The sequence below is a fragment of the Cryptomeria japonica genome, chromosome 1 (assembly GCF_030272615.1).
Source record: "Cryptomeria japonica chromosome 1, Sugi_1.0, whole genome shotgun sequence".
Taxonomy (NCBI): Eukaryota; Viridiplantae; Streptophyta; class Pinopsida; order Cupressales; family Cupressaceae; genus Cryptomeria; species Cryptomeria japonica.
Window position 1 is genome coordinate 613,328,817 of NC_081405.1, and position 71,460 is coordinate 613,400,276.

At 36.1% G+C, this 71,460-nt stretch overlaps 1 protein-coding gene and 2 non-coding genes across 5 annotated transcripts; 2 read left to right on the forward strand and 1 right to left on the reverse strand.

Annotated features, from left to right (window-relative positions):
- Positions 1-42,024: 42,024 nt before the first annotated feature.
- Positions 42,025-46,658, forward strand: LOC131049413 (L-ascorbate oxidase homolog). Of its 3 annotated transcripts, none has more exons than XM_057983465.2 (10): positions 42,025-42,160; positions 42,422-42,534; positions 42,897-43,379; positions 43,599-43,708; positions 43,792-44,062; positions 44,145-44,247; positions 44,395-44,758; positions 44,874-45,242; positions 45,346-45,424; positions 46,304-46,658. In XM_057983465.2, the coding sequence occupies exons 3-10, from the start codon at positions 43,230-43,232 to the stop codon at positions 46,499-46,501; spliced, it is 1,644 nt and encodes a 547-aa protein (XP_057839448.1). In that variant the 5' UTR covers positions 42,025-42,160; positions 42,422-42,534; positions 42,897-43,229; the 3' UTR covers positions 46,502-46,658. The 3 variants fall into 3 exon arrangements, with proteins under 3 accessions (XP_057839448.1, XP_057839449.1, XP_057839447.1); XM_057983466.2 differs by having other exon boundaries at positions 42,027-42,160; positions 42,439-42,534; XM_057983464.2 differs by having other exon boundaries at positions 42,033-42,350; positions 42,439-42,534.
- Positions 46,659-53,115: 6,457 nt separating this feature from the next.
- On the reverse strand, positions 53,116-53,188 carry TRNAR-CCU (transfer RNA arginine (anticodon CCU)). The gene has a single exon. It is a non-coding gene; the product is annotated as a tRNA-Arg (tRNA).
- A 102-nt stretch (positions 53,189-53,290) lies between these two features.
- On the forward strand, positions 53,291-53,372 carry TRNAS-AGA (transfer RNA serine (anticodon AGA)). The gene has a single exon. It is a non-coding gene; the product is annotated as a tRNA-Ser (tRNA).
- The last annotated feature ends 18,088 nt before the right edge of the window (positions 53,373-71,460 follow it).

Consider the following 71,460-nt stretch of genomic DNA (forward strand, 5'->3'; position numbering starts at 1 on the left):
TACATACATACATACATACACATACATATATATATGTGTGTGTACACACACACATGTACATATATATATATATATACATATATATATATATATATGTATATATGTATGTATATATGTATGTATATGTGTATATATGTATGTGTATATATATGTATATATTTATACATGTATATGTATATATGTATGTATGTATATATGTATATTTATATGTATATATGTATGTATGTATATATGTGTGTGTATTATATATATATATATATATATATATATATATATATATATATATATGTATGTACATATATGTATACATATATGTACATACATATATACATATAGATATATACATACATGTACATATATGTATATATCTACATGTATACATACACACACACACACACACATATACATATATGTATAGATATATGTATATATATATGTCTCTGTGTGTGTATATATACATATGTATACATATATGTATATACATACATACATATATATATGTATGTATGTATATATATATATATATGTGTGTGTGTATATATGTATGTGTTTTATATATACACATACACACATACATACATACATACATTAACTACCTTTGAAAGCTTATCTTTATCAACACTTTTTAGTGATGGTATTGGTAAAGTTGTATGTCAAGTATTACTATGCTTATATAAAGGCAAGATATTTATGTGTGTGCTAGCTTGATAATGGTATAAATATCTACATCGGGTTGAAGATTAAGGAATAATATGGAATATGAAACCTTTGTAATGGCAAGTCTAAAAACACGACATGCCTTCCATTTTATTTGAAATTCATTCAAATTAATATTGATGGAAATGAAATGGAGATTTGAACCGAAATGAAATGAAACCTTTACTATCTCATATCGAGCTGAGTATATAGTTTATTTGGGAATAGCGATTAAAACACTCTGTTTTTTTTTTAAAAATACGAGCTCTTTGAGCTCTGCAAATACATAATAGAACCCTTTTGAAAGCTGCATAACAACGACAGTGGTAGACAAGGCTTGAAGGTTAGCTGGAGTCTCTCCATAGAAGATAGAAAGAACATTCAAGAGTAGTAAGTTGCTCAGGAATATTTATCGAATCATCTCTTTAACTTACCAGGTCATGTTATATAAATCAAGCCTAGTAAGGCTTTGCATTATTTCTTCCTTCTGAGTTGGAATTTTGCAAGAATAAGTAAATGAAGAGTATTTAAATACGTTATTTTATTTTCCTTTATGGTATTACTAAGGGTTGGGCATTCTGGAATTAGGTAAATGAAAATGTATATGGGTTTTTAATAAAAACATCCACACTGTGAATTATGCAGAATGCTGAAGTTCTTAGTATTTTGGTGAATGATATCTTTACCCACATCGTACAACATTATGTTTGGTTGTAGTATAAATCTTTTGTTAATAAAAGCTTGTATACACTAGGCATTATGAGGTATGGTTGTGAGTACTTTCTTTGATAGTTGATAATTATAAAACACAGGGCATATTAATATATGGATATGAGGAATTCTTTGATAGCTGGAAAAATATAATACACTGTGCTTATAGTGAACAACTAAGAGTAACTCTTTTGTCAGTAAATTAAAAAAAAAAGACAACACACTCTGTAAATAATAGTATGGTCGTGTTAACATCTTAAATAGAAAATGGGAAATATGGGCATAAATGCTTTTCAATCAACATAGTCTTGCCTTATAGAGATAAGTTGGGTGTGCAACCCAAACTCTCTTAATTTCTAAGGTGCATTCACTGAAATATCCTAGACCAATTTTTTCAATTTTTCAATTACAAAAAGTAATGCAACACACATCCATTAGGGTTAGCACTTAAACCAAAACGATGCGGAATACAACTCTAACCAAGAATGTATACCAGGATCTTAGGTTGGGCAAGGCCTGAGCATATGGTCAGAGGGTCTTAAAGCATTCTGAAAGTAACTCTAACCAAGAATGTGCCCAAAATGGACTAACATATGGTTAGAGGATCTTAGTGTATGCTGAAAGCAACTCTAACCAAGAATGTGCCCAAGATGGACTAACATATGGTCAGAGGATCTTTACTATTACAACTGCTGGAAGGAAACTCGACACCAAGCATGTGCTTTCAAACCCAGGGTGGGAATGGAGCTACCATATGGCGAAGATGCTAAGAACTTAGAAATGGAATTAAATGTAAATAACAAGCGTGAAATGAAAATGAGAAGAAATGCTGCCAGTACTACTGTTCAACTTACAATATGATAGTGAATGCTTGCCAAGATCATAAGATTAAGACTATACAATGTTGCAACAATATAGAAGACTCTCCCGGGCTTAACAAAAATGATAAGTCCAAGAACTTCAATTCAAGGATCGATCTTAATATTCTGATTTACGATAGACCTGCACTTGAAATGCTTAATCAGCAACACATGGAATCACTAAAATGCTCATTACTCTCTCAATACTAGTCCGAATGACCCAAAACCAAAAGCAATGGCTTCCTATGAAGGAGATGAACAAACCAATACCAAGAAATCAGACATTAACCCAACAAATTATTTAACACAAACCCCAAGGCTATTCCCAGTAATGACGCTAGGCAAGAATGGCGATTCTTCTCTATAAAATAAAACACTTCATATTAGAATCTGCAAATTTGCACAAAGGAGCGCCCAGCCAAAACAAGAGGAAATATGCAATACCTAGAATGAATATGTTTTTATTTTGAATTATATGAGTGAAACTACGAATCTGCCCTGCTAATCGTGACTCCCGAAAATGAAATGAAATGCAAATAACCGAACTTCCAGCACACATCAAGCTACAATGCAATCCTCACTACAAACTCTCACAACTACACTAAATCACCACTAGTTGCTAATTTTCAAGCAAGAAGCAATGCCAAGGCTAGGAGGCATTCATTCCTCGAAGCAACCCCAATACCATTCCGACAGAGTAATACTTCAATAGACATCAGATCCCAAAAGGAAGGGAAGAGGCCTACATTTATAAGCTTAACAAGGAATCTCTAAAGGCTTCTAGAAAGTGCGCCCTAATTTCACATTTGAATTTTCCTCCAAGAGATGGGGCCACTTTTAAAATCTTTAATTAACCTTTATTTTAATTCACTTCTCTTCATAAAGTTGGCACCCCTTTTCATAAGCAAGATTTTAGACCTTAGGAAATATTAAATCCCTTCCATGATGCGTCCACCCTTGAAGACCACCTTTTAAAACAAGTTGAAGTGATGAAGCTAGGCCAAGGGGTCAACTTTAAAATATAACATTAAAACATAACATTATTTAAATGAAATGAACTTATCTCTCCAAAAACATCCCAAGGCCAAAAGTGACGAAGTCAACTGAACCAATTGAATAAGAGAACCAACTGTGCCAAAATAATCAGGACCACTGCCAGAAATAGAATTTACTAAAAATAGTAAATTCCAAAAAGTGCTCGAAACGCAAAGCCGAACATACCACTGCGAAGCCCTCTGAAAACCCAGAAAGAATCCGCGATCCAAACTCTAATTCACGAGCAACAACAACCTCCAAAACTAGAAACCTTAATTTCACCCATTGAGTAGCCTACGGGTCTCCGAAATAGGCCATCGGTCAATTGAAACATCACGCCTAAGAAGGGGACATTACAGTCCGCCCTCCCCAAGATTGCTTCTCCTCAAGCAATTGCAAGTTTGGATGCTGCAAAATCTCCTCATTCTCCCAAGTTGCATCCTCCAAGGGCAAATTCTTCCACCTCACCAAGTATTCCTTGATTGTTCTTCTTCTCAAAGAACGCTCTCTAGAATCAATAATCTCTTTCGAAATCAAAATCAACTGCCCTTCTTCGTCCAAAGGTGGTAATTGTGAAGAAGCAATAACATTATGTCTAAGTGCCTTCTTGAGGCGAGACACGTGGAAGACATTGTGCAGTTTACTACTCGAAGGTAGCTCCAGCTCATAAGCTACTGCTCCAACCCTTCTGATGACTTGGAATGGACCATAGAAACGAGGCTTGAGCTTCTCAGCTCCACTCTTCTTGAGAGTAGACTGTCTGTATGGCTGTAGTCGAAGATAAACCATATCTCCAACCTCAAAAGAGTGCTCAACGTGTCGTTGATCAACGTACATCTTCTGTTGATTCTGAGCAATCTGCAAGTTGTTCTTCAAGAATTTCAAGATGTCTTGACTTTGCTGCAACAAATCCTTGGCTTGAGGGGCTTTGCTATCACCAAACACCAAATCAGCAAAGCTAGGAGCCTCATAACCATAGAGAGCCATGAAGGGAGACATCCTTATTGACATGTGAAAGAAAGAATTGTAACAATACTCGCCTATGTGGAGCCATTTCACCCATGCTCTTTGCTGCTCCGAAACATAGTTTCTCAGATAGCCTTCCAACCACTTGTTCACTATCTTTGTTTGTCCATCGGTTTAGGGGTGATAACTAGTGCTTGGAGTAAGCACTGTACCACTCATCCTGAAGACTTGTTGCCAAAAGGTGCTTAGGAACTTGTTGTCCCTATCACTCACAATGTTTTTCGGCAACCCATGCAATCTAAACACCTCATGAAAAAACAAATCTGCAACTTGAGCTGCTGAAAAAGAGCTCGTGATGGCAAAGAAGTGAGCAAACTTTGTCAATTTGTCCACTACAACATAGATACAATATTTGCCTTGGGCCTTTGGCAACCTAGTGATGAAGTCCATTGATATGCTTTCCCATTTTTAGTTGGGAATGGGAAGAGGTTGTAGCAGACCAGTAGGTAGAGTGTGCTCATTCTTGTTCATCTGACAAGTAGGACATTCCTAGATGTAGCGTTGAACTTCCCCTTTCAGCCCTTTCCAAGCAAACCTTTCCCGAATCTGCCTATATGTCTTGAAGAAACCCTGATGACCAGCAAGTGGAATGTCATCAAAATCTTTTTTCTGAGCTTAGAATCAGCCACCACAAAGATTCTACCCTTGTAGTGTATCAACCCGTCAACCACCTTGTACCTTTCGTCATGAAAAGTACCTTCAATGATGTTGATTGCCAACTGATTTTTGGCATAATCAGCGAGCAACATGTCCTTCCAATCAGTAGTGAGCTCACACAATGAACTCGGATAAGGTCTCCTAGATAGAGCATCAACCACAATATTGTTTTTCCCTTTGACATACTCAATGTCAAATTGGTAAGCTTGAAGCTTACTCACCCACTTTTGTTGTCTCTCGTTCAAATCCTTCTGATGCATGAAGTGCTTGAGACTATTGTGATCAGTCTTGACCACAAATTTGCTCCCCACCAAATACTGTCTGAACTTAGCTAATGCATGCATGATTGCAAGCATTTCCTTGTCATAGATGGAGTAGGTCCTTTCAACACCTCTTAATTTTTTGCTCTCAAACACAATGGGATGCTTGTCTTGTATCAAAACAGCCCCAACACCTTCTCCAGATGCATCACACTGTAGCTCGAAGGGCTTGGAGAAATCTGGAATTGCCAAAACTGGACAAGAGCTCATGATCTTCTTAAACTTATCAAAAGTAGTTTGAGCCTTTTCTGTCCACAAAAAGCTCCCTTTTTCGTGAGGTCAGTAAGAGGAGCAGTGTTTTGTGAATAGCCCTTCACAAATCTTCAGTAAAAACCACAAAGATCCAAGAACCCTTTCAAATGATTCAAGTTCTCTGGGGGTGGCCAATCAACTATTGCTTTGATCTTTTCGGGATCAACCTTCACTCCATCAGCACTGATTATGTGACCAAGGTAAAGTAGCTCCTTCATTCCAAATTCACATTTGGATTCTTTGGCAAACAAACTTTCTGATTCAAGGATGCTAAGCACTTCCTCTAAGTGCTTGAGGTGTTCTTCCCATGTCCCGTTGTAGATCAAAATGTCATCAAAAAATATTAACACGAAATTCCTCAACTACTTCTAAAATACTTTGTTCATACAAGACTGGAAGGTAGCAGGAGCATTAGTCAACCCAAATGGCATGACTAAAAACTCAAAGTGACCATAGTGACATCTAAATGTTGTCTTCTCAACATCAGACCCTCTCATCTGAATTTGTTAGTAGCCCGACCTCAGATCAATCTTTGAGAAGAACTTGGCTCCATGTAGCTCATCTATCCTTGGAATGGGGTATCGATTTTTGATGGTGCTTTGATTCAAAGCACGATAATCCACACACATGTGAATGGTACCATCCTTCTTCTTCACAAGGACAACTGCTGAAGCGAAATGACTCTTACTTGGACGAATGAAGCCCATCTCCAAGAGTTCCTTAATGTTTTTCTCAATCTCATCCTTTTGCTTCTTAGGGTACTGATATGGAGTTGTGATAATTGGTTCAGCCCCTTCCTTGAGCTCTATGACATGCTCTAAGCCTCGATCAGGAGGTGGCCCAGGAGGTAAATCAGCAAACACTTTACTCTTCCTAGTGAGTAAGGACTGGATATCAGGAGGGTAGTCCCTCTTTGTTTCAACAGGGCTAGCTGGGAGAATCATACATTCTGCAGCCCACTCAACTTGATCATGCCGAATCAACTTTGCCATTCGCTTGAATGACACAATCCGAGGTCCACCATTAGACATTCCTCTTAACACCACCTTCTTCCCATCAGATTGAAACTTGAGCTCCATGGTTTGCAGATTTAGGGAGATCTCTCCAAGTGAATGCAGTCATTGAATTCCTAGGACGTCATCTGTATCTCTAATGCTGACTACATAGAAGTCATCCTTGACTTCGTAGTTGCCCAATTGCATAGACATATTTGGGATCTTCTTGGTGCAAGAAATGTGAAACCCATCAGCAACCATAACCTTGAAGCCTTCAAAATATTATGTTTGCAGCCCTTTCTTTTCCACCACCACTTCATCAATGAAGTTATGCGTTGCTCCAGTATCAATCAAAGCAACTATTTGTTGCCCCTTAATCATCCCTCAAACCTTGAAGGATTCATTTTTTTGAAAGCTTGAAAGTTGAGCCAAGGTACCCCCACTTCCTTTTTCACCTTCAGATTCTTCGGGAACTCTTTCCACTTTGTTGTCATCATAATCTGATTGCTGGTCTGAAGAATCAAAATCGCTTTCTCTAGCTAAATAGTATTCAATTTGATGAATTTTGACTCCCTTTGGGCAAATATGATCTTGGGAGCATTTTTCTCTACACCGAAAACATAAGCCCTTTCTTCGGAGTTTTTTAAGTGTCTCTGGATCCAGCCTTGTGACACGAGTGTTATTTTGTTTGAACTCCTTATGGTGAGGTCCCTTTCCATTATCCTTTTTGTGAAATAATGGCTTGGATTGAATTTTTGCCTTAGGAGCAGCCCACTCCATATTTCTTGCTTTTTTCATTGCCTCTTGTAAGGAGGGTGGATCGAAAGCTTTAATCCAACCCTTGAGTGGTTTCATAAGCCCTTCACTAAATAGGATCACCAACCGCCTCTTGGTGATTCCCGTGACCATTACTGAAAGCCTCTAAAATTCAGCTATGTAAGCATCAATTGTGCCATGTTGTCTAAGTTGTGCCAATTCTCTCAAATGCACTTCTGGATCCTTTTTCTCGAATCTTTTTGTGAGCCTATTGGTGAACTCATCATAGGTAGTGATCGACCAATGCCCCAAGGTGACTAGACCATGGTACCACCATTCGTGTGCTACCCCATCTAAATGAAGCGTAGCAAACTTGATTGCCCCCTCTTCTGTCATGGGTCTAAGAGCTAGATAGTTGTCTAACTTTTGTATCCAAGCTCTAGCTGAACTACTGTCACTCCCATCAAAATGTGGAAGCATAACCTTGTTGATTGCGTGATGTAAATCCCTCTGTACTGTTGCTTCCCTATGTTCACGATGTCTCCCATGTCCTTTATTCTTCCTTTTATGGTCCACGAAATCATTGTAAGACATGTCTAACTTGATTTCATCAGGAAGAGACTCATACTCAACACGATCAAGTCTCAATTGTTCCACAAATGATGCATTCTCTCCCGGATCAGGTTGAGGGTTTACTGGTGCCAAGAAGGTGGGTTTAAAAGGTCTGGAAGAAATGTTTATTCTATTTGAGGTATGCAGAGCAGCATGTTCATTATGTTGGTTGGAGTCGTTGTGTTCTCCAGTGTGCCCTTGATTGTTCTGTGAATTAGAACTCTGACCCATTTTCCCCATCATGAGAGATACCATATCCATTAATGCATCCATCTTCCTCTCGAACCTCCTTCCCGGACTTGGTGTTCTTTCCCTTCCTTTTCCACTTTCATCCCGACTGCTTGTAAACCTCTCAACACCACCCACTGGCCTCTCACTGTCCCCCATTTCTGTTTCCAGAGAAGACTCCCAATGAGCCCTCAAAACCTCTGATGTTGTCTGACCTTCAGGAACCTGATACCACTAAAACTGAAACTAACTTGCAGCCTTCTTATCTTCCATTGCCAAGTATCTTCTTTCTCTGTCACTCATAGAAGGTTTGTTTCATAGGATGGCAGGATGTGAAGCTCTAATACCACTGAAATATCCCAGACCAATTTTTTCAATTTTTCAATTACAAAAAGTAATGCAACACACATCCGTTAGGGTTAGCACTTAAACCAAAATGATACGGAATACAACTCTAACCAAGAATGTACATCAGGATCCCGGGTTGGGCAAGGTGTGAGCATATGGTCAGAGGGTCTTAAAGCATTCTGAAAGTAACTCTAACCAAGAATGTGCCCAAAATGGACTAACATATGGTCAGAGGATCTTAGTGCATGCTGAAAGCAACTCTAACCAAGATAACCAAGAATGTGCCCAAGATGGGCTAACATATGGTCAAAGGATCTTTACAATTACAATTGCTGGAAGGAAACTCGACACCAAGCATGAGCTTTCAAACCCAGGGTGGGAATGGAGCTACCATATGGCAGAGATGCTAATAACTTAGAAATGGAATTAAATGTAAATAACAAGCGTGAAATGAAAATGAGAAGAAATGTTGCCAGTACTACTGTTCAACTTACAATATGATAGTGAATGCTTGCCAAGATCATAAGATTAAGACTATACAATGCTGCAACAATATAGAAGACTCTCCCGGGCTTAACAAAAATGATAAGTCCAAGAAATTCTACTCAAGGATCAATCTTAATATTCTGATTTACGACAGACCTGCACTTGAAATGCTTAATCAGCAACACATGGAATCACTAAAATGCTCATTACTCTCTCAATACTAGTCTGAATGACCCAAAACCAAAAGCAATGGCTTCCTATGAAGGAGGCGAACAAACCAATACCAAGAAATCAGACATTAACCCAACAGATTATTTAACATGAACCCCAAGGCAATTCCCAGCAGTGACGGCAGGCAAGAATGGCGATCCTTCTCTATAAAATAAAACACTTCATATTAGAATCTGCAAATTTGCACAAAGGAGCGCCCAGCCAAAACAAGAGGAAATATGCAATACCTAGAATGAATATGTTTTTATTTTGAATTATATGAGTGAAACTATGAATCTGCCCTGCTAACCGTGACTCCCGAAAATGAAATGAAATGCAAATAACCGAACTTCCAGCACACATCAAGCTACAATGCAATCCTCACTACAAACTCTCACAACTACACTAAATCACCACTAGTTGCTAATTTTCAAGCAAGAAGCAATGCCAAGGCTAGGAGGCATTCATTCCTCGAAGCAACCCCAATACCATTCCGACAGAGTAATACTTCAATAGACATCAGATCCCAAAAGGAAGGGAAGAGGCCTACATTTATAAGCTTAACAAGGAATCTCTAAAGGCTTCTAGAAAGTGCGCCCTAATTTCACATTTGAATTTTCCTCCAAGAGATGGGGCCACTTTTAAAATCTTTAATTAACCTTTATTTTAATTCACTTCTCTTCATAAAGTTGGCACCCCTTTTCATAAGCAAGATTTTAGACCTTAGGAAATATTAAATCCCTTCCATGATGCGTCCACCCTTGAAGACCACCTTTTAAAACAAGTTGAAGTGATGAAGCTAGGCCAAGGGGTCAACTTTAAAATATAACATTAAAACATAACATTATTTAAATGAAATTAACTTATCTCTCCAAAAACATCCCAAGGCCAAAAGTGACAAAGCCAACTGAACCAACTGAAGAAGAGAACCAATTGTGCCGAAATAATCAGGACCACTGCCAGAAATAGAATTTACTAAAAATAGTAAATTCCAAAAAGTGCTCGGAACGCAAAGCCAAACATACCACTGTGAAGCCATCTGAAAACCCAAAAAGAATCTGCGATCCAAACTCTAATTCACGAGCAACAACAACCTCCAAAACTAGAAACCCTAATTTCACCCATTGAGTAGCCTATGGGTCTCCGAAATAGGCCATCGGTCAACTGAAACATCATGCCTGAGAAGGGGACATTACATTCACAATGTAGTATTCTCTGAAAACAAAAATAACAATAAAGGGTTATTAAGATTGTAATTAGCTCAGCCATTAAGAGAATGCATAAAGTGGAAATTTCCATTTAGTAGATAATCTATTTACATATTTGAGATAAACCTCTAGTTGGATGTGAATGATAACATATCTTAGTTTGGGAAAAGAAAGACAGGCAGGGGTATAACAACAACACTCAATAATGCAGATAGCTTATCAGTCATAAAAAATACTTAGATAATGCAATGACAACAAAGTCATGTCATCCATGAGATACATATTAAAACCGAAGGCATACATGAGAGTTGGCATCTCACTAGCTTATCTTATCTTCCATAGCTAAGGTGTTGAATTAAATTAAACTCTTGTTACAATAAACAAAGAAAGGAACAAAATAGAAAAACACAATCAAGAACCATTGTCTATATGCTTAAATTCCTATTTTACTCATGTATGGCTTTTGGTCACTAAGAGATTGTGATAATGGATAACCAAATCATATCTCTTAAACAAAAACCAATGTCCTAGAAAACTTAAATTGTAGCCGAGTAGGGTGGAACTTGACTTCACCCTTAGTCTGACTACAACTAATATAAAACCTTGGCCAAGGTGGTACTATATTCAAAGAGCGTTAGTCAGTTTAATAGTTCGGATATACACCCCAGTCAAAGGTCATACTAGTTAGGGGTATCATTTAGTGTATGACTGAGTAGGGAGTTGTGTAGGATTGTACACTAGTCTCAGATGTCATGAATTTAAATTTTTGTTACCTCCTTGCCAAGGGTCAGGCCAATCTAGTTGGATACAGCGCACGAGACTAGTAAGTATGTGGTTGTGCAGAAAAACGCCCTGGCGATACTTTCCCTCCCCAAATCTTGGTAAAGATATACATAGAAAATCTAGATGAGCATTTGGAAAAAGTTACCTCTAAACTCCTCTACTCTTTTCTTTTGAAATGTTAGAAATTTTCATTTGAATCAATTATTTATACTTGTAGCATAGATCTTTTCTTTACTCCAGTTTTATGTTAAACATTTAAGTTTTAGTTTAGTATATTAGTGTAAATGCAAAAAAAAAAAAAAAAATGCAGTATTTTTCCTTTCTTTTCTATTTTCTAAATCTTAAAAGTTATAATTTAATTTTAATAGATTAGTGCTTGTCACAAATACTACATGCATGTGGGAATTACTTTATATTTGTAAGATTTGGTTGAAAAGCAACCCAAGTATGCAAATGAATGAAGGAAATAAAAAACTTAAATAAGATATGAGTTAAATAAACTGTATTTAGCTCAAGAGAATGCAAAGCATACAATGAATGAGAATACCCATGTGAGAGAGATGGGTGGCTATATATAAGCCTCGCTACCCAAGAGACTAAAAACACTACTTGTAGTGCCCCTCTCTCTTTTCGTTTGTCAGACCTTGTGGTATTGAGTTTTGTGGGGTTTTGACCCTTTTTGGTGTTGGTCGATTTTGGATTTTCTTATGAGGTTTGGCTAAGCCTTTTTGGATTCTTGTGTGGTATTCATACTTTTTGATAACGATGTACTTTGTGTTATATGATTGAGAGTGATGATTTATATGTTAATGATGATGTGCTTATATGATGTTTGATTATGTTTTCTAGGTTCATATGTGACTTTGATACTCTATGCTATGTGGATTGTTAGAATAATGATGTTCTTATACTATTGTTTATGATTTGATCTTTTGGGTATATTCTTGCCTTGATAGTTAGATGATTATTGAGATGGATTATATATGTAATGTTAGGATATTATCTTTATTCTCATAGATGTTTAGTTGTTTTGATTTTACAATGTATATTATCTCTAATGTTTTTGGGTGAAGGGGAAAAGAACCACATTGCTCTTTATGGGCAAGCTACGTCACTTCCATTCCCTTTTCATGATGTGATGTTATATGGTTTATATGCACATGTTCGATGGTTTGTTTATACAGCTGCAGGTACCAAGCATCGACTCCACCTGAATCTTCAGGTCTGAGCATGCTCTTCAACCCAATGGTAAATTGGAAAAAGGGAGATATCAGTCAAACCCATGTCAGACATCCTAGTTCTTTGTTATCAGTCATGTTAATATTGGTCATGTTGGCTTTCCGAGTTGTTTAGTTTCAGTCCCCGACCCTTGTGTTAGTGTAATATTTTGTTAGCAAAAACTATTAATATTAATATTAATATTTTATAAGATTAAATATTAATGGTTAATTAATTAATACAGTTGGAATTTTGTATTATTATATTCAGTAAATTACATTAGTAAATGATTTAATCTAATCTATTGTCTAGAGAATAATTTATAAACAGGGAAATTAAAGATTAATTGTGGATTTTTATGTTGATAATGGAAATTAATTTTAGAAAGAGATTAATTTTTTACTGGGGTATTTTAATTATCTTCATGAGATAACCCATTAATAATATAATTATTATTCTGCTGTTATAAAATTAAATTCATTTATTTTGCATGTGTGGGAGTTACAATAATAAACTAAATTAATGGGAATTAAATAAAATGGAATATTGCATGATGGGGAGTTACATTTTTGGGAAAAACTTATCTTTTGGGGGTGATTATTATTTACGTGCTTTTTGGGGAAAGGCAGTCTGGCCATGAAGAATCTGGATGCTAATGCATTTTCTGGTTATAAGGGGTTTTTGTAAAGGAAATTGGAAATTCTTGGTTTTTGTAAAGGAAATTGGGAAATCTTGGTTCTTGCAAAGGAATTGGGAGTTTGTGTTTGAAGTCTGGATTGGAACGTTCTTGATTGGAGCCTGGTGATTGTTGCTTTGTCTCTGTTTTCTTTTCCAGATAGCGTAAGGAGGTAGGTATTTGGTTTTCTTTTCTTTTTGCATGTTAAAATCCCTTCTTAAATTGAATGGAAATTAGTTGGGTTGCTTTATTGAAATAAGGAAATGATAAGGATTTGTCTGTTAATGGGGGTTGGGTTTATAGAATTTTATATTTGTTTCCGGATCAAAGATTTATACCAGGAAAAGATTTCATTTGGGCCTTGTTTAGTAAATTTTAAATGTTTTTTTATATTAAAAAAAATAGGGTAGATCAATTTTATTGTGAACCTGTGCATTGGGAATCGTGTATTTGAAAGGACTTTGTTATCCATATCTGAGTAGTTTTCAGTAAATTTTGTCTGTTGATTTTAGTTGTATATAATATATGTGTGTGTGTGTGTGTGTGTGTGAATATATATATAAAAATTGAATTTGATATTCTGTTGGTTGCTTTGTTATTTTTTTTTTATGCACCGTTATTTTCTTTGGGGTGTTGTGTCTTCGTATTTTTCTTGGGGCTCCATGGGAGAGCCCACCCATAGCGTGGGTGGCTCGGCCCATAGTCATGGGCACACCCACACCCGTGGGTGAAACCCATGGCTCCCTTGCTACATTCCTTTGTTATGATTACAGTCGATTCAAAATAAAATATGTATGTATGTATACTCCTTTTTGAATTTGGAAGCCTTTCTTTTATCGTTATTGATCAAAATCATGTTAATGAAATGTTAATAATGTATTATGTAATCTTAAATGGTTGATCAATGAAATGCTGGTCTTATAGTGTAATTAGGAATATAATGGATATTAATGATTTGGATTCGATATATTAGAAAATTAATGTTAAATTTAAAATAATGAGGTATAGATGTTAATTTGGTCTCCTTGGTATTATATTGTATTGCTTTATGTTTTACCTTATGAGACAATGGTATTGTCTTGTTTCTTATCCTTTATTGTGGATTCATGGTCATGTTGTTTGAATGCTTCTAGCTTCCAAAGGCTAGGACACTGTTGAGTTCTTTTGTGCTTGTTCCCTCATTGTCATGGAATGTTATGAGTTTGGTGTTCTGCATGGGTTCTTTGTTGCATTGAACCATCTTGATTGTTATCATTCTCTAGCAAGTGGGCTAAACCTTGCTATGGTTGGAACCTTGTCACCTCGTGTTTTGGGTGTCATGGCCTTTTGATATATTTTGATTCCTAGGTGCAAGTCAAGGGGGAGTGGTTTTCATTGGGTGTCAGGACCCAAAGTGGTCGCCAAAGTAACTCAATGGGATTTTTGTAATCAAGTGAAAACCTAATTAATGAACTTGACTGGATAGTTAGTTCACATTAATAAAGATAATATTGTTTCCTCTTTTACCTTGTATAGGTTTGGGGTAAATACAGAAGGCCTGGAATAGCATCCACCAATCTTGTCCCTTTGAAAAGTTGGTGTGGTCCACTAGTGTATGTATGGGGGCCAGGGGTCAAAAGAGGTCACTAGGGTAACCCAGGATGGGGGCCAGAACCTAGTGAAGACCTACCAGGGTAACTCATGACAACCCAGTGATGACACTCTTCCCTATTGCTACCTAGTGGTAACTTACATCTTTTGTCCTTCCGTGGATTTCTTTGAGCCTCTGGAAGTGGTTGGTTAACTTATGTTCATTATCCTTCTGTGGATTTCCTTGGGTCTCTGGTAGTTGGTTGTTTTACTCTTGAGTCTCTTGTGTTGTTTCTCTTGTGAGCCTCATGTGTGTACATACTTATTTGTTTCTCTTGTGAATGTCGTATTGTTAATTCTCTTGTTAGTCAAATTGGTACCCTTGTATGGTTGCTTCCGCCTTGTGGGTCTGGCTGATACCTCCTAGCACGGGGGGGCACCTAATGATACCACATGGTTAGGTGGGGTGTTATTCACACCCATTGGGTTTTGGCATTATTGGTGAACAAATTTGTCACTGCGGTTGTTTATCTGAAATTGACCATGTTTGCTCGATGAGCAGTGACAAACGTTCCAATAGTTGGAGAAATTATGGCAAAACCACAATCTTCCTCTGCGTTTGAGAGGGGCAGCTCCCTCGTATGATGGGATATTTGATATTTTTGTGTGCTTCTAACCTCAAAGTACATAAAGGAGAAAACACAAAACTAGAGAAATATGACTAACATGAACCCCAATGATAGACATACGAAATCCAACTAAGATTCCAAACTGATAATGATTACAAAGGGGTTTTGAGCACAAAATATAGTGTTGATATGCAATGATGAAGAAATAAAGATAACAAATCTTAACATACGGAAAGCGAAGTTATCTTGACACATCTAACCCAAGATACTAGGAAGTGATTGTGTTTCATTACATCAATTGCATATATTGTTGATATTTCACATGAGCACAAAACTGAATTACTAATTTAACATACAAAAAATCAGTAATGACAACTTAGAAGAACATCAAGAACATAGAAACTTGAAATCATTCTTTATTGTCTTTGTGAGATTATACAATCTCATAGACCTCTTTGTATAAACATTTTTACCATAAACATTTTACAATAAACGGTTCTATTTTCACATATCTTCGTAATAACACCCTTCCTCCTGACTTATCCAACAACCAACATCGCACTTTCATTCGCCAATCTTCCCGATACGTCATTTTAGCCGATATCCTATACCATCAAGGTCTAGATGGCACTCTTCTTAGATGTTTAGAAAGGGACGAAGTTCAGATTGCGTTACACGAAGTTCATGAAGGGATATGTGGTCCACATTCTAGTGGTCCTACCTTAGCCAAGAAACTCATCAGGACTGGATATTACTGGCCCAATATGAAAAAAGACTCGTATCAGTTTGTCAAGAAATGTAAGCAATGTCAAATTCATGGAGACCTTATTCATGCGCTAGCACAAGAACTTCAACCGATTGCGACTCCTTGACCCTTTTGCCAGTGGGGAATCGATCTCATAGGCAAGATTCACCCTCCTTCCAATGGCCACAAATTCATCATCATTTCCACAGAGTATTTCATAAAATGGATCGAAGTCATGCCTCTTACACAAGTCACTGGAAAACAGATTGCTACATTCATTCTCAACTACATCATTTGTCGATACGGTATTCCTATTTTCATAATCACCGATAATGGATGTCCCTTCAAAAATCAAGATGTTCGTGAACTTTGTGATCGCTTCCATATTGCCCATCATTTCTCCATGCCCTATTACCCCCAAGGTAACGGTCAAGTTGAGGCGTCTAATAAAACCATTCTTAAAATCCTAAAAAAGACAGTCGATGACGCTGGCCACAATTGGCATATCCAACTTAATCTCGCACTTTGGACTTATCGCACAAGTGTTTGCACACCTATAGGAGCCACACCTTATTCACTAGTCTATGGCACTGAAGCTATCTTGCCTATTGAGCTCAAGTTACCATCTTTACGAGTCTCTTTGCAACACATTATCAGTGATGAAGACTACAGGGTCTCTCACTTGCAAGAACTAGAACTATTGGATGAACGAAGACAAACTGCTTTTAATCATCTCAAGGCTTATCAACAATGAATGAGTTGCAGTTACAATCATAAAGTGAAGCCTCGTACATTTGAGATAGGTGACTTAGTTCTCAAAGAAAATCATAAGAATCAACAAGACAAAGAGAAGAAGGGAAAGTTCGAACCAAATTGGCTTGGTCCTTATATCATTACAACACTCTATGGATCCGGTGCATATCAGCTCTCAAACCCAAAGGGCGAACCTTTGGAGGATCCTATCAACATCATGCATCTTCACATGTTTTACACATAGCTCTTCAGAGTATCCTAATTTCAAAAAAAAAAAAAAAAAAACTCTACAAAATACAAAAAATCAAAAAAAATCAAAATAAAAAATCATTACTTGGTAAAAACCTGGCAAATAGGCGCCTTGTGACACAAAAAAAAATTGAAAAACAAAAATAAAATTCGTCCAACGGTGAAAACCACTTCGGTGGCGCCCTGGGCAAGTACCATGGTGAAAACTGGGTCACCAACGCCATGCGTAGAGACATTTCTCCTCCCTCCTTTAGGATTCACTTTCATCCTTCACTTTGCACACACTCACACCCCTTTCCATTCATAATAAATCAGCTCCTATATGTGGCTAAGGCAAATCCTACGTCTAGTAATGGGTGTGGAACTGAGAGCATCACATGTTCTGAGGAGTACAGTTTCTTCCAAATTTTCTTTAGTCTATCCGCGCACAATCCATAATAAAGCAACACTTGCATCACCAATCCGCAATAAAGTTTCGTATTCTCCACAATAAAGTATCGGTTGCATGGATTCAATTAGTTTCAGATGAGACATAGCAACAACAATGGGCTTCAACAAATTAAATCTTTCAGCAGACTCAGACAACATTATGGTTCAGTGCTATCTATCCTTTTGTGAAAGTAAACATTGTGACCACAATCAAATAGACTTATACAAGTGACAAGAGACACTAAACTTGAGGACTACAGTGGATGTTGGTGTCAAGTCTTGGTTTTCTTTTGATTTTATCTTTTTGGTGACATGTCTTTTAGCTTTTCCAGGATGTCTTTGTCTAGAAAGGCGAGGATGGGGTATCGTCACCTATTTTTCTTTGATGTCTGTGGATTGTCTTTTAGTAATGCTCTGACTTGTCCAAGGATATGAGGACACTGTGAGTCTAGTGTGAACTGGGGCATTCCTTGTTGGCGACTGTCTGATCTCCATGCAAATAGGTACAATGACTTCTGGGTCGAACATATATCTAGATTGTCATAACCTATTTGTCATAATAAATCTCAATGATGATAACGCACAAGAAGCTCTTTCACTTCCATATATTCTATCTCCCATCCCCCTTTCTTGATTGACCTCCATCGTCCTTCCCGACTCCGTGTATCTTGTTAGCACATGACTGAGTAAAATGACACACCAAAAATATCTGCATTTCATGTAGTTTACACCTGCATTATCACATATTAGCATTTCATACATACATATAGATATCACAATTGCATCACATCCTGCACACAACACATTTTAACATATTTTACATTCTCATCATGTAAATAGTTATTTGCATTATCATATTCATCTGCATTTCATACATGCGCATTTGCATAAAAAACATAAAAGAACAAAAAAATATTGCATTCCATCATGTACATATTTGCATCCATATCATAAGCACCACATAGAAGCATACATCATAAAACATATAGAAACATCACATAGGTATGCATGCATATAGCTACCGCAAGGATGAATCATCTCATATATATAATCATAAGTGTCATGATACAATGATGTCAAAATACATATGGCTACAATCACCCGAAGGTGTCGTCATACAAAATAGTACAAAACTGATACATAGGGAGACCTCTAAGGCTATGATGAACTCCCTCCCTCGTAGCTGGTTGGCCTCGACGGAGTCTGAGCCCTGGAAGGATCTGCCCCAGGATCATCTCTCATGTCCCCTCTATTTGGTGGTGGTGGAGGACACATGACCCCACCACTAGACGCCTGTCTCTTGTCTCTCCCTCCAGTGGTCGTCGCCATCCGCAATGATCTCCGAAAGCTCCTAGCCCGCTAATCTGGTGGCACCACTCCACAGTATAGGTCTCTCTAGTAGCCTATCTCCTCTCCTGCTCGCAAAACATAGGCGTATCTGGCCCCTGTGTCCTCTGCTGCCTGCCTCCCTACCCTCAGTGTTGTCTCAGCCTCTATATAGTGTTGAATAGCCTGATCTCTCTCCTGCTCAATATCCCTTAGCTGTCTCCTGAGCCTAACTGTCTCCCTCTCCAAATCCTGGATCTCATTTGCCTGTCCCTGGCAAATCTCCCTCAAGGATAGTAACTCATCCTCCTCCTCTCCCCCCTCACCCTATCCCTGTGGCTGCTCCTGTCCCTGTACCTATCTAGGAGCCTGTACCTGTCTGGGAACCTGTCCTGCTGGCACCTATAAAGGCAATCCACCTTTGCCCCTCACTATGTGAGCTTTCCGAGCCTATCTCTCCTCTCCACCCTCTCTCCTTGGAGCCATTCTCCTCTCTACTACTATGCCCCACCTCCTCCATCAGCCTCTACCTCCTCCGTCAGCCTCTACCTCCACCATCTCCATTATCATCTCCATCACCTCCACCCACTCCATCTATCGGCTCCCCTGGATCCATCAGTCGTGGAAATGAATGCTCTCCCCAATATGCAGTGTACTCTGCATCCATCCCTGCATCCTCTATATCTGCCCACATATCCCAAGGCAAGGGAATCATCTCTACTAGTTGTGTCACTGCCTGATCATAAGACAATAATGGTCCCAAATGCACCTGATCTCTCACCGTTGTGCATACATCCCTGACCCCCATGGCATCCGCTGTATCCTGCTGAACTATTTGTCCACCCTATCTACCAACTGTCGCTCAATAACATATGGTGTTCGACCAATCAGATACCTACTCCAGAATACATATGGCAGCTCCACTACATCATCCTCCCACTCCTCACAGTCCTGGTACAACCTCCATACCACACTGTCTATCTCATCAATAACCCGACACTAATACTCCAGTCTCCCAATCTGTGGCTGTGATGTCATCATATCATATAAATGTACATAACTGTGCCCATGTCCTCTACCTCTGAAATGTATCAATCGTGTAATCGATAGATGCTCATATGCCCATACCTGCAACAAGGTCATTCCACATCCTAATCCTACTGATCCGTGATATACAAACTGATGCAGCTCATAATACAAGTGTGCCAGCAGACACGGTCCCCATGCAAACCTAGTGTGCTCTGTCACCAATGTCTCCAGTGTACTCCCCCATCCCACTGCCAACCCTTGTGTCGCCCTATCCGGATACAGGAACTCACTGATCACTCCTGCTAACATCGCCAGTAGCGCCAATCCTGTCTGTGTCATGGTATCCCAAGCCACGTGTCCTACCCTCATCTCCAGTCCTAGATCCTAAAACACTCGTCTCATTGCATCCCTGTCTCCGTCTCGATCATAAGGAACCAACTCCCCATCAATCGGTATCCTCAGTATCCTATACACATCCTCCAAGGTGATTGTCATCTCACCCATCGACAAATGAAACGTGCAAGTCTCTAAGTGCCATCTCTCAGCTAGCACAGTTAGCAAACCCATGTTCGCCCGAAACTCAAGCATATACAGAATATGTCGCAAGCCCATAGCCTGAACTGTTGCTCTCTCCTTGAGTGTCAACTCTGCTCACAAACTCTAAGTCAAAGGGAATCTCTCCCATGACTCCAACATTGGTAGGTCCTCCTGCAGTCAAGCAAATTAACTGTGTCAATCCTAGTGGCATTCCCTGTTCATCACAAAGTAATGCTTTTTTATCCTAGTGCTTATATCTATCATATGACACTCTATCCTAGTAGCATTCCCTATTCATCATAAAAGTGTTGCTTCCTATCCTAGTGGTACTCCCTGTTCATCACAAAGTGTTGCTCTTTTTAGTACTCCCTGTTCATCACAAAGTACTACCTTTCTATCCTAGTGGCATTCCTTGTTCATCACAAAGTGCTACTCTTTTTAGTACTCCATGTTCATCACAAAGTATTGCTTTTTTTTTTTTTTTTATCTTAGTAGCATTCCATGTTCATCACAAAGTGCTTCTTTGATCCTATCCTAGGGCCTTTACTTGAGTGTATCCTCTTGAGTAGTTTCCTAATTGGTAACATATGTTCTATCACAGAATTGTCAATCCTAGCCCTATCCGCTATTCTAGTCTTCCCTAGAGGACCTCCTTGAGTGTATCCTCTCAGCAGCTTATCCAATCGACAACGTATGTTCATTACAAAATTGTAGATTTGGCCTTGAAGACACATACATGCTTACATACTGCACATACGCGCCTGCTCTGCATAGACGCGCCTCTTGTTGGCACAGACATGCCTATCCTACATAAACGCGCCTGCAAGATACAGACGCACTCACATTGAACATAGACATTGCTGCATTCATAGACGTGCCTGTCACAAACATAGACGCGCCTATCCAACGCAGACACGCCTCAACGTTTTTTCTCCCCGCTTGACATACCTAAAGCACATTTATTACCTACATAGCATGCACTTATGACAACATTTAATGCGCCAAAGTACAAGGAGGTTTTTTGCGGTACTAGCTCTCCTGCATCTGCTGGCCTCTGAAATCGGTGAACGCGATCGAATCTATGCACCAAAGCCATCACTGCTGACTGTTGACTGCTCTCTGCTCTCTCTGCACTCTGATCTTTTGGATGTGTGGATGACAATGTGGATGTTTTCCCCTCGTAGTCTATCTTATAGACTACCCTAGCCCTAGCCCTATCCCTATTCAGTCTTCTTTATCCCGTGACTCTGTCACTCCATCCAGTCAGTCCATTCTAGCCTTTCTTTCTTATTGAGAGATTGTCTGTGATCTTTCCAAACATTTTCATCCATTCTCTCGAGGGGGCATATCATTCCCATCTTGGGGCAACTTTGTATCAGTTCATCTTATCTTCTTTGAAACAACGCGACAAGTTGCATTGTCTCAAAGAGGGGAAAAATGTAGACACCTAAAATTGTCATGTCTAATTAAATAAATACTTTTATTTATTTAATTATTTTTAGCCTAATTCTTCTATTAATTAGATAAATATTTATTTATTTAATTTATTCATTTATCCTCTTCTAGCCTTATTTCTCATTTAAATAAAGACATTTATTTATTTAAATTGTCATTTCCTAAATTAAATAAATACTTTTATTTATTTAATTGATCCCACTTCTTCTATTAATTAAATAAATCTTTATTTTATTAATTAATTCATTAGCCTTTTTCACCCATGACACATGTCATTCATCTCTTAATTCCTACACTACCTACCCTCTCATTATTTTCCTATTTTCTCTACCTACCTTCTAATCCTAGCCGGCCATTTATCTTGTACACCTCTCAATCTTATCCCTCCATTTCTTATTGTGTCTTCTATATAAGAGGATGCTTCCTTCATTATCAACCCTAAATGACGCTTTCAAACTTTCATATGCGATCAAGCCTACTTGCAACCACATTTCCGTTCTATGTTGAGCTCTTGTGCACACATAAAATCTGAGAGCAAATATATCAAGCAAGATCAATGGAGATAGGAAGAATGGAGATCCAAACCCTATTGGATATGTGATGGTATAATCTTTGTGATTTCATTTGATTTGCATTGTCTTAGGTAATCTTCATATGTTATGGAGGATCTTTGTTGTTGTTAGGCTAGGGTTTTGTGGTTCAATCCATTTTAGTCTTTCAATATTATTATTCCATTTTTACCATAAACAGTATATAAAGTAAAATCAAAATTCATTACAAGATTCTCTAACCATTTTTGCAAAGTTTCCCCTTTGTAAGAGTCCCCCCTATAATGAAAAAGCCTTGAATTTATAGGCTTGAGAGAATAACTCCTTGTAACCACCTAGCCTAACTATTCAGAATAACTACCCTTTTTGAAGATAAGCTAGGATTGACCTAACTTTACAAAAATAAAGCTTGTAATTAACTTGAATTACAATAAGTGACACAAGTCACCTTTTCAAAAAGGACAATTTCAAACTTGCAATTTTGATGAAAAGTCAATTCTTGAATTATGCTGAGGCACTTATCCACCTTCATCCACTTCATCTGATCTCATAATCATATCACCAACATCTCTCTTGATGACACTTAGGCGTGCACATTGTGGGTATGATGTAATAATCCATCAATCCTTTGCATCGAACATATTTTGAAATAAAGGTGGTCTTCTTTGATTTGGAGTAGCTTCTATTTGAAATATGCACATTCATTCCTGTCAGAGATAACTCTATCCACTTTCATTCTAGTCACAAAATTATCTCCTCTCTGTATCTTGTCTAGCTCTCGAACATCCTTATCCATCATGAACATAAATTATCCTTTCACCAACATCTTTCTTTTAAGGACATACATTGCTACTTCATTACACTTAGACATGCACATTGTATGTGTGATGTAACAATCTATCAATCCTTTGCTTTGAACATCCTTTGAAATTAAAGTGATCTTCCTTGACTTGTGGTCAACAGATTTTAGGAATCCTACCAAGTCAAATCTTTTATCCTCTAGATTCTTCCCATGCTCAAAGAGAAAATATGAATTTCCACTTCTTGACTTCACAAGAGCACATAGTGGCTAGTATCCCAAATATTTCATTTAAAAAAAAATTTGGTAGCAGACTCATTAAGAATAACTCCTTTAATGCATCAATTCCAACTGTAGCATGACGTTTATGAACTTTTGATGTCACCATTGCAAGAACTGCATCAAGTGCATTCAAGTTGGATAAAGGATTATCCTCTTCTTGAACGTTTCGAATAATTCTCATTGAATTCATCATGTTTCCATTATGCAACCATTTCACAAGCCTGCGCATGTTCCCACATTTGTATGCATGTTTGCTAGAGAATTTGCAATGATGATATCTATTGAAAACTCTCCATCTATTACATTTGACAGATATCCATACCTCATCTTATCACAAATCAATTTGATTTCTGCATGTCCTGTAATTCATGTGTTTCACGAGACACCATCTCTTCACAACATTGAGTCAACTACATAGTGCATGTTTATCTACGATAGAATTTCAAACTATTATATCTGGCAAACATCGCTTTACCATTATACTTAGATGAACATCTTTCACCATTCTCAAGCTCACATTTTGGAAAAAGGCGAGAAGGATGCTAACAAAGGTTACAAAATTTGGCTTTACACCCACCAATTGCATCTACTTCAAGTTTCTAAAACTCTTTCAAGACATGGTTGTGTATGTATTCCTGCGAGTACTCTATTCATTATGACATTTATTTTGAGCATGTCGTCGAACAGTTCTACACTTCCACATTTTGCATGCATTGGGTTCCATGAGATACCATCTCTTTGAAGTGAACTGTCAAACAAGTTGCGAGCCTTGTCTAAGCTTCCACAATCTGCATACATGCAACATTCTGTCAAACACTTCACGTGTATTGTCTATACTTCCACATTGCGCAACACTTCAAACACTTTACGTGTATTGTCTATGCCTCCACGATTTGCACTCATGACTACCAGAGCAATTGCAACTTCAACATTTGACTAAATTCCTCTATCCTCTTATGCTTTGATGAATGTCCATATCGATATTCTAAAGCTTCAATTTTGTACGACAGGAAGGATGGCGACATTAACCTGTAACAGGAAGGATGCTAGCAAAGTTTGTGGAATTTGGCTTTATACCTGCCATTTGCATTTGCTTAAAAGCTTCGAAATATTTTTCAACAAAACATTATGTGCTTATCCTACAATCGTTGCATTACATGAAATTACATCTCTTTGAAACATTCTGCCAAACAATTCAAATGCATTGTCTATACCTCCATATTTTGCAGAAGCCGCGAGGGGTCTGAAAGCCGTTTTCAACATACAAATTTGGGCACATCCTGCAATCATTGTATTCCATGCACCCATTTTTCTGCATGCATGTTTATCAAATCTCACACAGATTTGTCAAAGCTGCCATCTCAATGTTGGTGAGGAGAATGTCGTGCATGGTTGTGTATATGGATTTTATGTTGTCAATTGCATTTTGCTAAAACTTTCTATTCCTCTTTGAATAAACTAATTTTGTGAACACTCTTTCGATCATTACATTTCTTGAGATGAGATTTATTTGAGACGCATTAACAAACTATTCATGCAGCCATGTCAAGCTTCCAGATTTGCATGCATTTTAACAATATAATTTCCAACTATATTATCTGATAAAAGTCTCAGATTGTTTGTGCTTTGATGAATGCTCATACCTTGTTCCAAGTTCGCTATCTCTCCAAACTGCAAGTAAGACACTCTTCCATTACTATATTCCATGAGATGAATTTCTTAGTACATTAGATGATAGTTACATTCATATATAACTGGGTGATTATTTACTTCTTACTATCCCCACTACCCTTCATTCATTGTTCTTCGTATAGGCTTATCCCTTGAGCATCTTTTATTCATCTTGTGAAAAAGGTTAAGGATGCTCCAAAATGGAGCATTTATAACCTTTTTATGTAGGTTAGAAAATAAGGTTAGAGATGCTCCATTTTGGAGCAATCCTAACCTCCTTCGTGAGAGGTTATAAATTTGGGTTAGCATTCCTAACCTTAATCTCTCAAAGGATCTAATTTTGACTTTTGGAGCTGTTGACCACGAAGAGGGAGAAAAGGAGATGAGAGGTATTTTAAAATAAAATTTTCCCCCAAAATGATCTCAACAGGAAATATAGAAACCAATTTAAATTATTAATTTTTTTTTGAAAATTAATTTAAATATTTCCCATTTAAAATTCAATACCCAAATTTAGGGAAAACGACCATAACTTTCAAACGGTAAGGAGTTGGGATCTGAAATTCAAAGCACATGTTGATGGTAGGGAAATGAGACAAACTCATCATTTATTCCTTATTATGATACCTAGGATGAGATATTTTAATCATTTTTGGGTGAGGGACATCAATATTTGAAATTTTAATATATAATAAACTATGAACTGGGTTCAAGCAAAATTTGGCCACATGACACAAAATGATGCTTAGGACATGTATATCAAATTATTTCCCTCAATCCTAGGTGAATTTAAAAACTCATCCATTTTTCATATTCTGATTGACAACGAACTTGGGTCACATGCTCACTCATTACGCATAAACACCTATTGGACCTTCATTCAACATTGAGACCAATTTGAAGTTCAAATTTTAGGTATGCCAAATGGGGGCAACATGCACTTTCTGCATCATGCTCATGGAGGCTCATGAGAAGGTTGAAGACTTCTTTATGTACTAAATTTATGTATTTATCCCATCGTGGGACTCTTGGAGATTGTATCATTATTGATCCATTGTAATGAATTTGATGATCTTATGTATATTCTCAAGCAATGTAATACAAACTTTTACCTATGTAATTGAACGATGATATATTATGTATAGCAATTTCTTGTTGTCTATTTGGTTATGTTCATCCTTGAGTTACATCGTTATGGGGCCTTGAGGACGATTGCTTGTTGTTAATGGTGTATCTTTATCTATCTTGTTTAATGTATCTCAATGCATGGTTATAGTTTATTCCTTCAAAAAAAAAAAATTTATTTGCATTTTCTTTGCTATTATTGTTTAGTCCTCTGAGCCTCACAACGGGACGTGACATTACCAATATGGCATAAAATGAAAAATTCCCTAAGTAGACTAAGTGTGAAGAGAGCTATTGTGGAGAACTAGCTAATAAATAACTAGATAGCTAAACAACCCTATTCACACTAACAAACCCCCTTAAGTGCAACTTAGGGGGAAATGTAGACAAAAAAGAAAAGATGGTTCCTGAAAACTAGGCTTGATGAGGTACACATATACAAAAGATCCCCTCAAACAAAAAGGGAAGGAGAAAACCCAATGGGAAAAAAGATTCCTCTAAGAGAGGATGAAACAAGGACTAAGAGACCCTGCAGAAGAGATGTCTCGTAACCCCAAGAGAGACCAAAGATGAGCATGCTTCCTCTAAGTGAAGGGTTTGGTGAAGATGATGACAAACTAATCTATCCTAGGATAGTCATGTAAGTCGATGAACTCTTCTCGAATTAAGTCCATGAGAAAATGCATGTGGATCTCGATGTGTTTGGTTCGCTGATGATGAACTGGGTTCTTTGAGATTCGAATGGCAATCTAGTTGTCACAATAGATGATTGATGGCTTATGAAAAATGATGCCAAGTTTAGTTAAGATATTCTAAAGCCAAATAGCCTTAATGGTGGAATTAACATCTCTTCGATACTTAACCTCAATCGAAGAAAGATAAATAACATGTTGCTTCTTACTCTACCAACAAATGGGACCAAAGCCAAGGTGAAAACTATAGCCAGATGTAGACTTGTGATCATCAAGATCGCCATCCCAATTAGAATCGACGTATCCAATCAAGTCTAAACTGGTGCTTGCTACATAGCGAATCTCCTAACTATAAGTGCCACGTATGTAGTGTAAGATGCATTCAAAATCCTTGTAATGAAGCTCATCTGGCTTTGACATGAAGCATAAAACAATGCCAACTATAAATGAAATGTTAGGACAAGTTTAAGTTAGGTAGATGAGGCTACCAACAAGTTGACGATACAAAGTGGAATCTATCAGTGGTGTAGAACACTTTGCCTCAAGCTTGAATCCAGATAGAAAGGGAGTTGGTGTAGGCTTACAATCAACCATGTGATAACAAACCAAAAGATCAAGAGCATGTACTTGGGGCTGCATAAGAGAGATCCCAAAATAAGTTTGAATGATCTCAATCCCGAGAAAATAGTGTAAGAGACCCAAGTTTGTCATGGTAAACCGATTGTGTAGAGAGACCTTGATGCAAGCAATTATGGATGAAGTGTTGTCAGTGACAATTAAGTCATCAACATAGAGAGCCAAGAAAGAAGAGCATCCTCCTACCTCAAAATATAGACATTTGTATCCAGACGAGTGACATTTGGAGAACCCAACAGAGAGAAGAAAGGAGTCCATCTTGGCATACCAAGCCCGAGGGGCCTATTTGAGGCCATATAGAGACTTCCTCAATCTGCAAACCAATGAAGAATCCTTAACAAATACCTACGGCTACTCCATGTAAATCTCCTCATGTAGATTCTCGTGAAGAAATGCACTCTTCACATCCATTTGATGTACAACCCAACCTTGAGCTGCAACAATAGCAAGTATTAGGCGAATGGATTTCATATTGGCTATGGGAGAAAAGGTATTAGTGTAGTCAACACCAGGAACCTATGAGAACCCTTTGGCCACAAGTTATTCTTTGAACTTGTCAATTGATCCATCCACAACAAATTTGGTTCGATAAATCCAATTACACCAAACTAATTTTATTCCCTTATGAAGTTAAACAAGATCCCATGTTTTGTTATTAATCAAGGAGTTGTACTTCTCCTCCATTGTTGAATCCCACTTAATAATGCCTAATGCTTCATGAAATGATTATGAATCTAAAGCTATGTGATGCAGAGCCCTGGTATAGGTATAGGATAGGTTCATCTAATCCAAGAGCAAACCAAGGACCCTAGAAATAACACAACACTACAAGGGGTTCAGGAATATCAGTTTGACAAGTACCACATCCCTTTCTTCTAAAAAAGACTTCCTCACAAGGTCTCTTTCATTGAGCATATCATGAGGTCTTTTAGAGGCTCCTAAGGACCCTATGGCCAACAATGGGTTGGTCCTTTATCCGATGCAGAAAAGGTTATTTAAGGTTTGGTTTGTCATCCCCTAGGTTAGGGAGACCTCCTTCAATCAATACATTTAGGTTCCCTCTATCGGTTTGGGTAACTGCTGCAACAAGGTCTATTAATCCTAGTAGTCCTGCCAGACCGATTTTCTACACTTAACTCCTCATTTCCCCAAAAGACTCAAAAATCCCATATTTGGATACCCTTTTGGTAGTTACAAAATATATCCTAAGGGTCTTGACTGGTTGGGAACACAAGAATCCAAGCCCTGTTTGGTTAGGAGACCTAATAGCCCTAATTAGGTCTATTTTACAAAGGAGTGTGTAGACATAGACCTTAACTCACCAAAAAAAATCAAGGAACACTCTTAGGATATGGAAAATATACCAATTCCTAAGTCTAAGGTCATGATCAGACCTCTAACCCCTTATGTGAGACTTGTTTGCTTACACTTGCACACTGGCCACATGGAGTTGTCCACCTTAATACATCAAAACCTCGCCTCCAACTGGTCCTAACCTACAGAAGGCCTTCAAAATATTAGATTAAATTTTCCATACTTGCATCCCCTCCAAATCTGTGAACCACCAATGAAGGATCAGCAAGATGAGGCCATTTCTTTGCAAAACCCTAGGCAAAACTATCAAGCCTAGACCACTTCTAGGAAATTGCAGGTTTCTTCCTCATCTTGGCAAATTAAGACCTCATAATTGATGCATATGAAAGGTGATTGGCCACTCTAGCACATCCGAGTGGTTTCCTAATCCCAAAACATCCGTACAGTATCATACACCGTGCAAAATAACAGAATTGCAGGAAATTCTCATAATTGTATTACTTCAATGATGCCAAATGTTTACAAAATCATTATATCTCCCTAATGATGATTGGGAATGAAATTTTATACATTCCTCAATGGTTATCAACCACCTTTTGAACCGAGGTGACTGTTGGAAATAAGTTTCTATTTGCAACCAAAAGTTGTCATTAAAAGTTGTCAACAAAAGTTGTCAAATTTGAGCAACTTTTGACATATGTTAAATTTGCCTACCTAGAGATGTTTCAACATGTCCTAAACCTTCCCAAGACATATCCAAGACATAAAAACCTATAAAATAATCAACTAAATACCCCTAGGCCTATATGCCCATGGTGGCTTATCAATTTGCCAAATCCATGTCATTGGGTGACAAGGTGGGGTTTATTACAAAAATCAAACAAACAAGACTATCCTATTTCATTGATTAGAAGGTCATATTCCCATGTGTGACCATTATCCTTTATTGCTCTTATCATCTTAGTCGGGAGGTGGTCCTGCACCATACTCCTGAGGTGAATGAATCTCAAGTCCACTTGAGATGAGGTCATGTAATGTAGTTCCATGCTTCTTCATCTGATCTTCATCCAACCAAATGACTTCAGAGTCTGGTGTTCCTTTCCATTTTACCAAGTATTGTTTGTACACATTATTCTTGGTCTTCTTTACAATCTTGGTGTCCAACACTTTCTCAAGCTTAGGTGGCTCATGTTTGGGAATGTCTATATCTGCTACATCTTCTAGGACCTGATGTGAGTTACCTACATTAGAGTCACCTTTAAAAGGAGTTAAATCACAAACATTAAAACTAGGAGATATGCCAAGGTCTGATGGTAATTGAATTTCATAAGCATTGGTGCCAAAGTTCTTCAAGATTTGACATGGTCCTACTTTCCTCTGCATGAGTTTAGTGTGTTTTCCCTTGGGTAACATTTCCTTCTTCAAATTTGCCCAAACCAAATCTCCAATTTGAAATTGTACCTATCTCCTTTTTTGATCTGCATGTTCTTTGTATTTTTCTAATGACTTTTGAAGTTGTATTTTGACCTGTTCATGTACTTCTTGTATAGGTTCAACAAACCTCTCACCATCTGCACTTATAGGATATGTATGGGGTAGTTTTCTCAACTCCAATACCCCTCTTGGATGCAACCCATACACAATCTGAAATAGTGACTTCCCCATGCTTCTGTTTATAGTGTCATTGTAGGAAAACTCAGCTTGAGGTAAGATTGAATCCCACTTTTCACCATGCTGCCTTGTAAGACATCTCAATAAATTCCCTAATGACCGGTTTACTACCTCTATCTGTCCATCCGTTTGTGGATGATAGGATGATGAGAAAGACAAATCGGTGCCAAGTTTCCTCCATAAATTTCTCCAAAAATGGCCAACAAATTTGACATCCTTGTCAGACACTATGTTCAATGGAAGTCCATGAATCCTTGCTACTTCTCTGAAAAATAAATCTGTTATATAAGATGCATCACTAATGGACTTACATGGCAAGAAATATGCCATTTTGCTAAACCTATCCACTATCACAAATACAATGTCAAACCCCTTTTGGGTCCTAGGTAAACCCATTACAAAGTCTATTGACACACTTTCCCAAGGTCTTGAGGGAATGGGTAAGGGTTGATAGAGACCAACATTGGTGCTTCTTCCTTTTGCCTTTAGGAAAATGGTGCATACATCTACAAACTTTCTTACATCAACTTGCAATTTGGGCCAAAAGTAGTGCCTCCTTATCAATTCAAGTATCTTGTCCAAACCAAAATGATATGCCATAGCCCCATTATGCTTTTCCTTGATGATATTAGTCCTCACTGAGAACTTTGGTATGCACAATTGCCCACCTTTGAAAAGAAGTCCATCTTGGATCTGAAAATAAGAAAACTCCACATGATACCTTTCACCAAATTCAGTACATTCCTTGTAAATCTCCTCAAAGTCCTCATCTGCAGCATATATATCTTTCATTGCATCAATCCCAATGCTTTCTAATTGGATTTCAGATATGGTTAGCACTCTCCTACTCAATGCATCAACCACTTTGTTGGCTACTCCTTTCTTGTGTTTTATAGAAAAGGTGTAGGCTTGTAGGGGTTCTACACACTTCATATGCCTATGGTTTATCTTTTCTTGGCTATTAATGAAACTCAAGGCTTGATTGTCAATATAGACCACAAATTCCTTTGGTAGCAGATAGTGCCTCCATTTTTTCAAAGCTTGAACTAGTGCATACATTTCTAGGTCATAAGAAGAATATTTTCTCTTTGCCTCATTGAGCTTTTCACTAAAGAATGCTATAGATCTTCCTTCTTGGCTTATGACTGCTCCTATGGCCATATGACTAGCATCACATTCAATCTGAAACTTTGTTAAAGTCAGGTAAAGCAAGTACCAGTTGTTAAGCTACCTTTTTCTTGAGAGTTTCAAATGCCTCATCCACCTCCTTTGTCCAAGAGAACTTGCACTTTTGACCACCTTTTATGGTTTCCAACATTGGAGCACATATCTGACTGAAACCTCTTATGAACTTTCTATAAAATATGGCTAATCCATGGAAACTTCTAACTTCACCAATAGTCTTAGGAGTAGGCCACGAAAGAATTGCATTTACCTTATCCTGAGCCATTGTCAAGTGACCTTTGGAGATCACAAATCCAAGGTAGATGAGTTCTTCCTACATGAACAAACACTTCTCCATATTGATCATCAATTCCTCTTCACTCAACTTTTTCAAAACCATGTCTAGATGCCTCAAGTGATCTTCCTTAGTCCTGCTATATACTAAGATGTCATCCAAATACACCATGACAAACTTCCTTGTGAATTATTTCAAAACTTCATTCATGAGTCTAATGAATGTACTTGGGGCATTAGACAAAGCAAATGGCATAACCTTCCACTCATACAACCCTTCATTTGTTTTGAAGGCTATTTTCCACTCATCACCGGGCCTAATCCTAATTTGGTGGTATCCACTCTTCAAATCAGTTTTAGAAAAATATTTTGCAACTCCCAAACAATCAAGCAAATCCTCTATCCTAGGCATTGGAAATCTATACCTTATGGTGATATTGTTGAGAGATATTGAGTCAGTACAAAGCCTCCATGTTCCATCCTTTTTGGGTGCCAAAACTGCAGGGGCTGCACATGGGCTAAGACTCTTTCCAATCATATCAGAATCTAGCAACTCTTGAATCTGCCTTGCCATCTCCTCATTTTGCTGTGGTGTGAATTTGTATGCAGCCTTGTTAGGCAATGTAGCCCCCAGGATCAAGTCAATACAATGATTGATCTCTCTCATTGGTGGCAAAATCCTTGGCATTCCATCTGCAACTATGCCTTGGTATCTACCAATGATCTCCTTCACTTCCGGACTGAGATCCTTGTCCTTTCCTTCTGCTTTGTCATCTGCAACAGGCTTCTCCTATGAGGTTGGTATTGGAAGCAATGCAAATCATATTCCTTCTTCCATCTTTATCTCCTTGAGGAATGGTTTGCCCTCAATCATCATCACTTTGGACTCAGTTTCTTTCTGCTCTTCATTGTTTTCAGTCAGGGGTAGTAGCTCTATGACCTTGCCATTCTTTGTGATGGAGTAGGTATTCCTAAATCCATCATGGTGTGCTTTGAGATCACACTGTCATGGTCTTCCAAACAAGAGGTGACAAGCATCCATGTTAACAATATCAAACAAAATCTTATCTTTATATGCACCTATCTAGAATTCTACCCATGATCGCTCTTCTACAAGTGTTTGTTGCCCCTTTGTGAGCCAAGACACCTTATAGGGGTATGGGTGGGGTATCCTCCTCAATTTCAACTTCTCTACCATTTCTATTGACACAAAATTCTCAGTAGACCCCGAGTCAATCAAAACTTTACATACCTTTCCTCCTGATTGGCAAGTGGTGCGGAAGATAGACTTCCTCTGAGGTGGCTCCATAAGTGCTGGTACCTTCAAGAGGGTTCTTCTCAACATTAGTGCCTCTTCGGTCTTTGGATAACCATATGAATCAGGTTTACTACTGACTTGGTAATATGATTCTTGGGTTAGATTGGCTCTCCTTTCTCCTTGGGAACTAGACCCCATCTTCTCCGGGCATCTTCTGGCAATGTATCCCTCTTGGTTGCAGTTAAAATATTTTATTGGTCCTGCTTGTCTTCATGATGATCTACCTCTGAAATTAGGCCTTCTCCCTCTGAAGTTGCCTTTGTTGTCGTTGCTGTCATTCCCTGAGGAGTCTTGACTGCTCTCTCCTTGAAACTTAAAATTTGATCCTCTTCTTCTGAAGTTGCTCCTTCCTCTTGGTTGCTTACCCCTTCCTCTACTGCTATGCTCTTGTCTTCTTTTGAGCTTCTCCTCTGCCTTTAATGCTAGTTGATAGCATTTGTGAATAGTGTTAGGGCACAAGAGGTTCAACTCTTCTTGTATGTTCCACCTTAGGCCGTTTAGATACCTTGCCACTCTTTCACTTTCATCTTCAACCTTCTTAGACTTTATACTCAATTTCTAAAATTCTTCAGTATAGGCACACACATCCATCTCTTTTTGTCTGAGATTCTACCTTCTCTTATATAATTGGACTTCATAGTCCTCAGGTACATATATTCCCTTCATCTTTGTAATCATATTCTTCCAAGAGGTGATCATTCCTCTTCCCTCTTTTACTCTTTCTCCTTGCACAAAGTACCACCATGTCAGGGCTGATCCCTGCATTTTTGACTTCGCAATCTTCATCTTTTGGTTGTCAGCAACATCTTCACATTCAAAGAAGTTGTTTAAGGACTCTATCCAGTCCATCACTCAATCGACATCCATCTTCCCACTGAAAATAGGAAGGTTTTATTTTTGGTCCATGGTTCTCCTCTCCACAAACTTCAAGGCATTGACTAGGTACCTATGCTCTGCAGGAACTTCCTCTTCTTCCCCACTTCCTCTGAGCCATCAGGTCTCTCTAGCCTTCCCTCCAAGTTCTCAATCAACTTTCTAAGCCGATCATTCTCTTCTCTGTTCTCTTGCACCATCCTGGTAAGTTCCACATTTGTCACCTTTGGAGGCATTCTTCTAGCCTCACCCTCTGATTCTTCTACTGACATGTATTATCCTTCTTCCCAAAAGGATTCCTCTTATGCTCTGATACCAATCTGATGCAAAGCCCTGGTATAGGTATAGGATAGGTTCCCCTAATCCAAGAGCACACCATGGAACCTAGCAATCACACAACACTACAAGGGGTTCATGAATATTAGTTTGATAAGTCCCACATCCCTTTCTTCTAAAAAAGACTTCCTCACAAGGTCTCTTTCATTGAGCATCTCATGAGGTCTTTTAGAGGCTCCTAAGGACCCTATAGCCAACAATGGGTCGGTCCCTTCTCCAATGCAGCAAAGGATATTTAAGGTTTGATTTTTCGTCTCCTATGTTAGGGAGACCTCCTTCAATCTATACATTTAGGTTCCCTTTACAGGTTTGGGTAACTGCTGCAACAAGGTTTGCTAATCCCAGTAGCCCTGCCAGACCGGTTTTCTGCACTTAACTGCTCGTTTCCCCAAAAGGCTCAGACAACAAATCTTAGATTTGGATATCCTTTGGGGAGTTATAAAACATATCGTAAGGGTCTTGACCGGTTGGGAACACAAGAATCCAAGCCCTATTTGGTTAGGAGACTTAATAGCCTCAATTAGATCTATTTTACAAAGGAGTGTGTAGACACAGACCTTAACTCACCAAACCAACTCAAGAAAAACTCTTAGGACATGGAAAATACACCTATTCCTAAGTCTAGGGTCATGATCAGACCTCTAACCCCTGATGTGAGACCTGTTTGCTTACACTTGCACGGTGGCCACATGGAGTTGCCCACCTTAATGCATCAAACCCTCACCTCCAACTGGTCCTAACCTGCAAAAGGCCTTCAAAATATTAGAGTACATTGTCCATAGTTGCATCCCCTCCAAATCCGTGAACCACAATGAAGGATTAGGAAGATCAGGCCATTTCTTTGCAAAACCCTAGGCAAAGCTGTCAAGCCTAGACCACTTCCAGGAAATTGCAGGTGTCTTCCTTGTCTTGGAGAATTAAGACCTCAAACTTGATGCATCTAAAAGTTTATTGGCCACTCTAACACATCTGAGTGGTGTCCTAATCCCACAACATCTGTATAGTATCGTACATCATGCAAAATAACAGAATTGCAGAAAATTCTCATAAATGTATTACTTCAATGATGCCAAATGTTTAGAAAATCATTCTCTCTCCCCAATGATGATTGGAATGACATTTAATACCTTCCTCAACGTTTATCAACCACCTTTTGAACAGAGGTGACCGTTGGAAATAAGTTGCTATTTGCAACCAAAAGTTGTCATTAAAAGTTGTCAAGTTTGAGCAACTTTTGACATATGCTAAATCCGCCTACCTAGAGATGTTTCAACTTGTCCTAAACCTTCCTAAGACATTTCCAACACATAAACACCTATAAAATACTCAACTAAATACCCCTAGGCCCATATGCCCATGGTGGCTTATCAATTTGCCAAATCCATGTCATTGGGTGACAAGGTGGGGTTTATTACAAAAATCAAACAAACAAGACTATCCTATTGCATTGATTGGAAGATCACATTCCCATGTGTGACCTTAAGCCTTTATTACTCTTATCATCTTAGTCAGGAGGTGCTCCTGCACCAATGTGGCAATGAAGGAGTGTGAAATATCTCAATGTTGTAACCAAGTCCTCTAACTATCTAAGGGGTCTCCTACAAGAGTGCCTGTAGACTCAAGTGTGTGGCGAGCCCAAAGAGGCCTATGTGGAGATGGAGGAGAATCCTCATCTTTTAAATCTAAACTATGTGAAGAGGAAGATGAAGCCTCATGATCAACTTTGTGAGTAGAGGTGCAAATGAAGGAAAATCATTTGAGTTATTGTCTGATTCCATTGTGGAGGAATGAAGATGATAGGAAGAGCTAGGAGAGATTTCCTCAAATTGCACACTTCATTCAATGAAGAGCTCATGTGTCTCAAGGTCCATAATGTGATACCCTTTTACACCATCTAGATAATCAACAAAGAGACAATGCCTACTTTGAGGTTCAAGGGCCTTACACTTTTCAAAAGGAATATGAGCCCATTTTGGGGAGCCAAAATCTCTTAAGTTCCGCACAACAGATTTCCTTCCACACCAAGCTTCAAAGGGAGTAATTCCCTTCAATGTCTTATGCAAAAATCTGTTCTAGATGTGAGCAACATAGTTGATAGGTTCTGCCCAATACTCAGGTGCAAGGGAGCGTGTGTGGATCATGCAACTAGCCATCTCTTTCAGGGACCTATTTTTCTTTTTCCTCTATGCCACACCATTTTGTTGAGGTGTATAGGAAATGGTATGCCAAAGATCTATCCCTTCAAGAGTGCAAAATTGTTCAAAGCATTTGCTCACATATTCTTTAGAATTGTTAGTGTAGAGAGTCTTAATAACCTTCCTAGATTGTTTCTCGGCACAAGCCTTGAACTTTTGGAATCTTTCAAAAAATTCCCCTTTTTACCGAAGAAAGTAGACCTAGGTATATCGAGAAAAATCATCAATAAAAATGAGCAAGTAGATAGCCTTACTAAATGATAAGGATGGAAATGGACCTTCTACATCATTGTGAACCAACTCAAGGACTCTTGAAGCCCTCCAAGCCTTCCCTTTGTTGAACTTATCCTCATGCTTTCCCAAAGCACAACTCGAACAAACTCCATTCAAGAAATTGATTCGAGGAAGACCCGTGACCATATCTTGCGTGCTTAACTGCTAAAGATAGCATAAATTGAGATGACCAAACTGCTCATGCCAAAGCTTTCTCACTAAATATGAATGGGTGAACAACACAATGTAATGTGATTTATGTACATAATGAGAGAAAGCATACAATCAAGACTCACGATCAACCTTACCAACTGCAAGAAGTGCATTATCTTCAAGATCCCTAATAGTCACAAAATCAAGAGAGAAGTCAACTTTTCTTTCATTTTGAGAAACTTGATAGATGGAGAGAAGGTTGGTTGACAAATTTGGCACACAAAGGACATCCTCAAATGTATCGGTATCAACATCAATAAAACCTTTCCCAATGACTTCAATAGGAGAGTAATCCCAAATGATAATGTGGGACAACGAACAAGGCTCTAACAAAGAAAATTGTTCTATGATAGAAACCATGTGATGTGATGCACCTAAGTCAAGAATACATTGTTTTAAAGAATCTGCAGTAGCAATAAGTGTTGTTGCTTTCCCTTTGCCTGATTTGGAAGAAGATGTAGATGAGGATTGTGGAGCAACAAAAGAAGGCAAATTAACGTTGTTCTTTGTGAGAAGATGCTTCGTCTCATCAATCCACTTCTTATGACAAGAATGTTAATCATGACCAACTTTCTTACAATAACAACAAGTTGGTTTTTCCTTCTTTTGACAAGTCCCCTTTGAAGAAGAGGAGTTGTTGTCTATTTTTAGGAAATATGGCGATTGTGCTTGATTTCATATTTCTATCTCATGCTTGGTATATTTTATACACATTGTTATACATCGATCTCATATTTGACATATAATACTTTTTAGATCTTATTTTTTATTGTATATTGATCCATATTTCTTCTTAAAGCTTCATTAATTGGGCCTATACATTGCCATGCATTATACCTTAGAGTAAATTCTTGTATTTATTGTTAGGATTAAGGTTCCATCTACCTTGTAAATTATATGACATGGTTCCAACATCCTTGGAAAGCGTTTTAAGGTACTTAGGGTGCATTAGGAAAATATTTTATAATATTTATTCTCATTATTATTTGTAATACATTCATAAAGGGTGATGGGTTCCACTAGTAATAGTAAAGGTAAGTTATGAACACAATTATTCAATATTGTTTTCTCTATGTGTGGATGCTTAGAATGAGATAATTAATGACATGGGAATTGGACAAATAAGTGACCTTTGAGCTTCTCAATGTGGGTGCTTGGAAGAGGTAATATGTGTCTCTTAGTATTCCATCATTTATTGTATTTAATGTAATGATTATCTTCCATATCTAAGCACCCAAGTTAAAGGGAAAGTATTATAGCAAAAATTGGCGTCCTTTCATATTTGATGGAGACAATCCAAGGGTTGGGGATTTTGAAATGAAGATCCTTCTTTGGATTCCTCATTTGGTGTTTTCAGAGCTTTTGTCATTTTATACAAACAACTCTTTGGATGTTGAAAGAACGAGCAATAATTGAAGGTAGAGTTACTTTGCAGGAACAAGCATAGGTGGGAGACATAAAGAGGTTGTTCATAGGTACATAGGAGTTGCCATTTTAGAGGCAAAAAGGAGAATGAAAGTGTGTGATATATTGTAATCTTGTTTCAAAGATAATGCAAACTTGGCCTCTCTTCTTGGTGAAGGTTTTTCTCAAAAGAATTTCTCCATGTAAAGTCGTGTTACATGATGCTCTTATGTTATTAATTTGTGCCTCATTGACACTATCTTATGGTGATGTTATGCTTTATTTATTGCTATTATAAGTTCACATAAGGTAGCACTAATAATCGTGATATGAAGGCTATATAGAAGAAGGACCTAAGCATGATATTTCCACATTACTAGGCAGCTTAATTTCAGAGTTGTATATAAGTTTTAGATTTTCATGTTGTAGCTATCCAAGCCTTGTAGCTCATCCATTGAAACCATTTTTCCATAGAGATCAAATTCCATAACTTTTGGTATTGGACATATATTTCTCAACATTTATATTGTCATATCATACTTCTTGATCCTCCATTACCATATTATACTTTTGGAGTCACCTTTACTTTGGGGGAACATTATGGCTCTCCCATGATATATGAGCTTACTTAGTCAAACCTTTACATTACTTAGTCAAACCTTTACATTGAGAGAATCATGTCTTCCCCCTTTACACATTCTAATTTCACTACTATATCTCGACACTTGGGGAGCATCATTCCTTCCCCATTTATACCTTATGTAATTTTATTGCTACACCCATAAGATGCTTCCCACTTTTACATGGTAATGTTTATTATTGCTACATCTTGGTTACTTGTCCATAATTTTTACTTCATATACCTTGTTGTGGTCCTTGCCCCTTATTGTGGATTTATTCTCTGTTTTGGATCCTTGCCCATATATTTAATTTCATACTACTAATTCCACTAGGGACACATTACCTTACCTACATTTGTATGCACATGCTCTTGGATGTCACATTGGAGGCATATGCCTATGCTAGTACCTTTTATACTTACATAAATACTTTTGATCATTTAGAATTGTGTCGTTTTATTGCACATGTAAGGAGCAACTTTTTATCTTTCTTCATGCTATTTGCATCCCATGTGTTTACATGATGCATTTTTTCACACTTATTATTTTAGATGCTTATATGACTACATGATTATATATTTACATACTTTAATTCAATTTAGATTTTATGTACTATTTTCCATTCTTTCAACAACTTCTTGTATCCTTTGGAGGGTGGGTATGGTGAGAAGTAAAAAATTTAGCCCCTAACATTCCTATGTATAGATATCTAGATAGATACACGAGCTTATGGAGGCCCATCTTATTGAGAATACATGCACAAAAGTTAACAAAATACAATCATATACTCATAGGGTCCATTAGTTTAGAAGGACCCCATTTACTTTACAAGCATGTTTGTGAGTGCTACATACTTTGAGATGCATGGTCACTTTAAGATTCACAAATGTCTATAATTAGGACTACAATGTAATGGAAAAAAAACACATTTTATGCCCATTTTGAGGTAATATCTTGGTACATGTACATAGTGACAAATTCCATGGTTTTGTGTGAAGTTTGGTTCATTATCTCGGCCTTTTTATCCATATACACAAATATAACCCTATACATCTAGCCCTACCCTATCCATTTTGATGCGATTTGCTAGTATTTAAAGACATTCAATGCATTTATACAAATAATAAGGGTTCATGTCCTAATCAAGCATTGGAGTATTAAAGTAATCAATAGCAACACATTTTGATTTGGTGCAATAATAGGAGTAAATAATGTACATAGTTAGGCCCTTGCCTATTATTTTTGATATTGTTCAAAATAAGGATTAATCTAAGCAAAATCTCCCTATGACATAACAATATTCCTTAAAGATGTATCTAGGTATTGCTAAGAACCCACACATTTAGAAAGATTAGAGCAAAAGGTTTCATATCAAGTAAATTTGTAAAGTATAACTTCAATGAGCTCATCAAGATGAATCCTAAGCTCAAATACTAGTCTGTTTTGCCAATTCATCTTATACCTACAAATTTATCCTCTAACAAAACATATGTCTAACATATTCTTCTAAATTACATACTAATAAAAACACATTATTCCAAAATTTAATATTAGATAGATTTCAATATCTTGTTCATTTATTTTTTTATTTTAATCGTGTTACTCCATTTTCAAAATACATTATCCAAATTACTATTCCCAATTATATTTAATTAGTTTGAACTAATTAATACTAATTTGCATTATATTAACCTAGATTAACCCAAAAACCAAAACTTCCTTTTTCAATTAGGTAGGCCACCATTCACTCATAAAAATCTCTTTCTCCGTAAAAAAGGGTTAGATCCCAAGGAATTTAGGGTATGCAAAAGATAAGGTCAAAGTTACTTTGAAAAATTGACACACAAAATCATATTGTAAAGCGAGTTAGGGCCCCAATGGGAAACTTTAATGCCCTTTTAAACAGTTGTTCTCACATAAATTATATGTAATAAGAGATTCCAAACTTTTTCTACACCTTTTTTTCTGAATAAAAAATAGTGTGGAACCAAATGTGGTATAAAGAAGCGCATCTTGTGCTTTGCAATTGGACTGTGCAAAGAAAAGTGGGGCCCATGATAAGGACAATGCTCTAAGTGGACAAGTTTCTTTGTTAGGCACATCTTTATTTTGTACGTATGTTTTTTTTTATTTGAAAGGAATTGAGAGTTTAGTCTAAGAATTGGAACTGAGTGTTTTACATGATGGGTTTTCTTATAAGCTTTTGAACCACGACTTGGACTACCTCAAGTGATCAAGAATTGAACCCACGACTTGGACTACCTCAAGACCCTCATTCATGTTGTGGGCAAAACATGAGTTGAACCCACGACTTGGGCTAGCTCAAATGATCAGGTAGTGAACCAACGACTTGGGCTACCTCAAATGATCAGGTAGTGAACCAACGACTTGGACTACCTCACGTGATCAAGAATTTGAACCCACGATTTGGACTGCCTCAAGTGATAAAAAATTGAACCCACGACTTGGACTACCTCAAGTGATAATCGAAATAAAATGAGCTAACTGAAAAGGTCATTTTATATCCAATGTTATTATTGTTAGGAGACCTGTCAGATGATGAATAATAGACGGCCCTAGAGGGCCCTCATCCATACCCTGAACAAATTAAAGATAAATTAAAAATTGAACCCACAATATGAATGACCTAAAACGACAGCGAAAACTGAGTAGACTAAGGCAAAGGTTATTGTGTGCCCAATGTTGTTACTGTTGGAAGCTTAACGGCTACGAAATCACTTTCGATGCGAATAGTGTGCTGGGCCGTTAAAAAGCCAAAGAGAATGACTAAATAATTAACTCCGTTAACTTTTGTACAGTAGATCAGCTATATCCTCACAAGCAATATAAAAATCTGACTCTGATGTAAGAAGGTTTTACAGAGGCTGTCATGGGATCTGTAGAATAAATTTGACGGTATAACATGACTCCGCGGTAATTTTTTTAATGATGATTATCTGAATTCGAAGGGTCAAATTTAATTTGATGAAATTCAAATCCCTGTACTTCATATGGTGGTAAGATTAATGGGTGAAAAAGGAAAACGTGTTTAGAATCCTTCAGAAGTTTTAGCAGGAACATCAATTTAAACCCTGGATTGGCAACTGTAGAGAAAAGTTATTAGGTTTGTTGGCATTGGTTTCTGTGCTTTCTTCCTAATGTTCGCAAATATTTTATATGCTTTTCTCTGATTAGAGATGTGTGTGGTAAAGCTGGAAGCCTAGAATTGAGGGAGCTCTGAAATCTGTAGGCTCTTCCAGTCGTGTATTGCTTGGGAATCGCTGAGGCTTGTCGAGTAACTGAAAGAGGTAAGTTCAGAGGATTTTTAATCATTGATTTGGAAAGGCAAATTGGTTTTTTATAGTTTTTAAGTGTTGAAAGCAAAAGTTTTGTTGTTACAAATTGGGGAAATTTGGATGGCTGGGGATTATTGTGTGGGGAATGATGTCGTAGAAGTAGTTGTAGGTGGAAAATTTGAAGTTTGTATAAAAACTTAGTGGAACAGGCCTGTATGTAGCGAAGGAAGCGAAAATTATGATTTAAAGGATAATCTCAAACTGTCTTGTTTGAGATTCTCTTGATTTGCTGTGTCCGAAATCTGAATATTTAGATTTAGGTAGCTTAAAATTTGTTTTATTCTTTCTTCTAAGGCCGTATTGGCGCTGGGCAGGAATGTAGCTGTGGTGATTTCTTTGTGAATGCAGTTTTTATTCGACGATTAGTCTCGGAATTTGTAGGCGTTTTTTCCATTTTTATTGCGCATCGACAAGAAATCGTTTCTGCTCTTTTTCGGAACAGCACATGTAATTACAGAGAGGAAATTATCGCCGCAATCATACGCTTAAAGATCTTATGGCCGAGGGGAGAATAATGCATAAAGATTAGTCATAGTATTGAAATAGATTGTTAACAGATTTGTTGAATATGTAGAGAAATTTGCCCAAATTTTTCGAGGAACACAAGAACTTGCTTTCTGTGCGTTAATTCTGTGATTTGATCAGAAATGGCAGTCATTTCTTTGAGTGTATTGCCATTGAGTTGTATACTAGGGTTTGTTCTGCTTATTTCAAGCGTGTTTGCGGACGTTCCGACTCAGTATTTTGATTGGACGGTTTCCTACGCGAATTTTGCGCCGCTAGGTGTTGAAAAGCAAGTAAGCCATCGAAGCTCTGTACATTTCTTTCAAATATTTTCACTGATGAAAAGAATTTTCGAAGACATGATATTTCAACTATTGCAAGGACTTTGGTAGTAATTGTGCAAATCTTTTCTAATTATGATTACAGTCTCTGATTTATCTTCAGATAAGGAAAATCTTCTTCTCACTAAAGCAGACGTTTAGCCTAGTGTAATAATTTGAAGGTGTTTGTAGGTGATAACCGTCAATGATAACTTCCCAGGTCCTGAGCTAGAGACAGTAACAAATAATATTATCTCTGTAAATGTTCACAACAATCTGGATGAACCATTTCTTATAACATGGTATGCTATTCTTTTCTTTTACAGTCACGCCTGTTTAAGCTCTTCCGTTCAAATTTGTCAAAATTAACAGGAAAGTTTTACAGGAACGGAATACAACAGCGGCGAAGCTCTTGGCAAGACGGAGTGCTGGGAACAAACTGTCCAATTCCTCCGGGGCAAAACTGGACATACACATTTCAAGCCAAGGACCAGATCGGCAGCTTCTTCTATTCCCCTTCTCTGTTCTTGCACAGGATGGCAGGAGGCTACGGCGGCATCAGGATCCACAACCGCGATGTCATTGCCGTCCCATTCCCTCCGCCCGCAGACGATTTCACCCTTCTCATCAGCGATTGCTATAACAGAAACCACAAGGTAGCTTCAAGTCCTGCAATTACATATTTTCTTGACTGAACTTCACAGACTTTGATTCATTTGAGTGCATCTCAATTCTCAGGACATCAAAACTTCCCTCGACGCAGGACTTCTGATGGGGCAACCAGACGGAATCACAATCAACGGCAGAGGACCCTACAGAACCGTCTTGGCTGTCCAACCCGGTAAAGTCATACTACTACCTCAAAAATTTTCCCTACACACTGAAGAAACACCATTTACATGAAAAATTCTACAGCTATTTCAAATGTTTTAGTTACGATCCATTAAATCTATGCCTATGCTAAGCAATTTGAACATTCTGGTTTCAGGCAGCACCTACAGGCTTCGGATCTCAAACGTGGGCACGCAAACAACCCTGAATTTCAGAATCCAAAACCATCGGATGCTTTTGGTAGAGACAGAGGGCTCGTACACTCTGCAGGACTACTACCAAACGTTGGACATTCATGTGGGACAGTCATTCTCCGTCCTGGTCACCGCAGACCAGTCTGTACCCGCTTCCACTTCCTTCTACATCGTAGCCTCCTCCCGTTTCATAGACCCAGTGAAAACGGGCACAGCTCTTCTGCAGTACGGTGCAGCGATCACCCCTTCTCCTCCCTCAGGCTCACCTCCTGACGGACCAGATCCCCTGGACTATGATTACTCCCTTAATCAGGCCCGGGCCATAAGGTGGGTACAATTCCTCATGTGCATACCATTTGGAAACATCGATTCGTTCAATTTAGACCCTTCCCGTTGTAGTACCCGATTCAGTTTCACTGAACTTTGATTTTTTTGTGGGTAGATGGAATTTGACAACAGGTGCAGCAAGGCCCAACCCGCAGGGATCATTCCACTACGGCGTCATAAATGTGACCAGAACAATCCAGCTACAGAACACGGCACCCATAATCGGCGGGAAGCAGCGATTTGCCGTCAATGGCGTCTCATTTGTTTATGGTGACACTCCCCTGAAATTGGCCGATTACTTTCAGATTAACAATGTGTTCACTCTGGGTGGTGTTCCGGATTCGCCAACAGGACAGGTTGCGCCAGGCTATGGGACTCCCGTCATTGACACTGTAAACAAAGCATTTGTTCATATTGTGTTTCAGAACACAGAGACTACTCTTCAAACATGGCATGTGGATGGTTACTCTTTCTTCATCGTGGGGTGAGTAGGCTAGAATGGCATTTCAATTTTATCCCTACTAACTTCTTATTTACATCTTGTACGGACTCTGCTTCCTTATCTGATAATAAGAATTTGGAATTAGGATGGATGCAGGCGCATGGGACACCACCAAGCAATCCACGTATAACATGATTGATGCAGTTTCCCGCTCAACAATCCAGGTAATCCAAAGCATGTCCAATTTATGTTTCTCTCATCTAATTGAACTGACAAACTAATACGTGGAACAAGAGTTTCAGTTTTTTTAATTTTTTACATGGGTTTATTATTTAACGCCCAAATAGTCTATGGATTCATTATGAACTGAACAAATTTTCTTACTTTTTGGAATTGGGTTTTTAGTGGATATATCTAAAAATCGTGTTTTCCAAGTGCTTCTATCAACGCAAAAGCTTTTCATGTTATCATCATTATTAAGTTAGAGTTATTATTATTGTAGAATGTACTAATAATTAAGTAATTGTTATGATTATTATTATTTTCATCTTAGAATCATGTGTTATATCACAGTTTATATAATAAAATTATACTTTTGATTCATTATGAACCAAACAATTTTTTCTTTTCTTTTTGGAGTTGTCTTTTCTTTTATATTATAGATACATCTAGAAATTGTATTTTGCAAGTGCTTATACCAACACAAAAAACTTATCATTATTATATAATATAAGTTAGAATTATTATTATAAAATGTATCAATGATTAAATTATTATTAATATTATTTTCATCCTTACAATCATGTCTTATATCACATTTTATAAAATAAAATTATACTTCTTTATTTTTCAAATAGATATTGAAGTCTTCTTCTCTTTCTTTTTTATCTCATTGTCTCAAATGTCTTCCACCTATCCCTTCCACTCTCCCCAAAAAAGATGAATTAGTAGCTAGTTAATCTATGCTAATTGTAGACATTCAAATTTGTCCACTTAATTAAATGAATACTTAAGCATGTTATTTAGATGAACTCATATTGATTTTTCACTAATCTTCGTTTTCATTGCATCACTAATGTTATTATATTATTGATGCATTATAGGTTTATCCCAAGTCATGGACGGCTATAATGATGGAGTTGGACAATGTGGGCATGTGGAATATAAGGAGTGAGAATTGTATGAGGCGGTACTTGGGTCAAGAGGTGTATATGAGAGTAAGTAGTGAGGATGCTTCTCAAAATGAAGATCCCATGCCACCCAATGTTATGCTTTGTGGTAGAGCAAATTCTGCTCATTAACATTGGTTTTAACATTAATTTCGATTGGGATAAAAGGTGCGTTGTGCCCTTAGTGAAGGGGGTTGCCATTTTATAATAATAGTTTACTTAGCCCATTATTTCAAAAATTGCAAGAAAGCAAACTCTAATTTATGATTAATAAGATTACTTTTTGATATCATGTTGACTAAAGTGCTTTTCAAGACACTACAAAGTGTGGAGAACATGTTTTCATCTATCTTCGTATGAACATATTAATGAATAAGCATTTTATAAATATGATACTAAAAATTCGGTAAAATAAAATGAAGTTCATTTTCACTCCGTAGAAGATTGGTGGATATAAAATATTTATTAGAGTTAAATTCAAATAATTCATTGGAGATATTATACTTTTTAAGAAAATTAAAATATTGATATGCTCTTTATAAATTTGGTGCATATAGTATAATTTAAATTACAAGTAGTTTGTTGGAGATATTTTACTTTTTAAGAAAATAAAACTATTGGTATATTCTTTATAATATTTGTACATATAATATAATTTGAATTTTCAACCTGTTAATCCTAACATAAAGCTTTTTTATAACTTACACAATACTGATTTCATGAAATACTTTTAAAAAATGTACAATCACAATTTGATTGATAAAATATATTTAAAATAATGAATAAATCAACTTATAAAAAATAATAAAAAATGTTTGTGTAGGGTGATTAAGCTCAAGATGCATAAAAATATGCACAAACAACAACAAAAGTGGTGGATGATCATCTTTCCATTCTATGGTTCCTCATGTCAAGGGACCCTTTATAAGATGATTTGTTAATCTCCACACATCATGTATTTCATGTTTTACAAGGTTTTTCATGTTTTACAAGGTTTGCACAAGCAACAACAAAAGTGGTGGATGATCTCTTACAATTCAATGTTTCCTCATGTCAAGGGACTTTTTATAAGATTATTTGTTAATCTCCACAAACAATGTATTTTATGTTCCACAAGATCGACACAAGCAATAGCAAAAGTGGTGGATGATCATCTTTCAATTCTATGGTTCCTCATGTCAAGGGACCCTTTTAGAAGATGATTTGTTAATATCCACACATCATGTATTTTATGTGCCACAAGGTCCACATGAGCCAAATCTGTAATGCCCCTCTAGCAAGCTCCCTTGGTTTCAACTCTAGTGTAGTAGGAGAATCTCACTTAAAAGTATACAATGACACTAAAGGGGTGATAGGTTGATGTAATTAGGTTAAATGTAAGAGTGGTTATGTTGTCACTAAGTGGTCATTTATAGATCTTTGTATAGTGGTTGCTAATGTGGCACTTGATCGTGATGTGACATGCACCTCTAGTGGTTGGAAAATTAATAAAAGTGAGTTAAGCTCAAAAATCAAATTTTAATCTTACTTGCTTGAATCTAGTACAAGAGGAGAGATGCCATTGATTTTTCTTGTATAGATTTTATTTCTTCATTGGATTCATTAATAAACAATGTTGCATTCATTATTTGCCAATTACTGGTACCACCGTTTTATTTCTACCCATATCAAATACCCATTAGACAATTACATACACATAAATTCATTGTAATTTTTTAAATCAGATTGCATAATCATATGCTACTACCAAGGTGTGATTTTGATTTATTTCATAAGAGTAATAATGTCACAAAAATTATGTAAATTATTTAACTTATATGAGATTGAGTTCAACTTCTTATAATATTAATAAATGATTTTAAAATTTGCTTGTGCTATTAGTAAAGCATATCCATTACATGCTTTCTTAAGTGCTTGAATTGGTAGTATAGCTATGTGAATTGATAGTAAGAATGCATACAAATTAAACCACACATAAAAAAGAGAGATAAATAGAGAGTATAATTTGGAGAAACCCGATGTGAGAGAACTCTAGAAAATAACTATCTATACTTTCTCATCTCCATGTCAAATCAAAGGATAATTGTTTAAGTTGAGCTATTTTATTTTGATAGCACCTCTAAAATACTCCCTCGAGTTTCCTTAAGTATTATGGATTACTTGCTTAGTCAACACATTGGACTACTAACTATAGCTTTGTTCAAGTTGCCTCCTACTATAAAACCCCCTTAGACAACTCTTGAATTTTTTTGAATGCACCCAAATCTTTGTGTATGCCTATATATAACTTCTAGTAGGTATATTTATGGTAAGTAATGACAAAATGTGCCTCACAAAAGATTCTAAATACATTTCACATGAAAAATAGAAGAATAACATACACAAATTAGTTTTAAATACTTAGTTCTACAATCCATCTTTTATAGAATACTTTTATACCAACTTAACTTCAACCTAGCTACCCTAATCCATGATATAAATATTTGTACCAAGGTAAATTATTGTACGATTTCCCCCACTTGTCAAAATTAGTGTACATGTTCCTAGCAAAAAGATATATCACTATGAAAAAAACATCAATCAACACGTTTCCATAATGCCTAAATCATCTTTGATCCACATTGCACTTCTTTCTCTTGTCTAAAACTAATTTTTCATATCTTCCTCCCTCAATTGTGTCTTAGCGAGGTTAATAATATGTCTTAAAATCTTCAAAACAATCTTATAAAATAGGAAGTACATATGATCAACCCATTAAATCAAGAACTGTGAAGTTTTCAAGATCCTTTATAGATTGATCCTCTATACTTTGGAGGGTTTTGGTTTTTATACCTTTATTCAACACTTTTAATAGAATGCGATTGTTAATTCTCTTGGAATTTTTTGTATCAACTTTTATTCCAACAAAATTAGATTGGTTATGGAGTCAACAACTTTAAGTTTTTTCCAAATGACCTTAAACTCTTTGGTGTATTTCTCTTTTTCTTCTTTTTGGTGCCTTGCTTCAAGTCATATGGTTTGGTATTTATCTTTTTATATAGGAGAATCTAGGTCCACAACCAAGTTTCCATCACACAAGAATATGGTTCATAATATTTTTAGCTTTGTGTGTAGGTTTTCAATGAAATGACATGGAGGGATATATAAAAAAAGGTCTAAGAAATATTTCAATTGCCTTTAGTAGCCTTTGAGAATATTGTAACATCTTTTGTAGCTCTTTATTTTTACTTTGGTAACCATTGTTGTCCACTTCATTAGCTATTGTCGTACTCTTTTCTAAACACTACACATAATACTTTAAAAATAAACTTTTTAGGGTCATAGCTTCATCACATAGACTTAAATTATGATGTATTTTTTTAAAATACATAAATATTCAAGATACACATGAATATGTGGGTGAGACTTATATAACAACATATTTCACTTTGGCAACAATTGTGACTTCAATAACACATGAAGGTGAAAGTTATATCTATGTCACAGTTTTACAAAGGAAATGACGAATACAAATACATATTTTTAACTTTGACCACCTAAAAGTGACATATATTTTTTAAATTTAAAATGATATAAACTAATAAAATGTAGAACTCTTAATGTAGTTTATGTTTATAATTTATAAATTTTTGCCTCGAGGATTAGATGGATAGGAAAAAAGGAGAGATAAAGGGCTCACATTGGTTGAGACCCTTAGAGGGATGAGAGGAGGAAAAGTGTTTTCACTTGGTTGGTGGATGCAGAGGAGCCCAAGATAAAAGAGGAATTAATGATTTAGGATTCCCTTGGAGAATGCAGATGGATGAGATGGAAAATGGGTACTTTGGAGTACCTTGGGAGGATGGGAAAGTCCTTTACCCAACAAGACATGGTAACAAGGCCCATGTCACATGTTTAAAGGCCATTTCTATGCACACATTTAGGGAAGTGCAATATGACCAAGGTTAGTGTTTATAAGTGAGGGATTAGTGAATTAAGAAGGTACATGTGGAAAAACAAAACAAAATAAAGAGTACATTTATTTAATTTTTGGACAAGGGATATGAAACTTAAGTAAATAAATATTTAAAGCTATTTATCAAAGGTGGACAGTAAAAGAAAGACAATTGAGTGATTTTAGACTAGAAACAAGACTGAGTAAATAATGATGAATAGTGTAATTAACATGGCACTAAAAATTTTAAGTTGATGCATGATACGATAATGAGACACTAATTTTTTTAAGTTGATGCATGATATGATAATGGTGGGTACAAGGTAGGAGATAACAAGGGTATTGGATAGAGGATGCGTAGATGGGAAATTTGGAGGGTATGATTATGGAGGGTTTAAAAATTATGGATGGATAATATGGAAATACAAGGAGTTGAGTTGATAAGAAGGAGATGGCACACGCTAGATTGAATGTGGAGGATTTGCTAACATAATTATAGAAAATGAGGGAATAGTTACTGGGTGAAGGTAGTAAAAGAATTGTGGATGAAGGATACGTAAGGGCGATGTAATACAAAGCAAGTAAGATATGTATTGTCTAAAGCATGCTTTGATGTTTTTCCCTTGTCCTTATCAAGATCAAAATGAGGTTGGAGGGATAGGACATGATGGGTAGATATGGATATCTAAGGGAGGGTAGTTGGGAGGAGGAGATAAGATGTTGTGAATAGGAAGAAACTTGACCCCAAGTGTAGAGTGCAAGTGGATGGGGGAGATTACACATGATGTTTGTTTGTCAAGTTTTCATCATAGTACTTGCCCAAGGTGCCCACTTTTTAGGTTTTCACCATTGGACAAATTATTTCACTTTACTATTTTTTGTATTTTTGGATAGGAGGAGTGATTAGATGGGTGGGGATGGAGGATATAAAGGATAAAAAAATGGGAGGATAGAGGATGAAAGATGAGGGGATAAAGGATGAAGGAAGTCCCTTGAGGATGACCATTGTGGGTTGGTAAAAACCTTCTTGTTTGGAAGGTGTGCTTCTCCAAGGTGCCTTTGAGGTCGAATGAAGGAGGATGCATTATGTAAAGGAAAAAATTAAAGGGATGTGATAGGGGAGACATGTGGCATAATGGATATGATAATGAAAGGGAAGGGACATGGAGGGGTGATATAAAGCCACATGAATAAGCTTAGGAACTAGGACTGACATTTGCACACATTGCGATTGATGGGGATTTGTGATATATAGATGGGATGGTGGATGTACGATAACAAATTTTGGTAGATAATAACCCAAAATGAATTTAAGAGATGGAAGATTATTCTATGAGAAGTGTTTAGGAAGAGAGGAATCTTTTAGAAGGGTAAATTTGGGTTTGATATTTGGACGCATTGCTTCTTTTTGCATGGGGGTCCATATAGTTTTCATTTTACTTTTTTGCTTGGAGGGCCTTTGTGGTTGCTTGGATTTATATAGATTTTGGATCGATTTTTTTCTTTGCTTTTGCATGTCATTTCGAGGGGACAAGGCGATCCTTGGATTTTTGTATTATGCATTTTGGACTGAAGGCATTTGAATTGCTTCCAAAAGACATTGTAATGGGTGCATGAGGATGGATGGTTTAGATAGTGTATGAGACGAGGAAGGAAGGGAACATGTTGGAAGTAGTTCACAAATGTGTGTGTTTGTTGGCTTAGATGGGGGGTTAGATAGGTATAGATTGGTAGGATGAAGGATTTTGGGATGTGAGGATCCCAAATGGATGGGAAAGATGAAGGACATGATTTTGGGACATACAGACTTACAATAGATTTAGCATATGGAGAAGGGATAATGGCCTTTCTAGATCAATATGATGCATGAGTTTAATGGTAATAAATATTTTGGAGGAGGAATGGGAGAGACTTATAAAGGGTTTGAAACAAGCTTCCTTAGGAAGAACAAAGGTTGTATCGACATTTTTAAATTGTATGGCTTGGGATGGGTAGCCAAGGCCATGCAAATGTGGATTTTCTTTGGCATGGATGGGCTCTAGGATGTCTTGCTCATAGAGGCCTAAACCTTTCCCTTGATAGCTCATATTTTGAGCATTTGGTCGACAACAGAATGTCGATTGTTTTGGAAACAAGATGTGAGTATATTTTGAGGTGGATGTTGACGAGTGGTGGATATTTGTTGTTCCTCTATATCAAGAGAATTGCCATAGGTAAATGTAAGGGAACCAGATGATAAGGTGATGGTTTTGGGATGGTTCGACGAAGGTGGTTAGGGATAACTAGTAGAAGATGATTAAATCTATCATTCGTCCATACAAAGGAATGAAGCAAGTTTATGTCATTTTTTGATTGGTAATAGTTAGGTCATTTTCATTCTTAGCATGTGTGAACCATTGAAGGATGATTTTAATTTTAATGTAAGAAAACTAAATTGATGTTCCATTTGATGCATGTGATTTTTATCGGAGCATTTTCATTCCTAGCATGAGTGTAATGTCCCTACAACATTTAGGAAGAGGTAAAAAGACATTGATAATGTATCACATATTTGTAGATAGAAAAATCAAACATAAAACAACTTTATGCATATTCTTTATGTTTATTTTCTTTTATATATTCGATGAATCTATCCGATCTTAAACTGCCACTTGAAGGTTATATTTTAATTTAGAAGATTGTACGTCATTCGTATATTAAGCAAAATGCATCAGTTAAAAAAATTGTCGATTGCCTTAGTTTCTGTGTATGTGATTTGTTTAAAATCTAATTACCATACATTAAAATTGGTGTATATGATAATAAAAAGGTGCGCGCCAGGTAGGGGTCGAACCTACGGCCTTCTGCTTAGGAAACAGACGCTCTATCCACTGAGCTACAGGCGCTTTCATGTGATGTCATGTGATCGTAAATATAATTAAGTCAAAACAACCGAATTAAGAAATTTAATTATATATATACTTTTTGCAATAGTATAAATACCAACAGTGGACGTGCCGGAGTGGTTATCGGGCATGACTAGAAATCATGTGGGCTTTGCCCGCGCAGGTTCGAATCCTGCCGTCCACGTTGCTGTGAATTTTGGTATTGCTTATAACTCTTCCAATTTAAAATTTGAAAAATATAGTAGAAATTCTCTTAAAAAATCTTTTAATGATATTAATTATTATAATGATAAAAATTTATATTTTATCAAATTAATAATAGTGATATTTTTTTGGAAGGATATTTAAAAGAAATAATATCAAAAGTTGTTTACACAACTAGTATCTTTGCAATTCATTGGATAGTTGATATATGAATATAAGATAAAGTATTATGATCAAAATAATAATTAAAAAGAAATAAGTATTGTTTAAAAATGTTGATATAAAGTTTATTATTTTAAACAATAGTAATAAATAGATAATTATTATTTATTATTTTAATCAGTAGTAATAAATAGTTAAAAACTATCAAGAGACACAATATTTTAATTTGAACAAATATTCTAGATAGTGTTTGATTCTATAGTTAGAAACTATGTAGGTTCAATTAATATCTGTGAAGGTAGGATATACACTTAGATAGTAAATTTTTTTTAAGAGACATAATATTTTAATCTGAACAAATATTCTAGATAGTGTTTGATACTATAATTAGAAACTAAAAAATTATCAGGAGTCATAATATTTTTATCTGAACAAATATTCTAGATAGTGTTTGATACTATAGTTAGAAACTATTTAGGTTCAATTAATAGCCGTGAAGGTAGGATATACACTTAGGTACTCTTCAATTACCTCTCTACTCGTAATTGAGCATTCAAACCACAACCAAAAGGCATATCATATATTGTATTTATAGTGTGCGGTTTTTTTTTTGTAGTCTTTAATTGTTTCATAGCTATTGTGAGGGTATAGGTTTCTAAGAGCTAAATCTCTTCAATATTGTTATTTTTTATATTTTTGTTGTTCATCTTTGTTCAATCGTGATTTTTTTCATCTCGAGATATAGGAAATAAAATTGTAGCTAAAATACAATAAACACTTGAACTTGACTTTGATACAAATAAAAATATATTGTTATATTATATCTTTTAGACGTGGAATTTGAAATAGATAGTATAATTAATATTATAAACTAATTTAGTGAATCCATTAATTATATTATAATAATGACTTATAGCAACAAAATAGAAACTTAATGTCAACAATGGTGATCTTTTTGCTTTAGATATGGTTATGTAATTGAAAATATTTAAAAGGATCATCATAGAGTCTAAAGACTTTACAGACAAAAAAAATTGTGATCTTTTTGTTTTAGATATGACTTACTAATTGAAAAGATTTGATATGATTAGAATAGAGTCTAAATACATTAAAGACAAAAGAATTTGTGACCTTTTTGCTTTAGAGATGGTCAACTAATTGAAAATGTTTGATATGATAATCATATAGAGTCTGAAGACAATAAAGATAATTTTTGTATAGAAGTAGTAGCAAAAAGTATTATTATTGTCATATATACTATGAATATATTTTACTTGTAATGTCTATAAATATTTATATATTTTAACAAATATCCAAGTACTTCTGTAAATCAATAGTAAAAAAGTGATACTTTTGGTATAATTTTTTTATAACATAAAATATTTTGTAGGTAAGAACTTATAGTACACAAACATCTTATCAATTAAAAATGTAATTACAATGAAAATAAATTATATTACGAGTATGAAGTTGAAATCCTAGATGTTAAGATTGGGTGAGGAAGACACAAAATATAGAACATAGTATTATGTAGAAGTAAAGCAAATGGAAGAGTGAGTAGGCACAAGTAACTCTATAATCTATTAAGTGGTGGGTGTAGTAGTAGGAGAGGGTGGTTCTTGATGTGGAATGTGGCATAAGAGAAAGTGTAGAGCATACAAGGTTGTGCTAGATTTTCCTTAAAAAATAGGACTAAGCTCTCTATTAGATGCTTGTTGATTGTTTCTTCAACCATGATCGAAGTATCATTTTGTAGAGTATATTTAATAGTGTTCAAAGTATGGACTATCATGGAGTCTCTCTTGTGTTGTTTCAATGTGAAGAGTTCCTTGAAAAAGTATTGCCTTAGAATAGGTTGTAACCCTACATTATTTCCTTAATCTTTTCCCTCAAGGATAATGTAATCTTGAATGTAATTTGAGGTAATGCGCATAATAGAGGTGTATTTTAAAGAATGCTTATTACATTAGATGAATAAGGTGTTAGAGTTGAAGATTATCTCATGATGGAATCACTCACACTTTGATACCAAGTTGAAATAAGCAATTAGGATCTACAATTTGCAACACCAAATAACCTTCCATAAACACGTGCATGAGAGAAGTAGCAATAGAAGATGTTATTCCACCAATCAAGAACACAATACAATATTACATGATGTCAGATTCTTGATGATTTACAATGCTAGAGGAACCTTTCTTATATAGGCAAAGGTGAGAGATAAGACTAAACAAGATCATGACACGTGTCTTAATCCCATATTATGATACAACTAACGTAAACAAATATTGAATGACCTAGGATAATAAGTAAATGAGATAAGATATTATCTTATTAACAACACATTTTTCTAGAAATATTCCTAAGACATATGTAAACTTAACATGTGAATAAGAAGACACTTTCCCAAGTAACAAGCAAAATGACCAAACTAAGGCTAAACCCCCATCCCAATCATCAGTAAAATACCTACACTCCTGGACCCAAGATGAATTATAATTCCTAGGGATATAATTAGAACAAACAAAAATTTAGGAATAGAAATTCTAGACAATAGAGGTGAAATAGACAATGGAGTACTAGGCCAAACAATGGAAACATTCCTCACCTACCTGAAAACATTAACGTGTGTGACTTTTTTGATATAAATCTTGTAGTGAATAGGTGTAGGTTGCATAAGACGTTTGATCACTTGGAAGTCAATTGTGTGGAAATGCAAAAGGCTTCAAGAATAATACAATCCAACCAAGCCTCTTCCTCAAAACCTATGAATGCAGTGATGTTGGATTCCTCTGTATTCATGGGAGAAACTGGTCTAAGTCACATGGTCAAAGATGAAGGGTTTGTCTTTCCCTTCTAGAGGGATAATGAACCAAAATATGCAAAGGTGCAAGCTTTCCAAAACTCCAATAGAAACAACTACAACTTGACAACCAAACGAGGGCCATTGACATATGGGATCCCACGAGGGTCCAATCCAATGCCACCAAACCCACATGCTAGTAATAATATTGTACCACCAAAAGTACCTATGTCACAACCCTCCTTTATCACTTTTGATTTGATGCAATTTCTATTATATCTTTTTTGGTTGAGCTATTGAAAATGGTTGAATAAATATTATAAAAGGATAAATAATGGACCCACATACACACTTGGAGAATATAATTCAAAAGGCATTATTTATTTTTATTTTTTATTTTTTTTCCCAATTATGGCACATGTTGTAGGAGGAATTAGAAGCTTCTAGAGGAATCTTCATTCTTTAATTCCCAGCAATGTAACTCCCCCACTAGGATATTAATCAATTTTGCATGGGTCCAATATTGGAAAAAGAATCTCATTCTTAATTAATTTCTCTAGATAGTGGAATTAAGGGGTTTTTCCTATATATTGTATGCAAGTTTTCAAAAGAGGGGGTTGGTTATTCTTGGAAGAAAGTTTTCGCAAAAATTTTTTTTTTAGTAGTCATATTTTTCATTTGGAGTATAGTTAAGTTTGTTTTGAAGAAATTTTTCCAAGCTTGCAAGGAAGGATCAAGGAAGGCTAGGCTTGAAGATTTGGAGAGGATTCAACATAAAAAGACTTCTCCAAGTTCCCTCCCTTTTTGCATTTGCTAATTCCTTATGTAAATTTTTATATTTTCAAAAGAAATATCTCCTCTTAGATTCTTTTAGTTGAATATAACATTCTGAAGGAAATCATTTCTTAGTTGTTAGATAGATTAATTTGAAAGGAAAAGCTATTTCTCATTAAAGAAATGCATTGATAAAAGTTTCTTTTCTTTTTAAAATGCAAATGCAGATTTCTTTTTTTTATTTGTTAATCTATTTAAAAGAAAAAAAAAAAAAAATCAAATTCTACTTTTTCTGTTTTTTTTGAAATCTAGAGAAGATCTTGAATAAAAAAAAAGAAGAAAATAAACCATGCTTTTCAACATCTCTATTTCTTTTTTTGAATAACTCAAATTCTTTTATCTCTGTAAATAATTTCTTTCTCTATGCATATAATCATTTGTATTTAGGAATCTCGCTATGTGAAATAGTATATCAAATATGATTTTTTCTCAATATTGTTGTATAAAATCCCTGTGGAAAATATTATCTTGTTATTTATTTATTTTCAGAAATCTCTCTCTGTGAATATCAATTTCCTGGAAATCTCATCAAAATTTTTATTGTCTCAACATAAGGCAAATTTGTTGAATATGATCTTTGTGAAATCAAAATTTATACATCTATCTATCTCAGAGGTAATTTAGCTCTCTATTTTATTGCTGCCTCAAATTCAAGAATAGTGTATTTCCTTGAGGCTCCTGTGAGATCATCTGAAAAAATTTCCTTTATTATCTTCCATGCCTGTGAATAGATTCTTATTTTTTTTTATATAATAACATTGTTATATATATATACCCCTCTTAGATTATTAAATAAACTGGATATATATATATATATATATATATTTTGTAATATTAAACTTATTAAAAAAATATATATATATAAATTAATACACAGTGGTTTTTTTTTCAAAAAAATATATTTTTGCGTAAAACACTGGTCAACGCAGGGGGGGGAGGGGCAGAGTTATTACACCGTCGGGGAGTGGTACCCTCCACTATCCCCTGCGGTCACTGTTACGGCAATGGCCGCAGAGGGAGTGGAGGGGACCACGATTGCCCCCTCATCACTGCGGGCCTGTACCCGCAGTTCTGCAGTGGTGATGGGACCCGTGGCCCCCACTCCCACTTGGTTTTAAAAAGCCACTACAAAAAATTTAAATTCATGGCAAATTTGGATTTTTGTTAACTTTTTAATCTAAATTTTAGTTTAATAAAAAATTGAACTTAGGTAAATTTATAATTAAATCATCTTTAGTAAATTTATAATTAATTTACCTTTAGTAAATTTTTAATTGTAAATTAAATTATATCCAATTTTTTTTTATTAGAATTTTTCAATCTATTTAAGATTTATTGGGTCACTTAGTTGGCATTTTAGATTCATTAAAAACAATTAAATTCATATGATTATGATTAGTCCAAAATTTGTCTAATGTCTAAACTGATTGCTATTTTTGAACTAGTGACTCTATAAGTAATTATTCTCATGGTAGAAATAAAACATTGTCTAACATTGCATGTAACTTACACTATCCTTGCTTCATGCGAATTACTTATACATTAATTGCATTTATTGATGAGCGAGTTACATTTTCATCATCTTCATGCAAGTTACACGTTTTAATTATCAATATGTGAGTTCATAATTGTCATTGCCATGCAAGTTATATTTCAATATTAAATAGTTTAGTTGTAGAAGGATGGTATTTTTATCAAGTGGTACATGAATGCCATCGAAGTAGTTATTTCAATTAATTAAACTTTGCAATGTCTAATTATGTACATTCATTTCATAATTGTTTCAAGCATGATGTTTTTCATAGCTTCTTAGTTAGAAAACTAAATAAAGGAAGTTGGAAAACCAAAACCTAGCAGCGTTTAGTATTTACGGCGCCTCTGGGTCATGCTTACGGGTAATGCCGTCGTGTTGAACTACTGCACTTAACGCCTAATAAAGCTGCATCAACGACTTCTGTGGCATCGTCCCTATAAATCGTTGGGGAGTAATAAGGGACACTTAGAAGTTAAAATCCAAGGGGCGAGTAATCCCCCTTGGATTGATAATCTAATAAGATAATCCTTAAATGATTTAACATCCGCTGAGTTAAACCATAGTAAACCCCCTTTAGGGTTGATTGAGTGAAATGCTTTTATGAAATTGATTTAATCTCAAAGAGTTGTTGACGATTGGCAATTGGGTCAAGGGTGACACTTATGATAGGTATTAGGATCTAGTTGTTTTAGGCCACAAGCAATAGGCCATCTTGATCCTTTGCTTAAGTGCTACCACCGTGGGTAGCAACCGTAGAGAAACTGTCTAGGACATTGACCCTAGAAAGGGTTGTGTACCCACCAACCAGTTTACATCAAACCATAGATTAGAAAATAGAACTACATACTTTACACCTTGATCCCGTGCCCAAACGGATATGTAGGCAGTCTAGGGATGGAGTTGTCCCTAGTACTCAGGCGTTTGTGGATGGGGTCTAGGTTTTCGTAAGAAGAAGGATTTCGAAGAATCCTAATTTGAAAGATAAGTGTAATAAAAGAAAAAGTAATTCAATGCATACTCGGAAGGAATCCCGTGTGGATTCGCTTGACTTCCCGAGGCGGAATTCAAGCTTGCACTATGTTATTTGTTTTCTCCTAAGGACGACGACCTCAGTGCACTCCTATTAGGGGAGTGTAGTACTTAGTGAGTGACTCAGGACCCGAATGGTCCCGACGAGTCTAAGTCTCTGGCCAGAGCACCTCCTATCCCAATTGGATAGATGCCTACCCCGTATGGGTAGATGCCTATCCCGCATTGGATAGATGAAACCTTCTGTTCCGTATGGACAAATGCCTAACCCGTATGGTTAGATGCTCATCCCAGATGGATGAATGCCTAATCTAAATGGATGGATGCCTAGAGTATGCGATTGGATCAAACACAAATGATTAAATTAAACAAAAAAAAAGTGGTCAAATTTTGTTGGGTTAAGTAATGTGGGTTATTACAACCTATTGGGAATTATTCCAACCAAGCATTCACCCCAACTATCTAAACACAAGTTGCATCACATGAGAGGTATAATGCAGTTGAAGAATTAAAAAAGACAAATGTGAATATGTCTATGTATGACATGTTCTAAAGTTTCCCTATTCAAAGGGAAGCCTTAATCAAATCCTTGGAACACTCGAAGGGTAATGCATTTGCTTCCATACAGTGCAGACAAAATTCAAGCATCAACGCAGCTGAGGCAATGCCGATGATCTTCAAGGATAATTTGGAGGTGCCCCCATTCTTGTTAAGTCTACGCATCTTTGAAAAAATATGTACAACTGCTTGATAGATTCATAATCTTCTTGTAATGTGATCCCATATTCAATTTGTCTGAAGCTACGATTGACTCCACATCCAACTAATTGAGTGATCGTTCATCTTGATAAACTAGAGGTGAAAGTTATTAGGGTGCTAAAGAATGTACATATTTAGTGTGTGGTAGACCCAAGAATATAATAGTATATTGATATTCATGCAGTGGATATATATGAGCTATATGGAATGCTACTAAGTCATGAATGGAGAAAGATTTGAGGGGGTGGATTTCAATTGACTTCACTCAACTATGGCTACAATGGAGGAGTTCAAACAATGAGATCAAAATAGATGTCAAACCCAAAATCGAACACTTGATAAAAAAATTCAATTCTCTAAATGAGATAGTCTTTATAGAGGTTGAATTAAGTGTATATAAGTTGAACCAAATTTTGGCATTCAATTACAATGATTGTAGTTATTCAGAAGGCAATCCGGTCATGGGCTTACAAGAATTTAATCCTACAAATGAGACCTTTAGATAATTCACATGCAAGGTGTTGAATAACCCGAGACACCTTGGAGCATTAGCAGATCCTTCAATCCTATTGCTCCCAGTATGGTGTCGCATATACCATCAAGAATATTTTGAGTTCACATGCACAATTTTCCAAGATACCTTTGCAAGGGTTAAAATCCATTTGTCTCAAGAAGATTGTGAAGAATGTATTTGCACAAGGGAGTCTAGTGGACTAGCCCCAATGAGTGAAAAGATTATACATAATGAAGGTTAAGAAAAATCCAATAAGACACAAGACACAATCTTGTTTGGACTAGACCATGAACAATTGGAGAAACAATCTCACAAAGAAGTCACACAAAATATTAGTTATATTGAAAACTCCAAGAAAGATGAAGAATCAAAGCCATCTCCTCCAAAGAAAATGGTCAAATCCAAATCCCAAGGTGATAAAGAAGAAGGGATATGGATATTATGGTTTGATGGATCTAAAAGCAGACAAGGATGTGGTGTAGGGGTAGAATTGATCAACCCCAAAGGAAACTCCTTCTTTGATGCTTACAAATTGTAGTTCACATACACCAATAACATGGCAGAGTATGAGGCCCTGATAAACAATCTCCTTCTTGCACATAAGAAGAGAGTCAAACTATTGTCTGTGTTGCTTGACAAATTTTGCTACCTAAATATATATTATAATGCCCAAACAGGTAACAATATGACCAAATATTTGAGATAGGTACGATGAATTCTATACCTGCTCTCTGCTTCTTTTACAATGCGTAACTACCTATTGATGGTATACAATAAATAAAATCCAAGTGTGCTTTTAACTAGAAAGCAATTGAAAGGCATAACTTTTAACCATAAAGTTTAAAAAGGATTGCAACTACTATAAATTTTCAAATGATCATAAAAAAAACTAAATATTCCAATTGAGTCTCACTCTTACCACAAAGTATGATGGGGATTAGAAGAACATAAACAATATCTCCACAAATGAACTGACCATTGCATTCAACATTCATACAAATATAAATATTTCACAACAATGGGATAAAGAACTGTAGTCACATAAATCTGTCCATTTTAATTAAATGAATATGTACTATTTATTTGATTAATAAATCCACTAGCCAACAGTTAATTAAATTAACATTTAATTAATTTCTCTTCAACCATTCTCCTATTAATTAAAAAAATATATTCAATTTATTTTAATTAATTCATTACACCAAATTCACAATCAATTAAATGAATAAATTCTATTTATTTAATTAAATCCCCTTTCCTCTTTTAAATAAATAAATAAAACATTTATTTAAATCATTAAATCCCCCCCACTTGCATTCTCCTACAAATGCAAGTTGCAACCACAAGTTGAAATAAATTTATTTTATTTTAATTTAAATCCTATTTTCCCTCACCCACCAAACCCACTTGCAATTCTAAATCCCCTTCTAGACCCTTCTAACCACTTTCTAATCATTCCTAATTAGCCTAATCCCATTTCCTAAATATTGTCACATTCCTAAGCAACTTGGAGTCACTTCTCAAAGACTCCAAAGTCTTTGAAAAACATTTAATGCTTTATGTGTTCAACAAGCTAACCCCTAAAGTCTTCCAAACCACTAATGGCTCTTACATGACCATTAATGGCTCTTACATAACCATTTATGGTTAAATCCACTTGCTCCCATGGTTAGAGACTTTAACTCTAGCTCAACCCTCATTTAACCCATGGGTCTCTTCAAGCATTTATTGCTTTGACCATGGTTATCCTCACTAACTCTTGCACAAGAGTTTATCCATTGGATAAATACATTATTTATTGGATAATGACTTTATTCTTTCAAACTCAACATTAACCTTACCTCCCAAGTTAACCCTCCAATCATGTCAAGCATTTAATGCTTATTCCCTCTCCTCTCAACCCATCTCTTGTTGACATTTGCAATCCTGGGATTGGGTTGAAAGTCCTCACATGGATCTTAAGCCCTTCAATCCCGACCCTTGTTGAGATTGCTCAATATCAACCCTCCATTGCTCCATTTTACCTATAAATAGAGCTCATTTCTTCATAATCGAGATCCTGAAATCTTGTATGCATCTAAGTTATAGTGAAATTTAGAGAGCATTTAGCATAATCATCTACATTTGTATTTTTGGGCTAAAATTAAAATTAGATAATTAAATAATATCTTGTTTTAGCTTGTTCCCATTTGCATTCTCATAATCATCCCGATGCCCTGCAAAATGGCACAAGGTTAGTCTATGATCAAAGAACACAAAACACACAAAACATTAGTGTTAGTCAATCAAAAACTAATCTATGAAGGCATACCAAGAGAGACACTAAAAGCATGCTAATGTATCTAATAAACGAAACAAAGATTATGAGGCATCTCCAACTGCCTCTTAGCATGGCCTTAGCTCCTTCTCCCTTGTTCCTCTCTTCTCCAAGTTCCAAAATAGTGTAGCTCTCAGCAGCTTTTTGCACTATGGATGCTTATGGAGGATTGAGATTGTAGTATAGCTCTAAATGTGAAATGAAAAGCTAATACTAATCTATTGAAGCTAAAATGATTGATTTTACTAAAAAGACAAGATGTTAGATTGATTATGCTAAGAATTCTCTCTAAAATGTCTATAGCTTAGATGCATACAAGTTTTCAGGATCTGGATTATGAAGGAATGGGCTCTATTTATAGGAAAAATGGAGCAATGGATGGCCAGGATTGAAGGGTTTAATCAAGGGTCAAGCTTGAAAGTTGGGGATCCATGTGCACAATTGGCACCAATAAAATAGTGACAAGTGTCAACATAGGGTTGGGTTGAGAAAAGAGGTTGGAGGCATTAAAGGCCTGAGAAGACCTCATGTTTATCTAAAGGCTAAGGGTCAAGTCTAAATTAAGATTACCCATTGAATTAAGAGTTAATCCAAGGATAAACCTTTGTGCAAATGATTAAGAGATAATCATGGTCAAAACATTAATGGCCTGATGAGACCTTTGGGTTGGATAGAGGTTGAGTCAAAACAAATGTTTTAACCATGTGGGAGGGTTTGAATTAACCATTAATGGTTATTGGAGACTTTGGGGATTAAGTGGTTGAAGGTTGGAAGCTTTCAAAGGTTATCCAAGACTTTGAGACATTTAGTGGTTGAAGGTTGAAAGCCTTTAATGGTTATCAAAGACTTTTAGGCTTTGAGAAGTGACTCCATTTTGTTTAGGAATGTGACAATAATTAGGGGATGGATTAGACTAATTAGGAAGGGGTTAGAAGAATCTAGAAGGGGATTAGATTTTGCAAGTGGATTTGGTGGGTGAGGGAAAATAGGATTTTATTTAAAATAAAAATTCATTTATTTCAAAATGTGTGCAAGTTGCATTTGTAGGAAAATGCAAGTGGGGTGGGAATAATGATTTAAATAAATGTTTTATTTAATTTATTTAAAAGAGGAAAAGGGAATTTAATTAAATAAATTGATTTTATTTATTTAATTGATTGAAATTTGATTTAATGAATTAATTAAAATAAATTGAATAATTTATTTAATTAATAGAAGAATGTTTTGGGATGAATTAATTAAATATTAATTTAATTAATTGATGGTTAGTGGATTTTTAATCAAATAAATACGAAATATTTATTTAATTAAGCTGGACAGATTTGTGTGACTACACATCCATTTTACAATCTTCAACCTCCATAAGACATCCAGAATAGTGCAAAAAGCTATTGAGAGCTACACTCATTTGGGAACTTGGAGAGGAGAGGAACAAGGGAGGAGTAGCTACAAGCATGGTGGAGGGAATTTTGAGATGCCTTGTTGCATTTCGTAGAGTTATCAAGCTTTCTATTTTATGTTTTGTGTCTCTCTTGATATGCTTTCTTAGGATTGTGTTTGATTTGTGATTTCTAACACTAATACTTGTTTGTTGCTTGTTGTTTTGTGTTTGTCTTGAAAATATCCTAACCATCCCTTTTTGTAGAGCATCAAGAACAAATTCCAATCACTTCAATGCTCAACAGTAAAGAATCACTGAAATAGCAGCACAAAGCCTATGATTCCAGAGAACCATTCCAATAATTTTCATAGAAGCATATAAAGTAACTAAATCATTTCAAAACTATAACAACTACTACTTCTTCTTCTTCTTCTTACACTAGGAGTACCCTTGAATATGCTTGATGAACCATCTTTCAATTGGTTATGATTTTCTACTTGTCTCTCTTCTTCCCTTAAGGTAGCAATTGCCCTTCTGTATTAAGTGAAATTAGTTCATTCTTTCCAAGCCAATACGCTCAGTCTAGAAATGATATCACTTTGCTCACTTTGCAGCCAATTCAAATTAGGCTGAATTACCAAAAAAAGGTTTTCATGGGGTAATGCCATTTTGGCTTGACACAAGAGGATAATCCATACTGAAAACTAGTTGAAATTGGGAATTATTGGGACTGACAAATACTTGTTTTCTCTGAGTGGGCACTGATATGTTACTCTGACCAACTTTAGCATGTAATAATGAACTTAGAAATATACTATTTTTGTTCAAGAATTAGGCTTCAAAATCATTAAATGTTGGTTCATGTGGAGCAATATTACCTATTCCCAAAACTGCGTCGCCACCATTACATGTCTTTCTCCATCCAATCTGTCATAAATCAGTCGTACTTTTTGGATCCTCTAAAAGATTTTTCCTCAGGAGATGTGGGCTTCAACAAAGTAGGGTGATTAATAACCTTTTTAACTAAGAAGCGTGTTGAGAAAGAGATGTTCCGAGTTCAAAAACCACTTGACATGCCAAATTCGAGTACTGACCAATGCACGTAACTCCAAGTGATATGTAGTCTTCAAAGAGTAATTAGATTATCAATAAATTTGGGAACTTAAGAATAATGTGTGAGGGAGTACTGGGGTTCCATAATTGTCTGACTAATTGATTACAAAGGGACAAACTTTATTGACAACATGAGTTCTTGGAAACAAAGGGAGATCGGGTGATATCAACATTTTGATGAACTTGGGTACTGGGAAGAATGGGTTTATTAGTTGAGAATTTGCTAATTTCAAAGTGCGTACTTAAGGACACAGTTGATTGAAAAGACAAAATTAGTACTCGAAAGGGAGATTAGAAACTAGGATAACAATAGGCTCTGAAGGGGGACAAGGACTAAAAAGGATGCAAAGAAACTGAAACACATGACCATAAAGCCTTATTCACTGGGCAATAGAGTCACACAAAAATCCCAGCCGAGGACAAAGGGACTCAAAATGAAAATGCGGACTGACAAAATGAAATCTAGCATGTCCATTAATTGGTTGAGAAAAATAAATCCCGTGATGAAACAAAAAATGACAACCACAAGATGCTCTTGGACTGAGTTGTGTCTGGGTTCCTCAGACTTTTAGATTGAGGATGGTATCATGTGAGGATACTATGTTGAGGACTATGCACCCAAATAGCCACCGCTCATCAAAAATTTCAAAATCTAGAGTTGAACTCAATTCTTCTTGCATGCAACTAATCACCTCCTTTTGAATGAGCCAAAGTACTAAAATTTCAAGTTTTAGAATGTCTCTTTGTCATCTCTGATCTTTTTAGCTACCATGTGAGAACTTTTGCTCTCCTATTTGAAATTTGATTCTCTTGATTCAAATTTCTTTAGTTGAAAATTTTAGACAACCCCCTAAACCAATATTTTCTTCAGTTCTGACTATCACATCAATTGATTCTATTCTTTCTAGAACATAAACCTTTCTACTAATAGCGCTCTTGAATTATTGATTCATATGAAAAAGGGGGAAGAACTTTTTATCACAAAGGATTATGCTGCTTAGAAACTCAAAACTATGATCAGCTCCACATTTTTATTCACGTGAGGGTTCTTCAAAATTTCTCTCAATTCTTCGAGGTATACGTATCCTTTTTTTTCATCTTCATACCAATCTTCCAAACAACTCATCTCACTTAAAATACCACTTTCATATATAACCTTTGTCCGACTCATGACATCGTTATTTGAAATCCCACTCACCCATGTGTGACCTACTTTGCAAGATATTTCTCTGGAACTTTAGAAATCATCCTTAGAGCATGACATCTGATATTCATCAAAAGGGAATAACTTAGAAGCTTCTTTACTAGGAAGAAACCAAGAAGAAGTGTCGAATGATCTCATACTTTAAATATCATCCATTAGAAACCCTTCATGAAACATGAATGGTAGGTGAATAATAAAATCCTCTATATTAGGAGAATGTCCACTTGAAATTTTCAGATCCGAAGAAAAAGTATGATTATTACAAAATTTCCCTTGCCATATTTCTTCTTTATCCTCTTTCTTCTTCAAGTCCAAACTTTCTTTTATAACTTCTTGGTCCAGGTTCTGTTATTCTTCTCATATTTTGAGCAACGGAGGTGATACTTTATAGATCTATAGACCTCAAATTATTGTAAAAATTCTTCAGGACATTAATCAATGTTGGTTGTTCTTTAGTCATGTTTCTAACCATCCCCTTTAGAAGTGCAAACGATTGTGGTTCTTGAATATGACATTATACAAGCATGGGATCAAAATGAACAAAAGTAGCCTCTACTGTATTTGCATAAATGAACTCATCATGTGGCTTAATCATAAATTCTCTTTTCTTCACTCTTGTTAAAGGGCTCAGTCAACAAGTATTCAGACGATGGACAACCCTTAGTTCTTTCCATTCTTCCGGTATTCATTCTTTAGGTACTAGGAAATCATCATAAAGAATAAAAACTTCATTTTCTTAACTAAGGTCAATATTTGTATTTACACATAAAGGTTTTCCTTTTATGGGATTCGTTTGATAAAAATCAAAGGTAAGGATTTCTACTTCAGGAGATGAAAATTGAGATAAAGCATTCTTCGTACCTTTCCTTGTACCATTAGGAACACAGTTGGCCTTAAAATATGCCCATTTTAGTTCACTATCCAACACAGAAAATTATTGTCTGAACTTTCTAAGCACCAATTGGGAATCCAACTGACGTATCGTTCTCCAAGTGATGATTCTTTTCTATGAGAATTAGGCAATTGTTGGTGTAATTGCTTCCACATGTAGATCATAGATGTTTCTTCTTCTATACTTTTAATTTGACCTAAAAGGGTGGGTGAGGTGACCAATGGTTCATCAATATCTTTTTCATTTGAGACAAAGATATCACACACATGAAGAGCACTAACAAGGGCCTTGGTATCCTCAAGTTTTCCCCTAAAGAATTTCAATCTTTTTGTTGTAATTTGTAATTGATGAGTTTCTTTTCTAGATCTTTAAGAAAATAGTACCTGTGATGCATTCTTTGTAACAATCGTCTGGATTTATAATCTTCGAATGCGTGAAGCTTTTTCTTCTTAGCTTCGATAATACTTTCTTTTAGGGCATCCCAAGGTGAAAAGAGAGTCTTATCATTTTTAGCCAATATTTCTCTAAATGTTGGCATAGGTCATCTGTTTGAAGGATTCCTATAATTTGAACGGATTTGTAATATTTTCTAGGGTTTGTCAATTAGAACAAAGTTGCCAGACCTTGCCCTTGTAAGGAAGGCACCTTTAAATATTCATAGCAGAAAAGTTTGATCTCCAACAGAGTCGCCAAAAATCTGTTAGTTGACAGATTTTGCTACCTAACTCTATATTCTAATGTCGAAACAAGTAACAATCTGACTAAACTATTGAGATAGGTATGATGACCACCTATACCTACTCTCTACTTCTTTTGCAAGGCACAACTAACTTCTGATGATATACAATGAATAAAATCCAAGTGTGATTTTAACTAGAAAGCAATTGAAAGGTGTAACTTTTAACCAAAAAATTTCAAAAGGATTGTAACTACTATAAATTTTCAAATGATGATAAAACAAAACTAAATCTTCTAATCAAGTCTCACTCTGATCACAAAGTATGATGGGGATTAGAAGAATGAATACCATATCTCCATAATTGGACGGACCATTGTATTCAACATTCATACAAAGATAAATATTTCACAACAATGGGCTAAAGAACAAATTGCAATCACTTCAATGCACAATAGTAAAGAATCACTGAAATAGCAACACATTCAACATTAGAAGAACGAGCATCCATTCATCATAACACAAAGTCTATGATTTCAGAGAACCATTCCAATAATTTTCATGGAAACATATAAAGTAACTAAAGCATAAACAATATATCTACTTCTAACAACACAAAGTTTGCCAAAAGACCCTTTATGTAGATTGGCTTCTAGCATTTATAGCCAAACTTAGTATAATCGTTTCAAAACCATAACAACTTCTTGAAAAAGATAGTTTCCTCAAAGAAAGCTGAAACTTATTAAATAACATGTGGCTCACTAGAGCCATTAGTCCCGAACGCCAAAATCCCCTAACCCTATGCTATTATACTAATTCAAAATTAACATTACTAATTATTAGGAAGGATTGGGTTCCTTTCGGCTTCAAGTACCAATTGAAATTGTCCGTTATGTAATTCAACATTTTCTTCTTCTTCTTCTAACACTAGTAGTACCCTCATATGCTCCACGAAACACATTTTGCATTCCCATGCCAAAGTTGTCAACCCAGAGAGAATGTTTTCTTGTGGGACTTTTGTAAATTCCATACTAGGTTGAACTACTTGACAACACCATCCCTTGACAACACCATCTTTTAGTATAAAATTTTCTTTCAAGGGTAGAAAGTACTCTATTATGACAATGTCATCGACCGGATACCAAGGCAATTTGCTTCAAGCTGAATTTCTTGCTAATGTGCTCAGTCTAGAAATGATATCGCTTTGCTCACTTTGTGGTCAATTCAAATTGGGTTGAATTACGTAATACCATTTTGTCTTGACACAAGAGGATAATCCATACTGAAAACTGGTTGAAATTAGGAATTATTGGGATTGACGAATCTCTGTTTTCTCTGAGTGGGCACTGATACGTTACTCTGACCAACTTCAACATGTAATAATGAACTTAGAAATATACTATTTTTGTTCAATAATTAGGCTTCAAACTCATTAAATATTGGCTCGTGTGAAGTAATATCAATTATTCCCAATACTGCGCCACCACCCTTGTATGCCTTTCTCCGTCTAATCCGTGATAAAGAAGTCGTACTTTCTAGATCCTCTAAAAGATTTTGCCTTGGCAGATGTGGGCTTCAACAAAGTCAGGTGATTAATAAATTTTTGAACTAAGAAGGGTGTTGAGCAAGAGATGTTTGGAGTTCAAAAATAACCTGACATGCCGACTTCGAGTACTGACCAATGCACGTAACTCCCGATGATATGTAGTCTTCAGAGAGTAATCAGATTATCAGCGACTTTGGGAACTTCAGAACAATGTGTGAAGGAGTACCGGGGTTCCATAATTATCCGACTAATCGATTAGAAAGGGACATGCTTTAGACGTTGAGAATCTGCTGATTTCAAATGCGTACTTAAGGACATAGTCGATTGAAAAGGAAAAATCAATACTCGAAAGGGAGATCAGAAACTAGGGTAACAATCTATAGAAGGAGACTCATGATATTAGTCATAGGAAAATGAGAAGAAATACACCTGTCATGACAAATGATTAGGAGCATATCAAAATCGTGTATGGGATTTGATTGAAAACTTTGACGCTTTCAACATCAAATAAATCCCATGACACAAGAACACTGTTGTTGATTACCTAGTAGTGTCATCTAGTTCCCTAGAGCCTATGGAAGGCTCAAAACTGGAGAGATTTCCAGTAGAATTGGTCTCAATTTCCGCAGTGCCTGACAAGGTAAAGAGCTTCCAAGTGTTTGATGATGATTGACAAATTATAGAGTTTATCATGTGCAACAGTTTCTTTTTAGCCCAAATAATAGATGACGAAGAATATGAGCCAAAGGAATTAGAGGATGAGGGGATAACAAACCGCAAGACCAACAGTAACCCTAAGGGAGTGGTTGCCCTAGAGTGCATACTCAACTAGGATGAAGCTTCTCAAAGAAAGAAACCACATATAGAATTTGAAAGTGATAAGTGCAATCTCCACAATCTCGATAGTGAAGAAGATAAGAGGGAGGTTCTTGTAGGAAAGGTTTGCACAGACCAAGAGAGGAGAGATATTCTCCAGTCACTAAAAGATTGCCGAGGGGTAAAAGCATGGATCTATGATGAGCGCAAAACATATGACACCTTAGTGATTGTGCATTCCCCTCAAGCCTAATACTAGATCATTCAGGTGGCGACAATGACTAGTCAACGCATTGATAGAGCCTCTCATTCATCAGGAGGTGAAGAAGTTGCTTAATGCTTAAAATTATATACCCAGTTAAGCATTCAACATGGGTAGCCAACTTGGTACCTATAAGGAAGAAGAATTGATGTTGGAGCATTCGGATGGACTCACGATCCACATCACCCCCAAAAAGAGTTTGTTTGGTTCTCAGTTAGAATTTTGA

Bases quoted from the DNA above. Each gene is read 5' to 3' on its own strand.
- LOC131049413 (XM_057983465.2), top strand. From the start codon at position 43,230: ATGGCAGTCATTTCTTTGAGTGTATTGCCATTGAGTTGTATACTAGGG. The intron at 44,759-44,873 runs GTGGGTACAATT...TTTTGTGGGTAG, and splicing joins AATCAGGCCCGGGCCATAAG to ATGGAATTTGACAACAGGTG. The intron at 45,425-46,303 runs GTAATCCAAAGC...GATGCATTATAG, and splicing joins TTTCCCGCTCAACAATCCAG to GTTTATCCCAAGTCATGGAC.